General features: G+C 39.6%; 1 protein-coding gene across 1 annotated transcript; it reads right to left on the bottom strand.

Annotated features, from left to right (window-relative positions):
* Nucleotides 1-14,255: 14,255 nt before the first annotated feature.
* Nucleotides 14,256-39,918, bottom strand: LOC122810838 (histidine-rich protein PFHRP-II-like). The gene is made up of 2 exons (XM_044082393.1): nucleotides 39,838-39,918; nucleotides 14,256-15,299 (listed from the first exon to the last, which is right to left on the bottom strand). The coding sequence occupies exons 1-2, from the start codon at nucleotides 39,916-39,918 to the stop codon at nucleotides 14,256-14,258; spliced, it is 1,125 nt and encodes a 374-aa protein (XP_043938328.1).
* Between the last annotated feature and the right edge of the window lie 32,171 nt (nucleotides 39,919-72,089).

A 72,089-nucleotide genomic window follows, 5' to 3' on the forward strand; every position in this document is an offset into this window, starting at 1 on the left:
TATATTTTGTCATCTGTTTGTTTAAATTTAAATGTGCTGTGATGATGTCATTGAATGTTGATTGGCTGGGCAATAGAGTTTTATGTTACTTAAATGTTGTTTGTACTACCCAACAGTACTCTGATGAAGCCACTGTTATGATGAAAGTGCTTAGTCGTTGGGATTCTGTGCTGTGTCCTATTAAACTGTTTCCACATATAAGTTTGGATTTTTATTTTAATTTCTTGGTTTTTACTTCATTTGAAGTGTTACTTGGTTTTAATTTGTAAATTAATTTCTGGGTGGTCCAATTAATTATGTATTTTACTGTTCACCCTGTAACTGCACTCAAACCAGAGAAAGTTAACAACTAGTCACTCTCACACCACTCTCTTAGAGAAAGAGGATGCTTAAAATAACTGATAAACATGCAAAAGGGCAATATATTTTCAGTATTTATATTGTTAAATGATAAAAATATAATCATTTAGTCTGATTGTTACTGAAAGGGGGGTTTTTTTCCAATAAGGGCCTTGGGGATGTCTTTAGATGCCCTTTTTTTCATCTGGGGCAAACTCGGGGGTAGGGATTTATTTTTATAAGATTAAATTGGGTTAATTTTAAGGCAAATCCCCCCCAAAGGCTAGACTATAACTGGAGTTTTTTAACCCACATTCATTTTTGACCCCGACCTCTTTGATATTTTGGGGTCTTTCCCTTTTCCCTTTTAAGGTCTAAACATTGATCAATTATGGGCCCTTAGGGGGGTTGAGGAGATATTGATTAATTAAACCCCCATTTATCTATTAAAAAGTTTTTCTAAACCCCTTTGGATGGTTTTCAAAGGAGAGTACCTTGGGTCCCCCCTTAAACTTTTTCTTACTTTTGGTTCCCCCTATTTAATTTGTGGGGCCCTTTTTTTTTCCAAAATCTATCATTTTTTATTTTTTTGACCCTCTCTGGAAGTTTCTTTTCAAGGCCCCTTTTAATTTTTCTGGGGAAATATTATACCCCCTTTCATCTCTAAATTTCCCAAAGTTTCCTGTTTGGTTCCTCCGAAAATTTCCCGGGGGGCCCGGTGACCTTGTGGGGCCCATTGTAAATGGTTTGGAGTTGCTGGTCCGCAAATTTTAACCCGGGGTTTGTCCTTGGGCCTTTCAATCCCTCTTCATGGGGGTTTTAAATTTTAACTTAGCTTTCTTCCCCGGGGGGAGACAAGGTTTAGGCCCGGAGGGGGGGAATTTTAAAACCGGGACTTTTAAAGAAATAAAGGTTTAAAGGAATCTCCCAAAAAGGGAATTAGGGAAATTTTGTAGGAAACTTTATTTTGAGGTATATGATCCTTTCCCTAGTTTGGCCAATATCAGGGTTTTGGGGGGAAGTTTGGGAAATTTTTGGAAGGGAACCCCGTTCACCCCATCTTTACAACCGTATAACAATTGAAAAATTTTAGTTTTGGGAGCCCTTTTGGATTATGAGGGGGAAATTGGTATTATTTTTTTTCTTTAAGGGGGCTTTAGACATTGAGATGTCAGGGGGGGAAACCCCGGGGAAAATTTTTTCCCTTTTTTAGAATTTCGAATGTCAGTAGGATGTTAATTCTTGGGGGGGGGTTTTTTGTATTTTTTATAATTTGGAAACTGGGAATTTCCAAGGTTCCCCAAAAAACTAAAAAATTTTATTATCCCAGTTTTAATTTTTTTCAACCCTTAACAATTTTTTTCCCTATTTTTTTAATACTGAAACCTTCCCTTTTGGGAGTTTCCCAAAAGCCCCCTTCTATTTATATTTTTTTGGGGGCCCCAAAAGGGTTCCTTTGGGGGATTGGGTCTTTGGTTTTTTTTTTATTATGATCCCTATTTGAAGGGGTTAAGAATTTTATGGACTGGTTGGGCTTATTTTACCCGGGGGTTTAAGGTTATAGTTTTGGGGGAAAAAATTTTTAAAAATTTTTTTTGGTTTTCTGGGAGGGGGGGGGGAGTAATATCCAGTAATTTTTTGGCTGATTTAAATGAGGGGTAAATTTGGTCTGGGCATAGGTCCCCTGTTGGGAGATGGCCCGATTTTTCCCCCTTTTAGTTAACAATTGTTCCATAGATTTGGGATAAATTTAGGTTTGGGAGGGGTTTAGTGATAAACTCCCCGATTTTGGGGATTAATGAATTAAAAGGTTTTAGGAAACCCTTAATTTTCCTTTTTTAAAGGGGGTGGGGTTTGGGGGGGAGGGTGGTTGACAGGGATAAAAGGAAGGGATTTTACCCATGATTGACATGGATGCCGAGTTCTTTACCCAAACCCAGGTTGGGACTTTTTTGAATTCATACTTTTTTTTTGGGGAATTTTGGGGGAGGGTTTTAAAAAGGTTTTCCTGGGGTTTTAAAATTTTTTTTTTTTTTTTTTTTCTTTTTTTTTTTTTTTATTTTTTTTTTTTTTTTTTTTTTTTTTTTCTTTTTGTTTTTTTTTTTTTTTTTTTTTTTTTTTTTTTTTTTTTTTTTTTTTTTTTTTTTTTTTTTTTTTTTTTTTTTTTTTTTTTTTTTTTTTTTTTTTTTTTTTTTTTTTTTTTTTTTTTTTTTTTTTTTTTTTTTTTTTTTTTTTTTTTTTTTTTTTTTTTTTTTTTTTTTTTTTTTTTTTTTTTTTTTTTTTTTTTTTTTTTTTTTTTTTTTTTTTTTTTTTTTTTTTTTTTTTTTTTTTTTTTTTTTTTTTTTTTTTTTTTTTTTTTTTTTTTTTTTTTTTTTTTTTTTTTTTTTTTTTTTTTTTTTTTTTTTAAAAAAAAAAAAAAAAAAAAAAAAAAAAAAAAAAAAAAAAAAAAAAAAAAAAAAAAAAAAAAAAAAAAAAAAAAAAAAAAAAAAAAAAAAAAAAAAAAAAAAAAAAAAAAAAAAAAAAAAAAAAAAAAAAAAAAAAAAAAAAAAAAAAAAAAAAAAAAAAAAAAAAAAAAAAAAAAAAAAAAAAAAAAAAAAAAAAAAAAAAAAAAAAAAAAAAAAAAAAAAAAAAAAAAAAAAAAAAAAAAAAAAAAAAAAAAAAAAAAAAAAAAAAAAAAAAAAAAAAAAAAAAAAAAAAAAAAAAAAAAAAAAAAAAAAAAAAAAAAAAAAAAAAAAAAAAAAAAAAAAAAAAAAAAAAAAAAAAAAAAAAAAAAAAAAAAAAAATGCAATGAAAGAGGGAGTGATTTAACCAAGGTGGAAAATTTGGAGACTATGTGGCAACTTAGATTAAATGCCACTCACCCACCAGGACTTAATGACAGTATTGCTATTCTCCCTATGCTTAAGACTAAAGCAACTAGGATATGAATGTGTTTCACATTTTTTTTATACATAAAAAGGTCTTATACACTTTCAAGATCTGTGTTTGACTTTAATTTAAGTATAGGTTTAATTTTTTAACATCCTTTAGTAAAAAGTATTTTTTACACATTATACATTTTAGACGTTGAGCAGATAATATTTTGTACTATATTTTGTCATCTGTTTGTTTAAATTTAAATGTGCTGTGATGATGTCATTGAATGTTGATTGGCTGGGCAATAGAGTTTTATGTTATTTAAATGTTGTTTGTACTACCCAACAGTACTCTGATGAAGCCACTGTTATGATGAAAGTGCTTAGTCGTTGGGATTCTGTGCTGTGTCCTATTAAACCGGTGTTTCCACATATAAGTTTGGAATTTTTATTTTAATTTCTTGGTTTTTACTTCGTTTGAAGTGTTACTTGGTTTTAATTTGTAAATTGATTTCTGGGTGGTCCAATTAATTATGTATTTTACTGCTTCACCCTGCATAACTGCAGTCAAACCAGAGAAAGTTAACAACTAGTCACTCTCACACCACTCTCTTAGAGAAAGAGGGATGCTTAAAATAACTGATAAACATGCAAAGAACAATAATATGGGTTTTCAGTATTTTATATTGTTAAATGATAAAATACAGCCATATAATCATTTAGTCTGATTGTTTTTACACAGAGCTCTACACAGGGCCCAAACTGGACATAGATGTTACACAAACAATACTACCAAGCCATGTATTAAACAAATCGAACATAATAAAAATTAAGTATGGATGGCAATCACTTTTGATCATTTGGAGATAGGACCCCCTATGTGAATGTCCTCCACTTCTTCTGGTTCTACAGGTGCTGATAAGGTAAGAAGAGAAGGAATACATCTCATTCTTCCTTAACTCTAGGTATCTTGTTTTTCAGTACACAGATTTTCAAAGGAATCACTCCTTTTGGTGCCTGCACTCTAGACGTATTACACTAAGAGTGTTTTGGAGGTGAAAAGAGTGTCGGATAGAGTGATGTTTATGAAGCTGGAAATTGATGGTGTAATGATGAATGTTGTTAGTGCATATGCTCCACAAGTTGGGTGTGCAATGGATGAGAAAGAAAAATTTTGGAGTGAATTAGATGAAGTGGTGATGACTGTACCCAAGGGTGAGTGAGAGAGTGGTGATTGGAGCAGATTTCAATGGGCATGTTGGTGAAGGGGAACAGAGGGGATGAAGAAGTGATGGGTATGTATGGTGTTAAACAAAGGAATACAGAAGGTCAGATGGTAGTGGATTTTGTGAAAAGGATGGACATGGCTGTGGTGAATACATATTTTAACAAGATGGAGGAGCATAGGGTGACATACAAGAGTGGAGGAAGATGCACACAGGTGGATTATATCTTATGTAGGATGGACAGTTTGAAGGAGATTGGAGACTGTAAAGTGGTGACCAGGGAAAGTGTAGTTAGGCAGCATAGGATGGTGGTTTGTAGGATGACATTGGTGATCAAGAAGAGGAGGAGGAGTGTGAGGGCAGCACCAAGGATCAAATGGTGGAAATTGAAAAAGGGTAATTGTGAGGTGGAGTTCAGGGATGAGGTAAGACAGGCACTGTGTGGCAGTGAAGAGTTACCAAATAGCTGGGTAACTATAGCAGAGCTAGTAAGGGAGATGGCTAGAAAGGTGCTTGGTATAACATCTGGACAGAGAAAGGACGACAAGGAGACATGGTGGTGGAATGAGGAAGTACAGCAGAGTATACAGAGAAAGAGGTTGGCAAAGACGAAGTCGGATTGTCAGAGAGATGAAGAATGTAGACAGGAGTATAAGGAGATGAGGTGCATGGCTAAGAGAGAGTTGGCGAAGGCTAAGGATAAGGCGTATGAAGAGTTGCATGAAAGGTTGGAAACTAAGGAGGGAGAAAGGACCTGCACCGATTGGCTAGACAGAGGGACTGAGCTAGGAAAGATGTGCAGCAGATAAAGGTGATAAAGGATAATGAGGGAAATATACTCACAGGCGAGGAGAGTGAGTTGAGGAGATGGAAAAGAGTACTTTGAGGGGTTGATGAATGAAGAGAATGAGAGGGAGAGAAGGTTGGATGATGTAGGGATAGTGAATCATAAAGTACAATGGTTTAGCAAGGAGGAAGTAAGGATAGCTATGAAGAGGATGAAGAATGGAAAGGCTGTTGGCCCAGATGACATACCTGTGGAAGCATGGAGGTGTTTAGGTGAAATGGCAGTGGAGTTTTTAACCAGATTGTTTAATGAAATCTTGGAAAGTGAGGGGATGCCTGAGGAATGGAGAAAAAGTGTTTTGGTACCGATTTTTAAGAATAAGGGTGATGTGCAGAGCTGTAGTAACTACAGAGGGATTAAATCGATCAGTCACAGCATGAAATTATGGGAAAGAGTAGTGGAAGCTAAGTTAAGAAGGGACGTGATGATTAGTGATCAGCAGTATGGTTTCATGCCGGGAAAGAGCACTACAGATGCGATGTTTGCTCTGAGAGTGTTGATGGAGAAGTACAGAGAATGTCAGAAGGAGTTGCATTGTGTTTTTGTAGACTTGACAGGGTGCCTAGAGAGGAGTTGTGGTATTGTATGAGGAAGTCAGGAGTGTCAGAGAAGTATGTAAGAGTGGTACAGGATATGTACGAGGGTAGTGTGACAGTGGTGAGGTCTGCTGTAGGAGTGACGAATGCGTTTAAGGTGGAGGTGGGGTTACATCAAGGATCAGCTCTGAGCCCTTTCTTATTTGCAATGGTGATGGACAGGTTGACAGAAGAGATCAGACAGGAGTCCCCGTGGACTATAATGTTTGCAGATGACATTGTGATCTGTAGTGAGAGTAGGGAACAGGTGGAGGAGACCCTGGAGAGATGGAGATATGCTCTAGAGAGGAATGAAGGTCAGCAGAACTAAGACAGAATATATGTGTGTGAATGAGATGGAGGATAGAGGAATGGTGAGGATGCAAGGAGTAGAGGTGGTGAAGATGGATGAGTTTAAATACTTGGGGTCAATAGTTCAGAGTAACAGTGAGTGTGGAAGAGAGGTGAAGAAGAGAGTACAGGCAGGATGGAGTGGATGGAGAAGAGTGTCAGGAGTGATTTGTGACAGACGAGTACCTGTAAGAGTGAAAGGGAAGGTCTACAAGAGGGTAGTGAGAGAAGCTATGTTATATGGGTTGGAGACAGTGGCATTGACAAAAAGGCAGGAGTTTGAGCTGGATGTGGCAGAGTTAAAGATGTTAAGATTTGCACTGGGTGTGATGAGGGTGGACAGGATTAGAATAAGTATATTAGAGGGTCAGCCCAGGTTGGAAGGTTTGGAGACAAAGCCAGAGAGGCAAGATTACATTGGTTTGAACATGTGCTGAGGAGGGATGCTGAGTATATTTGGAAAAAGATGCTAAGGATGAAGTTACCAGGTAACAGGAAAAGAGGAAGGCCTAAGATAAGGTTTATGGATGTGGTGAGAGAGGACATGCAGGTGGTTGGTGTGACAGAGCAAGATGCAGAGGACAGGAAGAAATGGAAACAGATGATCTGCTGTGGTGACCCCTAACTGGAACAGCTGAAAGAAGATGATGATGATGACTCTAGACGTATTACAGTATTTTCAGATCCCCGGTTGCTTTGCCTAGGCGACGTAATAGTTTTTTCTGCTTCCAATGAGTGCAGTTTGTGTGAGTGGTTTTCAATGATTTTTCTTACTTGCAGGTTCGTCAGACCCCAGCGACTTATATTGGGCCACAGGCAGTGCACTGAAATGGCACGTTACACTCTTACTCTCATTCAATCTTTTTTTTTATTAAATGGAGATACCAGAGAAGTAAGCCCTCTGCAGCACGTTATGGGCATAAAAACCCCAGCCTTTGTATGTGTCATGCTTCGAGGAATTGGTATGCTGTAGATGGCCAGCATGCCATTGACTGCTGACATGTTGCTGGCGATCAGCATGGCACTGATGGATAGTATATTACCAGTGGATGTCAAGATGGCAGGCTGCTGGCAGTTTGCCTGCTGATTGTGATGACCTGCATGCTGCTGTTGGCAGATGGCATGATGTTCATGTCTGGCATGCTGTTGGGTGGCAAGCTGCTGGGTGGCATGCTGCTAATAGCTGGCATGTTTGGTGGCATGCTGCTGATAGCTAGCATGTTTGTATGGCATGCTGCTGATAGCTGCATGCTGTTTGGTTGCATGCTGCTCATGGCTGGCAAGCTGCTGGGTGGTATGCTGCTGATAGCTCTCATGCTGTTGGGTGACATGATGCTGATAGCTGGCATACTGTTGGGTGGCATGCTGATAGCAGGCATGCTGTTGGGTGGCATGCTGCTAATAGCTAGAATGCTGCTGGGTGGCATGTTGCTGATAACTAGCTGTTTTGCAGCATGCTGCTGATAGCTGGAATGCTGTTTTGTGTCATGCTACTGTGTGACATATTGCTGATATCTGGTATGTTGCTGATAGCTAGCATGCTGTTTTGTGGCATGCTGCTGATATCTGGCATGCTGTTTGGTGGTATGCTACTGACAGCTGGCATGCTGTTGGGTGGCATGCTGCTGATAGTTGGCATGTTGCTGATAGCTAGCATGCTGTTTTATGGCATGTTGCTGGGTGGCATGCTGCTGATAGCTGGCATGCTGTTTTGTGGTATGCTGCTGGGTGGCATGCTGCTGATAGCTGGCATGCTGTTTTGTGGCATGCTGCTGGGTGGCATGCTGCTGATAGCTGGAATGTTGTTTTGTGTCATGCTACTGTGATACCGCTGATATCTGGCATGTTGCTGTTGCATGTATCAACATTCATGTTCATAGGTTCATAGGTTCATAGGTTCATACTAGGCTATCTGCCCTAGGGCATTTATAAGCCTAGCCAGAATGTGTTTGGCTTTCGCCACCCATTTTAAATTTATTTTGCTATGCCCTTTTTCGAGGTTAGTATACTGTGCCTCTATCTAACAGTGACACAGAAGTGATACCCGGGGTAAACCTACGATCTCCCATCCACTCATCAAGATTCCTCTTGAAGAGAGTCAATGAGGGACTCTGCCTAACCTGGACTGGGATTTTATTCCAGAGTGAAGGGAGCCTCTGGGTTATGAATCTGTCCCTCCAGCATGTCCTATTTATTTCAGTGCTGAGGTTCAAGTCTCGAGCGTGGCTCGATGGGATTGGATTTTCTGAGGTGCAGCATGTCCATTAATTCGGGTTGGACATGGCTTTATACGTCAGGCACAGATCGCCTCTGAACAGGCGGTATGCCACTGAGTAGAGCTGGAGTTTCTTTAACCGGGCAGCATATGGCATCTGTTTGAGCCCTTTGATCCTCTTGGTGAGGTACTTTTGGGGTCTTTCCAGTTGCTGCAGGTGTCTGGTAAGGTACATCCCAAAGGGGCATTGTACTCAATTATGGGCCTGATGAGGGATGAGTAAAGAGGCACGATGACCTCCCTGATCTAGATGTGAATCCCTTCATGATTAGGTGGGCTATATAAAATGTTTTTCTAACCACTTTGGCCACGTGGTTGTCAAATGAGAGATTGCTATCAACTTGGGTCCCCAGGTCCCTAATTACTTCTTCTGTACTTAATGGATTTCCACCTATGTGGTAATTTGTGGGCACTTTGTTTTGCCAAAGGGATGACTATACACTTTTGGCATTTAGCTTGAGGCCATGGCACTGGCACCAGTTGTCTGTTTCTATGAGGCCCTTTTGGAGGATGCTTGTGTCGGCTGGAGAGTCGATTATGGCACCCAGTTTGCAGTCATCTGCGAACTTGGTCAGCCACAGTCCTTCGGTGTTGGCCTGTACCTCGAAATATATACCGAACAAGAGAGGTCCCAGGACTGAGCCTTGTGGGACACCACTTGTAACTGGTTTGGAGTCTGACATGGCTCCAGCAATTCTAACCATGTGGGTTCTGTCCTTGAGCCAGTTTGCAATCCATCTAGTGACATAGGGGTTTATATTTAAGCTGGTGAGCTTATCTATAATGCCGAGTGGGGTATTGTATCGAAGGCTTTCGCGAGGTCCAAGTAGGCTGTGTGGACCACCTTCCCTCGTCAATGGCCTTGGTGACTGTTTCAAAGAAATCAACCAGGTTTAAGAGGCAGGATCTGCCCTTAACAAAGCCGAACTGGGTAGGATCCAGTGTTTGTAGGTCCCCAATATCTTTATTTATGAGGTCCATGATGATCCTTTCCATAGCTTTGCAGACCAAGCTAGTCAGGCTTATGAGGCGATAGTTTCCAGGATCCGTTGAGGCACCACCTTTATGGAGAGGGACCACTGTTGCTGTGCGCCCTCTTTGGGCACATATCCTGTAGTAAGGCTGAGATTGAACAGTAGTTTTATGTTTGGGTTTAGCTCTTCTTTGAGTTCATGTAGGGCCCAGGACACCATCTGGTCCCATTGATGCTGTGTTTTTGCTTTGGAGAGGCTCTTACCTGAGCATCTGAGATGTCAGGGGCAGCACTCTGCTGGGATAGATATTTGCCCTTTTGGTGGGAGAAGTTTGCGCTGAACCTGTCAGCTAGGATGTTGGCAATGTCTGTGGGTTCGTGTATTTTTGTCATTTTGGACTAATTCTGAGCATATCTGGGAATTTCCACCCAGGTTCCTAACATAACTAATGAAAGCCTTGTGATTATCCTTAGTGTCCTGTGCAATTTTTCTCTCGAAGCTGGCCTTAGACAATTTTATGTGTGCCCGTAGTTTTGCTAATACTGATCAGTGATGCCTTCCCTTTTTGGATTTTGCTATTTCATTTAGTAGCTTCCACCTTCTATTGTATAGTTTGTTTATGGTTGGGGTCCACCAGACAGGACGTCTGCCTTTGGAGGATTGGGTCTTGGTTTTATTTGGGATTGCATGATCCATGCATTCCTGAAGGTGTTCATAGAATGCGTTTATAAAGGATTCTGCGGTCTGGGCTGTATTTTCCACAGGCCGGGGGCTGAAGGATTCCACCTCAGTTTTGAGGAGTGTAAAATTTGCTTTAGAGACGTTTTCACTGTGGTTTTCTGGGCAGGGGGGTGGGGTCGGGATGTGAATATCCAGTGAGATTAGTTTATGGTCTGATCTTACCAGTGAGGGATACACTTCTGGTCTGGAGCATAGAGTCCCCATGTTGGTGATGATCAGGTCCAGTATGTTTCCCCCTCTTGTGGGAGTGGTAACAAGTTGTTCCATAGCATTTGAGTTTATAAATTCTAGGAACCTTTGGGCTAGGGTGTTGGAGCTAGAGTAATGCTCCCAGTCTGTTTGGGTAGTTGAAGTCGCCCAATATAATGGTGTTTGGAGAGACCTTCATATTTTCCAGTGTTCTCAGGAAGGCCGAGTGGGGTTCCTGGGTTTGGGAGGGTGGTCTGTAGCAGGCTATAAACTGGAAGGCAGTTTTACCCACTGTTAGTTGCACATGGATAGTCTCTGATGCTTCGTGCTTTGCCACCAACCTGGAGGTGTGGGTATCTTTGATGAATATCGATACTCCCCCTCCTTTTGTGGTTCGGTCCAAGTTTTGGGGCCGAAAAGCATGGTATGAGGTATAACCTGGTAGTGCTGGGGTGCTCTTGGGAGCCCTGAACCAGGTTTCTGTTACTGCACAGATATCGATGTTCTCCATGCTAAGGAGAGTTTCGAAGTCGTGCATCTTGAGGTTTAGACTTCTGGCGTTGAGTAGCATTACTCTTAGTTTCTTATCCCTTGTGATACCTATGGAGGTGGGTTTGTCTTTTGAGCCTTGCCTAAAAAGGCACTATGGGGTAGCAAGAGCCTTTGCCAATATCCGAAAGCCCAGGGGTGACAGGTGCAAGCCGTCCCTAGTGAAGCATCGTGGCTTGTCGAGCATATCATCCCAAGCTGACAGGCATTGGATCCCCTTTGAATGACACCAGTACTTAAGCCAATTGTTGAAATTTATCATCTTGTCTTCATATTGTGGCATCATTCTTGGTGAGGGTAAGATGCTACTCAAGGTCAGGGTCATACCCGGCCTGGGCTACATGCTCAGAGAGCTCCTTTATGTCACTTTTCATGTAGTCCAGGGAGGTACGTCTCAGGTCATTCACACCAGCATGGACAATGACTGAGTCATATTTGTACTTGCCTTGGAGTGACCTGAGTGCTTGTGTTATGGCGGATCCTAGCACCCAACAGGCTGCTCACTGTGACCCTCTCCTTGTTCAGCCTGGTGAGCGGGACGCCAGTGTGCCTGACGATAGAGTCACCTATTACAAGTGTATCAGGTGTGTTGTTTAGTCTTAAGGGCTGTGACTGTTTGGCACACTGGCTTTGTGAGATATGTGTTGCACGTGTTTTGTTTTGGAGTAGCAGCTGCTTCCGTGTCTGCTTAGGAAGTCTCTGCTGCTTGGCAGATCTTTTATTAGAGCCTCTGAGTATGTTTTTGTGTGATTATGTGTTGGTTTTGCTGTCGTGGTAGGTCTATGTGAGACTGGAATTGTAGTGAGTATGGTTTCCTTCTCCTCCTGACTGGTTATGCCAGTACTGAGTTGAGAGAGCTTAGCCTCCAGTTTGGCTATATGGTTGCATCTCTCACATGTGTTGGAATTTGTTGGGAGGAGGAGAGGGTTGTCTGTGTACATGAGGCAGTTGTAACATTGCCTCAAGATTCCCAGATTCACCAGCTGGACCGGAGAGGAGATTGACAACTGACCTTTGGACATACTAGAATAATATTGGGAATTCCTTAATAATTGAAAACCAGGGCCAGTAGGGAGTGAGGGTGTAGTGCTTTTAATTTTTAATGCTGACATATAATTGCTTTAGTGAGCAAGTGCCAGGTAACTTAAGTGCAATGTGTTACAGGTAACTTAAATGCAAAAACGACAAACAGTAACTTTCTTTCAAGTGAAACAAGGAAATAAGTACAGTAAGCAATGCAGATATCACTAGTGAACCACAGAAGTGCTGAGAAGCCGCGTATTAGGTGGAATTAGCATTCCAGGGAAATAGCAAGCAAACAAACAACAAGCATATAAACAAAGCTATATTCAGCAGGCCTGGATCTAGTCTATGCTACAGCAAACAAGGTGTACCAATTTCAGTAAGATACAGTTCAAATATTCAGGCACCATAAACCTTTAACCAGAAATTCCCAGCTCAGAAGGGCAGAGTCCAGCCTCTTCTCCCACAAGAGTGCAGACCACAAACCTTCTTAATGTAAAATAACTGGCCTGAAGCCCAAGTGCCTAAACCAGAACTAATACACTTTAAGAATAACAGACACTGGGCTCTCAATCAGCAGTTCCCAACTTAGAAGGATGAAAGCTACCTGTCCTGCCACCACAGTGCATGCCACAAACCTTCCTAATGTAAAACAACTGGTCTGAAGCCCAAGTGCTTAAATCAAAAGACTTAGAATGACAGCTAAACTTTAATCAAGTTACTACCAAGCAGTAATAAATACAATTGAATACTTTAGAGAATGCCTGGATTGGTGCTCAAGTTACACAAACAAAGCTAGATCCAGCAGGCCCCAATCCAGTCTATGCCACAGCAAACAAGGCGCACCAACTTCAGTAAGAAGCAGTTCAGATATGCATGCACTATAAGCCTTCAATCAGAAATTCCCAGCTCAGAAGGGCAGAGTCCAGCCTCTCCTCCCACAAGAGTGCAGACCACGAACCCTCTTAATGTAAAATAACTGGCCTGAAAGCCTAAGTGCTTAAACCAGAATTAATACACTTTTAGAATAACAGACACTGAGCCCTCAATCAGCAGTTCCCAACCTAGAAGGATGTAAGCTACCTGTTCTGCCACTATAGTGCAGACCACAAACCCTCTCAGTGCAAAACAACCGATCCGAAGCCCAAGTGTTTAAACCAGAAGGCTTAGAATGAGTTACACCAAGCAGTAATAAATACAATTGAGTACTTTTGAGATGATGCAAAAGTAAAAAAAAAGTAGGTAGAAACACAAGTACAGTGAAAGCAGATAAATTTTTTTTTTTTTTTTTTTTCTGAACAAGTGCTGAGATCAAAGAAACAGATTTGAGTGCTGAAACTAGAAAACTGGCTAGTTATAGGGAAAAAAACTAAGCTAGAAGGCTTCCCTCCAACACAGAAGGGCTTGGGGGCTCAAAAGCCTACAAATAGTCTATACCACTTAACAGGAAAGGCAGGAAACAAGCTTAAATTTTTTTTTTTTTTTTTTCTGTTTCCCAGATGCTTTCTTTGTACACAGTAGGAGTGCCTGAAATCAGAATATGATCTCACTGCACTCAATTGAGTGAGCAAATGAGATGGGCCCAGAAGGAGTATCCAAACACAAATTTACAAGAGGGGCGGGCCAAAACAAAAACAGGGAGGGTGGGTGGGACAAACTGAAGAGCAGAGTGAAAAGTTCCAGTTCAGCTAAATATTCCTTCCACAGAGTTAAAATCAATTTAAATACTGTATTTTTTTATGTTGTTATGTTTATGTTCATTCATTAATTCAACATTCAACATGTTGATGCATGTTGGCATGCTGGGTGGCATGCTGCTGATAGCTGGAATGTTGTTTTGTGTCATGCTACTGTGATACTGATGATATCTGGCATGTTGCTGATAGCTAGTATGCTGTTTTCTGGCATGCGGCTGGGTGGCATGCTGCTATCTGGCATGCTGTTTGGTGGTATGCTACTGACAGCTGGCATGCTGTTGGGTAGCATGCTGCTGATATTTGGCATGTTGCTGATAGCTAGCATGCTGTTTTATGGCATGCTGCTGGGTGGCATGCTGCTGATAGCTACCATGCTGTTTTATGGCATGCAGCTGGGTGGCATGCTGTCTGGCATGCTGTTTGGTGGTATGCTACCAACAGCTGGCCTTCTGCTGGGTGGCATGCTGCTGATAGTTGGCATGCTGCTGATAGCTACCATGCTGTTTTATGGCATGCTGCTGATAGTTGGCATGTTGCTGATAGCTAGCATGCTGTTTTATGGCATGCTGCTGGGTGGCATGCTGCTGATATCTGGCATGCTGTTTGGTGGTATGCTACCGACAGCTGGCATGCTGTTGGGTGTCATGCTGCTGATAGTTGGCATGTAGCTGAAAGCTAGCATACTGTTTTATGGCATGCTGCTGGGTGGCATGCTGCTGATAGCTGGCATGTTGCTGATAGCTAGCATGCTGTTTTATGGCATGCTGCTGGGTGGCATGCTGCTGATAGTTGGCATGTTGCTGATAGCTAGCATGCTGTTTTATGGCATGCTGTTGGGTGGCATGCTGCTGATAGTTGGCATGTTGCTGATAGCTAGCATGCTTTTTTATGGGATGCTGCTGGGTGGCATGCTGCTGATAGCTGGCATGCTGCTTTGTGGCATGCTGCTGGGTGGCATGCTGCTGATAGCTACCATGCTGTTTTATGGCATGCTGCTGGGTGGCATGCTGCTGATAGCTGGCATGCTGCTTTGTGGCATGCTGCTGGGTGGCATGCTGCTGATAGCTGGCATGCTGCTGGGTGGAATGCTGCTGACAGCTAGCATGTTGCTGAAAGCTAGCATGCTGTTTTATGGCATGCTGTTGGGTGGCATGCTGCTGATAGTTGGCATGTTGCTGATAGCTAGCATGCTGTTTTATGGCATGCTGCTGGGTGGCATGCTGCTGATAGCTGGCATGCTGCTTTGTGGCATGCTGCTGGGTGGCATGCTGCTGATAGCTACCATGCTGTTTTATGGCATGCTGCTGGGTGGCATGCTGCTGATAGCTGGCATGCTGCTTTGTGGCATGCTGCTGGGTGGCATGCTGCTGATAGCTGGCATGCTGCTGGGTGGAATGCTGCTGACAGCTAGCATGTTGCTGATAGCTAGCATGCTGTTTTATGGCATGCTGTTGGGTGGCATGCTGCTGATAGTTGGCATGTTGCTGATAGCTAGCATGCTGTTTTATGGCATGCTGCTGGATGGCATGCTGCTGATAGCTGGCATGCTGCTTTGTGGCATGCTGCTGGGTGGCATGCTGCTGATAGCTACCATGCTGTTTTATGGCATGCTGCTGGGTGGCATGCTGCTGATAGGTGGCATGCTGCTTTGTGGCATGCTGCTAGGTGGAATGCTGCTGACAGCTAGCATGTTGCTGATAGCTAGCATGCTGTTTGTGGTTTGATTGTATTATGATGGATGTCAGACTACAGGCAATTGACATGCTATTGATGAGATGCAGGGTGCTAACAGATGAAACACTGTTAATGGGTGGTCTGCTGGTGGTGGTCGCTGGCATGTTTTGGGCTGTCTGCATGCTTCTGATGGTTAGCATATTGGTGTGGATGACTGGATTGCTGCTGGCATTTAGCATGAATAACACTGGATGATAATGATAATGACCCGAGGTTGTCTAGGAAACTAAAGGGTCATTTGGGGAAGACAGGACAGCACAGCTAGGAGTCGGCTACCCTGCATTAGGGAGAACAAGGTGCAAACATTGCAGTACTCACTTCATGACAGAGAACAGGCAGATAACCTTGCAGGTGCAGTGAGTACTAAGGATGCTGTAACACTTTATGAATGGACATGAGGTGACAGTGTTTTTGAGTTCCTAATTTGCAAACCATAAAATGCTTCACAGTAGCAGCTGGACTTCAGGCCTGGTAACTTAGACCTGATGACCACTAAGACTTTCTTCCCTGGAAAGTAGAGTCCTACTTAATGAAAGGACATACCTGACTTTCACCACTTAAATAGCGACCAAGTACCTCAGTGGAAAAGTAAACTGTAGACAGAGGTCGATAGAGATAAGGAAAAAAATACATTTCTCCAGCACATCTAGGGCTAACCATCTCACCAGGTCATAGTATGTTTTAGTAAAATGCCAAGTCATTACAAATAAATTACTAAAATATGAAAATACAGCAAAGAAAAGACGCTTTATAGCAAAGAGTTTTTTATGCATAAGTCCTTGAGACATGGAACATAAAGAAAGTACACAGAATATGTTCCATCAAAAGATAAGTTCCTGACATTCATACCATATCTTTCTTTCTTTGTTCTATTGACACTTGCTTTTTAGCGACCATGACACTAGTGCTTAAGTCTAATGCATCTTATCCTATTTCACTACAAAGTGTTCTTCTTTTAATTGTATTTTTATTGATTTTCAAATACTGTCATTGCACAATAACATTCATTAAAGGAAAATCTAGATTAATTGTAAAAATAAGATACTTTGGAGAAAGCTTTGTAGTGTTTTATAGCTACATGGTAATGTAAGGACAGACAGTATAACTAACATTTGAAAGGACGAAAATTAAAAAAAAGAGCTAGCAAGGGAAAATTTGTCTCTAACGTCCATTAAGCAGCTTCTTGTTTTGGAAGGTTCTTGAAAAATATAAATTTTTGCTGGCATAAAGCATACAACTTTTTTTTTTCCTACAGATTCAGTCATTGCCATTTTAATAACAAATAGCTGATATTTTTATATAGAAAATATAGATAATTTACTGCACAACAAGGCTAAATGTGAGTTATATAAAATGGTTTACTATGGTATGGTCAAACCGGACCCCATCGAATGATGGGATCGTCAACCCACGTACACAAAAATGACAATGTTGAATTCTGACATTGTCGAAATACGACTCGTCTTCTACCTCAAAACGGGCTTTAACATGGGTCAAGAAAAGGGTGAGATTCATGCTTTGACAATGTCGGGTTCAACACTGTGGCTGTTCAGCCTCCGGATCTCAACTGAAGTGGGTTCAAACCCACTTCGACCTTACCATAGTAAACCATGTAAAATACTGCTTGATCACTCATTTCAAGTAACTAGCTTCACCTGTTTGATTCCTTTGACATGCATGAGGTAATACCTGGCCACAAGGCCAGAACAAATGAAAGTTCGATAACCAGCCTTAAAATTTGGCTCCATGCTACTTTGTACATTCTTAAAAGGTTTGTCTGCCTGCCTTGTAAGTAGTTTGGGTTAGTGCCTGCAGATGAAAGGTGTCTAGCAATAGCAAAAAGGACTAAAACTCTGAGCTGTTAATGATCTGCTTCCTGAGTTCAGTGTACAAGGCGTGATTCCTTCTACCTTCATTTGCCTACTGTGTGACTAAGAGCAAGTCACTGAACCATACAGTTCTACTCAGTTGCCCTGAAAAGAGGCAGTTGTGTCGAGTGGACCACAAGTATGCTACAAAAAGACTCCAGCAGACTGTCAGTTGTATTTGCCATTATCTTCAGCCGGCATTCTGGACCCAGAACACTAAACAACAGTGGACGTGGTGATTACTTCACTGACTGCAGTGTGGTGATATGGGCAGGTGCAAGCATAGCCAGCTGGAGTTTTGTAAAGAATGATATGTCCTTTGAATAGCAAACTTATTTATACAAGATGCTTGTGTTACAAACATATTAGAACTGTATGTCATTTGTATATCAAACTGATTTTGTATAGATGCTTGTGTTGAAAATGTATTTGTGAGCTTTGCTTATGTTGAAATGTATCAACAGTGCACCCTGCTGAAATGAAGAGAAATGTACATGTATTTTTGTAGATTAATTAAATGCATATGTTTTAATAGAGGATACTTGCACAGCAAAAAATTTAAGAAAAATAAGGGAAATGTAAATGAGCTATTAAACAATTAAAAGGGTCCCCACAGTGCTGAATAGGACCGGAGACGCCGAGTCTGGGGAAGAGCCTTTGTCCATTAGCTCAGTGAAAAGAGAGAAGGCCCCAGGCACTGTCATAAATATTTGGATGTGTATTGTGGCTGTCTGTGCTAACTTCCTGTCTCAACTTCAAAGGAGAATATTGTGAGAACCTATAGTCAGATGACCAGATGAGGTCATTCTGCCAGCCTTCCTGGAAATTATATTTTAGATATTGCAAAGAGAAATCTCAGAGTACTGAATATTCTGTTTTGGAAGCCTGACTAGAAAGACCCTCATCCACAGCATTTTGCCTTGCTGTAGTAAGTAACTTAACTAGGGAACAGTAATTCTCTTAGATTCAGTCAAGAATATAGTGAAACTTAGTTTAGATATTGTTTTTCCTTATTTGCCTGAGTCTGTCCCTCAATGTTCTTTTCAATACTTCCTGTGATCTGAAATCTGTGGTTTACTGTGAATATATATATATATATATATATATATATATATATATATATATATATATATATATTTATTCAGTATTTTCATGTATGTTTATTATTTATTATTATATATTTAAAACTTTTTATTGTGGCTGGTCCTTGTAGAAAGTATCTAACCTTGGAGAGTGCTTATAGTTATTTGATGACACTGTGTGGGTCACACCAGAAGGCCTACCATCTTGGTGAACTACTAGCATTTGGATTAGTATTAATATTACACAGTGTAATTGGACACCCTTTGTTAACAGCCTTGTAGTACTGACTGGTGGCAGTGAATCTACCTTATAGTCTTGGTAAAGTTGGTTGAGAAGGTAATCTGTGCCAGCCTTTCCTAGGTGTGTGTGTGTGTGTGTGTGTGTGTGTGTGTGTGTGTGTGTGTGTGTGTGTGTGTGTGTGTGTGTGTGTGTGTGAAACTTAAATCTCTCAAAGTGTGTGTGTGTCAGCTACTTGGGGCAGGGACATGAAGCACTGGGTTTACACAGAGGGTGCTGGAGGACTTGGCTTGGACACTCGACTGAGGACCTAACCCTACAGCTGTACCAGTGGGGAGTCTTACTGTGGATCTGGGGGGGCGATAGATATAGAGACATCCAGACCCCGGGCTGAGTTTGTTCCCTATGTGCTCTTAAGGGAAATTGTACTTGATGCAGAGAGGTCTGAATCTGGAAATACTGAGTGTCCATTTGTATTCCTAGTGCATGTCCCTCTCCAGTGTCAGTGGTGAGAATTCAGTTTCCTTGATTACTGGCCCAAGGTGGGGACAAAACATATTGGTGGCCATCACATATTGGTGGGCAGTGCTATGGATGTTGAATTACCCTGTAAGCAGTGGTCACTAAAGAATGTGTTTGTACTCCCAAACAGTCACATGGTAGACATTCAGAGTTTCATATCACAATAATTTTATTTAATTACTTTTTGCTAGCTCAGTTATTCACTGAGAGCAGGCAAGGATGTCAGTAGGGGATTATGGCAAGCTGACAAGGAACCAGTTGGCTGAGATGTGCCAAGCCAAAGGGCTGGGGCATGCCATTCTGACCAAAGGGGAAATGATTGCAGCCTTAATCACAGCTGCTTCACAGACCAGCAACCAGGAAGACAACCAGACTGGCATTGGGGATGTACAACTCAGAAAATGGACAGTTCAACTTTTCCTCAGAGAACTTAAAAATCCATCTGGAGTTAAAAAGACTTGAACTGGAGGTCAAACGGTTGGAGTTAGTATCACCAGAGTGAATGTGGCATTTGAAGGCTGAAGAAAAAGAGAGACTGGGATGTCTGGAACCTGAAGAAATTGAGATGCAGAGGCAACATGAAAAGGAAATGCTGACTCTTCATCAAGGTCATGGAGGTAATGGGGAAGAGAGTAACCGAACCCCAGAAGCAATAAAGGTCAGTAAACGTCTTCCTCAGTACCAAGAAGATCATAATTTTGATAATTTTAATCATGTTTGAAAGAGTATGCAAACAGTACAATATTGATTATAATCAATAGTTGATTATAGGGAAGTAAATAGTGTAGGAAGAAATAGCTAGGGAATCATTATGGCTAGGTTTGTATAGGCCCTAGGGCCGATAGCCTAGTACCAACCTATGAACCTATGAACCTATGAACCGAGGGCTCTGGGTACAGTTCCTCACCACCCTTACTCCATGGTAAAGCTGTAAATGTTGTTTCTAAATTGTCTGGTACTGATTGTTTAGATTATGAAAAAGTGAAGCACTGTTTATTACAATGTTTTCCGTTAAAACCTGAAGCTTACAAAAAAAAGTTAAGTGAGCATAGATGCAAGGCACATGAAAGTGTATGTGACTATATTGCTACTAAGCACTTATTTTCAAAGGTGGGTGAGTGGGTGTAAGGTCACCACTATTCAAGGGCTGGCAGACCTTTTGGTGAGGGAACAAGCCCTTAGCACTTTGCCTGAGGACATGAGAATTTGATTGGCAGACAAGGACTGCAACTCTGCAGATGAGTTGGGGGGAAAAAGGAGCTCTATACCTTGCAAGCAGGGCACAGGAAAGGGATACCCAGTGCTGTACATGGATATAAGGGAACCCATGGTGGGCAGCCTAAACCACCCCAACACAGTCTGCCAGTAACAGGGGAAGCCACTAGTTCAGGTACATGGCCAGGATCAAGGGTTAAATATTTTAAATGTAACAAGTGGGGTTGTGTAGCATGTAGATGACCACAGAGGCAAGGAGGGGAACAAAAGGTGGGGGAGCCAGCAAGTAGGAATAACAGAGTGCCTGTGGTAAGTTGTCTGGAGACAAACAAGGGTACCAATCTACCAGCAGAGTTTATATCCAATCTTGATGGATGGGAAACAGGCCACAGCCATGAGAGACACAGCCTCTGACATAACCATTGTGAAGCCTGCAGTGGTTAAAGAGAAGCAGTACTTGCTTGGGCAGTCCACTCCACTCAGAGCTTTAGGAGGGATCCCATTCAAAATGCCTTTGGCCAGGGTTCAGCTTGACTGGTAGGGTGGAAAAGGAAGCAAGCAAGTAGGTGTTTTTGAGGATATCCCTGCAGATGCCTTGATATGGAATAATGCAGTACCTTGTGTGCATGCAGTGACACACAGTCAGGCTTGGAGACAGGCTTGTGGTTCTGGTAGCCTGGGGAGATCCAGAAAGACTGCACACCTGAAGCCAGGACTGGTGATGTGGCTACTTCAGAGAGAGAGCTACCCTGTAACAGTGAGACTGAAGGTGAGTCACAGCTGCTGGTGGGTACTGATATTCCCTTGGACAGATTGACTGCGAGGGAAGACATGAGTAGTAGTACCCAGGTTGACAGTGAGACACCGCTATCAGAGGATACCAGACTTCCTGTGGAGGGGGAGCCGGGAAGAGTTACCAAGAGAGAGTTGAGACAAGCTCAGCTCTCAGACCCTAAATTACAAGGCTTGAGGGAGGTAACTAGGGAGGCACCTGATTCTCAAGGAAAAGGGGATTCTGTATACAGGAACAAAGGGTTACTGTATAGAGAGTGGACCCCTGAGGGAGGGGTTAGAAGATGAGGTAATACAGTATTTCGTAGTACCTAGAGCCTACCATCTGCCACTTCTAGCCATAGCCCATGATATTCCCTTTGCAAGTCACATGGGCATAAAACATACAAAGAAACATATTATGCAGGACTTTTATTGGCCTGGGATTGCCAGGGATGTAATTATGCAGAACTTTTATTGGCCTGGGATTGCCAGGGAATGTAATAGGGTACTGCAGGACCTCTGAGCAGTGCCAAAAAGTAGGCAAGGCAAAAGGCAGGGTCAAAGCTCCTTTGATGCCTTTGCTTGTGATAGCAGAGTATTTCAGAGGTTAGCTATGGATATTGTGGGGCCTCTGAGTACCCCAAGATCCACAGGGAAGAAGTATATCCTAGTGGTAGAAGATTCTGCTACTAGATACCCTGAGGCGGTAGCTCTGTACTCCATTGAGGTAGAGCAGGTGGCAAATGCTTTCTAGAGATTTTCAGCTGGGTGGGTTTCCCAAGAGAAATACTGACTGACAGAGGTGCCAGTTTCATATCAGATCTCCTGGCTTATCTGTGGGAGCGCTGTGGGTTGAAGCACCTAAAGACATCCCCCTACCACCCCCAGACTAATGGTTTTGTGGAGAGGTCAAACTCTACGCTAAAGACCATGCTACAGGAATTTATAGACTAGTTTAAGAAGGAGTGGGACATATATTTGCCCCATCTATTGTTTTCTTAGAGAGAGGTGCCCCAGAAATCCACAGGTTTTTCATCATTTGAGTTGCTGTATGGGCATATGGTGAGAGGGCCTTTAGATTTGATTAGTGAGGAGCGTGAGTGTGTGTGAATCCCACAAGGAGTCTGTTGTGGCATATGTCCTAAACCTCAAGATGAGGCTTAGGGAGCTCATGCGCTTGGCCCATGAAAACCTGGCAAGAGCCCAACAGCAGAAAAAGATTTGGTATGACAGGAATGCTCGAGCCAGAGAGTATGCTATGGGAAAGCAGGTGATGGCTCTCATTCCTGTTAAACACAATAAACTTCAGGCAGCTTGGGAAGGACCCTTCAAAGAGGCAAGGAAGGGCAGTGATGTTAATTACATTTTAGAACTGCTAGGCAGGAGGCAGGTGCACAAACTGCACCATGTTAACATGATGAAGCCTTATCATAATATAGAGGTCCTTGTGCTGAGTATTTGCAGTGGATGGCAGGAGTAGTCTGAGCGGGATCTTTTGACTGATCTCCTCAGTGAGGCTCAGACTGACACCTCAGTGGAAGGGGTAGCAATGTCCCCGTGGTTGTCCCCTACCTAGGTTCGAGAAATCTGAACAGTGTTACAGGAGTTTGGGGACATGTTCAGTGGGAAACCAGGGTGCACCCACCTGTTGCAACACCATGTTGATACAGGGCTCCAAAGCCCTATAAAGCAGGCCCCTTACAGGGTGCGTGACCAAGTCAGACAGATTCCGAGGGAGGAGATACAGGAGATGTTGGAACTGGGAATAATCCAGGAGTCTGGCAGTCCCTGGACCTCCCCAGTGGTGCTGGTACCAAATCAAGATGGCAGCACCAGGTAATGTGTGGACTATAGGAAATTAAATAGTCACACAGCTGGGTGGGGCTAAGTAACTGATCACTATTGATCTCACCAAGGGCTACAGGCAGGTGTCCTTGACTCCCAACGCTAGACAGAGGTCAGCCTTTGTAACTCCTTTCGGCTTGCATGAGTTCATGAAGATGCTCTTTGGGATGAAAAATGCTCCAGCGACTTTCCAGAGGCTGGCATATTATATTCTAGCAGGAGATTATACCCTTGCTTACCTGGATAATATTGTAATCTACAGCCATTCCTGGCAGGAGCATCTTCAGCATGTCAGAGAGGTGCTGGGCAGACTGCAGAGGGCAGGGTTGACCATTAAGCCTAGTAAGTGTCAGGTGAGTATGGCAGAGGTCTTCTATGTGGGGCACTGAATGTGGATTGGTAACATCAGGCCAGAACCTGCCAAAATAGAAGCCATTCAGGCATGGCCTGCACCTGTTACCAAAAAGCAGGTGAGGGCATTCTTAGGGACAGTGGGGTACTATAGAAAGCTTGTCCCCAATTATAGTACCATAGCTGCTCCCCTCACAGACCTGGCAAGGAAAAATAGGCCAAATAAGATACTGTGGATGCCAGTGTGTGAGCAGGAATTCCAGAAGCTTAAAGGTACTTTGGGAAGACCCCCTGTGTTAGCCAGTCCAAATTACAGCAAATAACTTGTTGCACAGGTGGATGCTTCAAACCATGGGGTGGAGACTGTACTTAGCTAGGTTTCCTCAGAGGGAGAAGAGCACACAGTGGTATATCTCAGCTGTAGACTCCAACCCAGGGAGGAATGTTATGTAGCTGTAGAGAAGGAATGTATAGCTATAGTATGGGCATTGCAGAAACATCAGCCTTATCTGTATGGAAGGAAATTCACTGTAGTTACTGACCACAATCCCTTAACATGGCTACACAGAGCCAGCCAGTGAAATGCCAAGTTATTGAGGTGGAGTTTAGGATTGCAGGCATATGACATGACAATACAACACTGTAGTGGTCAGCAATCCCAATGCAGATGGGCTTTCATGACAGGGAATGGGGTAACATTTTCCTAGATAGGCTTATTTCTCTCAAGTCATGTTTCTCAAGGGTAACTTATAAAACTATCTTGAGTCTTTGGGTGGGGGGATGTGATGATCTGGGCAAGTGCCAACATAGCCAGCTGGAGTTTTGTAAAGAATTATATGTGCTTTCAATATCAAACCGATTTATACAAGATGCTTGTGATACAAATGTATTAGAACTGTATGTTTGTATATCAAACTGGTTTTGTACAGATGCTTGTGCTGAAAATGTATTTGTGAGCTTTGCTTGTGTTGAAATGTAGCAACAGTGCATCCTGCTGAAATGAAGAGAAATGTACATGTACTACTGCAGTTGAATTAAATGTATATGTTTTAATAGAGGATACTGGCACAGCTGAGGTTAACTTTAAGAAAATAAGGGAAATGTAAATGAGCTGTTAAACCATTAAAAGGTACCCCACAGTGCTGAATAGGACTGGAGACGCTGGGTCTGGGGAAGAGCCTTTGTCCATTAGCTCAGTGAAAAGAGGGGAGCCCCAGGCACTGCCATAAACATTTGGATGTGTATTGTGGCTATCTGTGTTAACTTCCTGTCTCAGCTTCAAAGGGGAATACTGTCAGAACCTAGAGTCAGGTGACCAGATGAGGTCATTCTACCATCCCTTTTAGAAATTCTATTTTAGATATTACAAAGAGAAATCTCAGAGTATTGAGTATTTTGACTAGAAAGAACCTCATCCACAGCATCTTGCCTTGCGGTAGTAAGTAACTTATCTAGGGAACAGTTATTCTCTTAGATTCAGTCAGGAATATAGTGAAGCTTATTTTAGATATTGTTTTTCTTTATTTGACTGAGTCTGTCCATCAATGTTCTTTTCAATATTTCCTGTGATCTGAACTCTATGGTTTACTATGAATATATATTCAGTATTATCAATTACTTTTATCATTTATTATTATTATATATATTAAAAACTTTTATTGTGGCTAGTCCTTGTAGAAAGTATCTAACCTTGGAGAGTGCGCATATATTATTTGGTGGCACTGTGTGGGCCACTCTGGAAGGCCTAGCCATCTTTGTGAACTGCTACCATTTGTATTAGTATTAATATTACACAGTATAATAAGACATCCTTTGTTAAGATACTTATAGTACTGACCAGTGGCAGTGAATCTACCCTATAGTCTTGACAAAGTTGATAGAGCAGGTAATCTGTGCCAGCCTTTCCCGTGTGTGTGTGTGTGTGTGTGTGTGTGTGTGTGTGTGTGTGTGTGTGTGTGTGTGTGTGTGTGTGTGTGTGTGTGTGTGTGTGTGTGTGTGTGTGTGTGTGAAAATTAAACCTCTCAGAGTGTGTGTGTCAGCTACTTAGGCCAGGGACATTAAACACTGGGTTTACAAAAAGGGTGCTGGAGGATTTGGCTTAGACACTCAAGTGAGGACCTAAACCTACATCTGTACCAGTGGGGAATCTTACTGGGGATCTGGAGGGAGAAAAATATAGAGAGACATCCAGGCCCTGTGCTGTGTGTGTTCCCTGTGTGCTCTTAAGGGAAATTATACTTGATGCAGAGTGGTCTTCATCTGGAAATATTGACTGTATGCATCTGTATTCCAAGTGCATGCCCCTCTCCAGTGTCAGTGGTGAGGATTCAGGCTCCTTGATTACTGTAACAGCATGGGGACGACACATATTGGTGGCCATCACATATTGATAGCAGTGGTGGCCACTCATGACAGGCAGTATATGAGGGAGTCATATTTTCTGTTAAACAAGTTGTAAAGATGTGAGGTATTGCCAGCTATACCAGGAGAAGTAGGGCAGTGGATGTGTGACATATGCCAACACAGCTAGCAGGAGTTTTGTAAAGGATTATATGTCATTTGTATATCAAACTGATTTGTACAGATGTTTGTGTTGAATAATGTATTTGTAAAGTTGCTTGTGTTAAAAATGTACCAACAGTGGGTCCTGACTGTACTGTAACTGAATTAAATATATATGTTATCAGAGGACACTGGAACAGGTTAATCACAGTCCAGCTGCAGCTAACTTTGAAAAGAGTTTGAAATTAAATTACATGGCTTAGGTCATAAAGAATATATTTTACAGTTTTCAATGCAGACAACGACAAAAAATTTGTACTAGGAAGCTTTCTGTATTGTCTTCAGGGTGAACTAATTGCTACTCTGGAAGGGTGGAGGTTTGGAATTGTTTTATGACTTCCAGAAGTTGCAATAGATCTTAGAAAGCTCTATGTGTGTGTATTATTGACACATCTCTGCTAAGTCCTGGCAGTTTCTAGCAATGGGCGTAGCATGGGAATCAGAAGTCAGATGACCAGATGTATGTGATGTCATTCTGTAATCTAGGACTAAAATGGTATTTTAATACTAGGTGAGACTGAAGTCTCAGGGCAGTCTGTTTTTGGAACCTGACAGAGAAGGACCTCTCACCTACTTCATCTTGCCTTGCTCTAGTAAGTAACCAGGGAATAGTAATTCTTTAGATCAGTCAGGAAAATATAGTGAGATTAGTTAAGTACTGTTTTTCTGTATCTGTGTGAATCTGTTCATCTGTGATGGTACAGTGGTGCAGCGGTTTGCATTGTCACCTCACAGCAAGGGGTTTTCAGGTTTGATTCTTAGATAGGATGCCTTCTGTGCAGAATCTGCATGCCCTCCCTGTGTTTGTGTGGGTTTCCTAAGGGTGCTCCAGTTTCCTCCCATGTTACAAAGTCATGCATCTGGAGTGTTTCTTCCCAGGCCTCCTCTGAAAATTGGCTCGTTCCAAGATGAAATTTCCCAGTAAAAATGTTAAATAAAATAAATAAGTAAATAATATTTCCTGTGATTGAAACTCTGGTGTTTATTGTAAATAGATATTTAGTATTTTCATGTTATTTTATTATTTATTGTTGTTGTTGTGTCTTTTGGCTTTTCCCGGTTAGGGGTCGCCACAGCGGAACTCCGGTCCGCTAATGATTGGCAGTAGATTTTTATGTGCTGAGTTGCCAGCCCTGACGCACAACCTTCAACAAAGGTATGCCCATCCATGCATGTCTTCACACAGAAGACTCTCTAGCTGAGAATCGAACAGGACAACGTCTTACTGTGAGGCGACAACGCTACCGCAGCACCACCACCGCGGCTTATTTTTTTTTTTATTAAGACCAGCCACAATGAACATTTTAAATATATTTAATAATAAATAATGTTTTATTATTTATTATTAAATATATTTAAAATGTTCATTGTGGCTGGTCTTTTCGAGACTATTTTAACCTTTGAGAGTACTTATATTTATTCGGTGACACTGCAGCCACTCCTGAAAGCCTTGTTGTTTGGTCAACATTACCATTTTTATTAATATTGATTTCATGCTGTATAATTGGGTATCCTTGCAAGAGCCTTAGAGTAGCTGACTTTGGAGTGTCCGGTGGCACTGTAACTACCTTATAGTCTAGGCAGAAGGGGGCATAGCTAGTAAATCTGTACTAGCGTTTCCCAGATGTGCATCTTGAAAATCAAATTTCAGAGAGTGTGTGTGTGTTAGTTGCTTGGAACAGGGGCACAAAGTACTGGCTTCACAGTTATGTCCACACACCCAATTCAGTATCTTTCCATTTAATCAAACCAATTTTGCAAAAGTCATTATAGCATTGATTAAGATCAGCCGTAGCTCTTACTCTGTATTCAGGACCCAGATTGAGAAATGTCTGCTGTCATATGTAAATCAGGTATTTACATGAAAAGTGGATATTTGTTACTGACAAACTCATATCAAGTCATTCAGGAGGACTAACATGCTTCAGTGAAATGAAATATGAGGATTCATGTCATATAACTCAATGTCCATTTTATTTAAATTCTATTCAGTCATAATAGAACTGACAGTAATTATTTAGTAGAGGAGCTTACACCCCTGCTTCCCCTTAATTAGAGTACAATAGAGTACTGTAACAGAATACAGAGAATTTCAAATTGCGTTTAAAATTGATGAGGATGAAGAACAGCAGCATATATTAACAAAGAACATACGAAGTACAGTGCAGTAGCTCATTATACTATTTACAACTTAACAATGCATGTCAGTAAGTACCCAAACAATAACTAACATTGCATGATAACTAAAAATCAAGTAGCATATTAATCAACTGGCATAACAAAAAGGTGCCAACTGTTAGAAATACAAGCGGCACACAGTGAAATTTCACAGAGATATCAGAGTAAATTAATATAATTTCAATGCTAAGACAGTAAATTCTCAACAGTGTTTAACAGTAAAAGTAGAGAGCTATGTAAAAATATTCACATATTTAAAAACATACAGATAAGATCAGTTGGTCAGGGATTCTTAAATTATTATAGCATGGTCTGAACATATATAGTAGCAGAAAAGTTAAGGAGATGATACATTTGTCAGTTTTTATTTACTAAGCAGTTATATTTGTAAATATTTTTCTTGGAAGGTTTTCTAATGTACAGAGGTAGGTTGCTCCATTTGGAGGGGACTATTTCACTGAAGCTTCTTTCTCGCAGTACTAGGCTGAAATGGGACAAAGTAGTGTTAGGACTTTCTAAGATTAAATATATGGTAAGATAACTGCTTCCACAGGTAAAAAGAAAGCAAATGATAAAATAGATAAATGATATTTAGAAAAAACACTGTCTACTGCTATTTTGGCCCTACTACTGAGCACAACCTAAAAGACTTTACTGTATTCTATCTACCCTTGACTTTTAAAAACATTTAATAACTGTAAGACACCCAGGCATGAGCTCTCAGTCCAAAATGTCTTCTGTCTGACTTCCAGAGACAAACCACTTCTGCTAATTTTTGATGTCTCAGCTTAAGAGTCCCAGGTCCTACATTTCCTAATTGGTTTGAAATTCAAATGTAAAGCTTCCATTCAGTTTGTTGATTACTTCTTTCATTGAAACAATGATCGCTCCATAATGGATTAAGTGTACCTTGGGCCCTGGGCAGTTTTCAAACAATGGGCCTCTCCACCAATCATACTTTTTCTTGGACCATAAAAAATTCTCATGTTCTTTTGGATTCACCCTCCTAATTGTTTTAAGCATGTACTTACATACAAGATTGTTTTAAATTATATGTATTGTTTAATAAAGCAAAAACAGTGTCTGCTGTTTTAAATGAGCAAATATGAACCTTATTCCAGTGATATAACTTGATCAAGATGATAGCGGACCACCACGAAAAACAAAAATATTTTTAATATTAAAACAAGATAAGCGCTTTCGCGTACATCACAGGTACGTTTCATCAGATCTTATCAATCAAATCTTATCAAGTTATATTTTATATATTTTTTACGAAGGTGGGCCTTCAGGTAGCAGCGTTTACCTTATTCCAGTGATGTTTGAAACAGAATTTACTAAATTCCAAAATTATTAATCTTAGAACATTTCTACTACAAAAAGTCATTTGAACTAATGTCATTAGAATTTATTAGTGTCCAAACACATTAGTTATAAACACTTGACTGTGTACCCTTGAATGTCAAATTGTGATAAAAAATAGTGACAGTAAAGTATTCCAACTTCCTTTACAGAAATGCAAATTAGTCCTGCAAAGCTAGATTGATTCCTGCTTAATTTGATTATTACAGCAGAGGTCAGCCCAAGTACCCAGCAATTAGAGTCTCCTTGTTGACTGTACACTTTAGAAGTCTGATTGCAATAAAAATAAATAAACAGTAACTATGGACGCAATTTATTTCACATTTATTTCACACAAACAAAAAGCAACTCAGATATTCCAATTTATTTCACATAAATACATATTAGTAATGCAAATGCAGACTGTTTAAACTAGCAAAAGACAAAACTGTCATATACAGACAATGCCCATACACAAGGTATTGCCACTCTGTTGTGCATAACTTCTCTTATTGTGATAGAAATAATGCCTCTCAACTTCTTAGTACAAGAACCAGAAAGAATTCAAAAAATGAGGGGAAAAAGTACAAATTTTGGGGCAGATCTTAAATATTCTCTGGAAAATCAGGTTTTGCACTGACATGTATTCCCTGAAGGATATTAAGTCTGAAACTCAAATTAATGTAATTATTTAGTGACATCAATCCTCGGTGATTTGCCAGAAAAAAAATACAACTTTTATGAGAAAGAGACAAAAAATATAACGCAAACATCTGGACATTCTGTAAAAATGTAAACAGTTGAGACTCGAGAGGTATGGTTTAATTGCAAACCAGCTATTAAACAGCCTTTTGATCCTTACTACATCATTACTTTTCCACCCCTTGTTTTTCTTATTAGAACTAAGTCATTTGCATATATCATACATATTGGTAATATAACTTTTCCTTCCATCTCCCACCTTATCTTCTTCATTTCACACATACACATCTGTACTACTGCAGTCATTACTAATACAAATAAGCATATACTCATTGGGCATCACTGTTTTACTCCTCTCTTAAAAATCATTTTCCCATCCACCCATTAATCATAAGTTGTAGTTATGAATTTCCATAGCATTTCCTTATTACATTAATATGTTTCTCCTATACCATATGCCTCTAAAATCAGTCACATTGCTTCATGACTCACTTTATCAAAGGCTTTAGCTGTGTCACTTGTTATCAGTCTTGCTTCTTTATTTTATTTCAATATCAACTCTGCTACTTCTTCCACTATAATTAACATTTCTTTAACCTTTCTTCCTTGTATACCATAGATCTATTCCCATACTACCTAATCAAATACTTTCTCCATCCTTTCATAAATATTTCATAGTCAGTATTCCCTAATATTATAGGCCTCCAGTTTGTCTTATCTTTATGTTCATCCTTTTCCATAGAAATGTTATCCCCCCACCACATGTGTCTTCTTCTGTTATAGTTTTCTTCATCAATTAATTTAATATTTAAAGAACTTCTCTTTTGTCTTTATTAATTTCCTTATAATACTCATAACTTATACTGTCAAAGCCTGGCACAGATTCATTCTTGCCTACTTTTATTACCTTCTCTATTTGTTTTATTTCATTTTCTAAAATCTTCTTTACTTTTTCAGATATTTTTTCCATTTCCATTCTTCTTGGCCATCCATTTCCTTTTTATTTAGGTGTGTGTCCTTTGTTGATTGAATTAGTCCCACTAGGCTAGTAGCATCTTTATAGGGGACACTCAAGGAGGCATTTATGTTACTAGGGGAAATTTGGACAGGGCATTGGGGAACTTCTACTCATTGTTGTTGAGAGTGGGACCCATTTTGCAGGAGCAGTTCCCGTTTCCATTCCAGAGGTGGCCTAAAGAAAGAGAGAGGCAGATGGAGAAAGAAGGAGATAATGGATTTATGAAAGAAATGGAGGAGAAAGCAAATATCAAGACTGGAGAATGTGTGCAGAATCTTGAGGAGATGTTTCAAACAAATGTGTTTGATAAAGATGAGGCAATAAATGATGGCTGTATAATTACAACCCTCCAGTTGAGAGGGTTACAGGATGATTTAGTTAAAGAAATGGTGATGCAAAGTGAGCCAAAAATAGAGATTTTTTCTTGTGGGGGATATTATGGAGAAATACAAAAGGAGCATGCAAAGATAATCTTGAAGAATAGTGGTATAATGGAAAAGAAAACATATGCAGAGAAAGTAAAAGAAGGCAAAAGTCGGGTAGCAGAAGAAAATTAACAAAGGAAGTACATGGTAAGGATTCAAAGTAAAGAAGACAAAGAAATGGACAAATATGAAGTGAGGGACAATTTAATAGCTCCTTTGGGTGTAAAAGCACATGCAGCAAGAGCATTTATTCCTATTAACAAAGAGACATTTAGTGACATTAAATCTGAGACTGTTTTTCCAATGGAAAATTTTCTTGGAGAATACAAAAACAGAAAGACAGTGACCCATGGAATCTTTACATGATAAACACATTTAACAGGGAAACAAAAAAGAACATTCATGTACAATTTTGAACAGAAGTGGAAAGAAAGACTTTGAAAGGGCCTTTGAAAAATGTATGTAAATTATTAGACACTGCAAAATGTTATGACAAAAGGGGGTTATGGACTGGTGGATGGGATTGTAATACTGTGTTAAAAATAGAAAGAGAAAATATATATGTGTGTGTGTACACACACCAAGCATGTTGTAAAATACTGGTGACCACCTAAAACATGTTTTTGTGTGTGTGTGTGTGTGTGTGTGTGTGTGTGTGTGTGTGTGTGTGTGTGTGTGTGTGTGTGTGTGTGCGTGCATGCGCGCGCGCGCGTGTGTGCGCGCGTGTGTGTGTGTGTGTGTGTGTGTGTGTGTGTGTGTGCATGTGTATGTGCTTGTATTGAAAAGAAGAACATGTGATAAGTAGCTGTGATGAAATAAAATGTTATATTTTTGAAGAAATAGGACATGATGCACAGAAATGTGAATTGAAATGTTATAAATATAACAACATTGGACATTTATTGATGGATTGCAAAATGAAAATAAGAGTAAGGAAAAAGAAAGAGTATAAAATGAACAAAGTGAAGAACCTTTAGAAGTAGTAGAAATAGAAGAAAAAATAGACAGGGAAAAATAATACAGAAGGCATAGAAGGTGGTTCCAAAATAAGTGAAGAAGAAGACATAAATTGGGAGGTAGTAAAAGAAAAGAAAATAATTTTATCTATAAAGGGTAAAATACAGAAAGAGAAAATTTAAAGGGATAAGTACAAAAGTAAAAATAGAAAGGATGAAAAAGGAATACATACAGTTGATTGGGGGTTGGTGTAACAGTTAAAGTGTTTGACTCACAGACACAAAGTACAATGTCAGATTCTCATCTTTGAGAGGGAAATTGGCTAGGATTATAATTAGAATAACCTATTAACAAAGTTAACTTAGTAATTATCTATAAACTTATGAAACCAACAATCTAAGAAAAAAGAAAAAAATTAAACTTTTCGAGTATTTTCTGTAAATGTGGATAATGTTAAGAATATAGTTAAGAAGAATAGGTATTTTAGAGTGATGTAATACATGGGATGTAGATGTACTTATATTAGAAGACACAAGATTTTTCACAAACGAAGAAAAATTGCAAACAGAGACACTATGGGAAGGAAAGATAACCTGGAATTTGGGAACTGAGATATGTTCTGGAGTAGCTTTATTCTGAAGAAAAATTGTAATGATATTAGATGTAACTTTAGCAAAATGGAAAGAACAATTTTGTAGAATAATATTATTATATCCTTATACTAATTGTAAAGAAAGAGAAAGCTTATTTCATCAGATTTTAGATTATGTAATGATAAAGATGAATATTATAAAAGTAGGAGACTTTAATTGCGATTTAAGAGACAAGCATAAAAAGAAAGGAAATTATATAAGAACAATGTTAGAATTTATAAGATGTAGTAAGTTAAAACTTTGGGTCAGAAACCTAATGGATTTACAAAAGGACTATGTATAAAACTGAAATAGATTATTTTAGTATCAGAAGGTTTAGTTATAGGAGAAGGGAAGGTAGTTGAAACAGGATTTTCTGATCATCTTGCAATTTGAGTAGAGAAAAGGAAAACAAGGAATATATAAAAATAAGCAAAGTAATACAGTTATGGAAAGATCATATTACTTTGAGAACATTTTATAAAAATCGGTCTGAATAGTGGGTGATATCTAAGGAAGAATATAAAAAATATTTTTACAGTGGCAATATGATATGAGAAAAGTACAGAAAGAAAACTATAAAAGAACGTATAATGATGCATTGCAATATTTAGACCACGATGATAGAAACTACTCTGACAAAGAAAAAGACTTATATGACAGAAATCGAGAAAAAAATACATGAATTGTTAAATAGGCAAAGATATTTCCTACAAGGAAAAGAGAAGAAGTATCAATTTACTTACGCAGATTATTAAACAAAGATGGTCATGTAATGAGGGAAATCAAAATATAAAATGAGAATTAGAAAGAATTAATTCGGGAAAAGATTATGAATACTGTAGTACAATATGTGCAAAAATGTTTAAAGAAAAAAAGAAGGTAGTGAAAAAAGGCATGGAAAGTGAGGAAGTTAACAGAACAAGAGAATAAAGATTTAGAAAAGGAAATTTCATTAAATGAGTACTAGGACAAGTAAATATAGATCCAGCTGCAGGACAAGTTAGAATAGGGTATGAAATGTGTAAAAATTTAAGGAATTAGCAAAAAATAAATAAATAAATAAAGATTTTGAATGAATGATTAAAGGAAGGTTTTATGTATACAGAATTATATAGTGGAATACTTACATTCATATGGAAGAAGGAAGATAGACAATTAAAAATGGAGACAGTATTGAATAATAATGATATAGATCTTTATGAAAATAATACAAAAGAGGTTTGAAACTAAAATGAAAAATATTATGCAAGATAGTATATATATATATATATATATATATATATATATATATATATATATATATATATATATGTCCACTTCTAAATCTTGAAAGCTCATAATCTCGAAATTCAAAATACTGAGTCCAAAATACTGAAAGTTCAAACTACTGAAAACTCAAAATACTGAATTTCATAATATCAAAGAAACAGAGTACACCAACACTTACAATATTCCAGCACAACTACATAACAAAACATATTACTCTTCTCCAACTATAAGAAGTGGGGCAAGAACCCCTGTACTGCTACTTAAATATATCAACTCTGAGATCACACTACACAGAAGAAAATGGCAAACATACCATTACATGCCTCATGACTGCCTGTTGTAACCTTAGTCATGTTCCCTTTTAATTTGCTATACTACAACATAACTCATCTTAGTGTAGTAAAGTGCGATCTCGGCGTTCATATATTTAAGTAGCAGGGGGTGTGGGGGGTGCAGCCCCCACATGGGGGGTGCAGGGAGGCTTGCCCCCTGCTAATAGTTAGAGTAAACTAATATGCTTTGTATTTTATTTGTTTCTCTATGTACTTCTGGTGGAGTATAGTAAGTGTTGGTATCCTGTAGTTTTTTTCAATATTATGACATTCAGTATTTTGAGTTTTCAGTATTTTGAACTTTCAAGATTTTGGACTCAGTATTTTGAATTTCAAGATTATGAGCTTTCAAGATTTAGAAGTGGACCTATATATATATATATATATATATATATATATATATATATATATACATACACACACACACACACACACACACACACACACATATACATAGTAAAAAGGGGAAATGTTGTCAAGAATTATTAATGATAGAGAAATTGTGGATGATGTTATGAATAGAAAAAAGAAGCAAAAATCATGATAACAGATCTTAATAAGGCATTTGAAACAACTGGACATGAAATCTTACGGGTAATAATGAAAGAATATAAGTGAGAAAGTTAGGAAATTAAGTATGTCAGTGTATTATAATAATAATAATAATAATAATAATAATAATAATAATAATAAAGGAAAAAACTTGTAAATGGCTGGTTAAGCCAAGAGGTACATATGGAACACAGTATAAGACATGGGTTACCAATGAGTTGCATATATACTCTTTGCATTACTTATGAATTTGATAGTATTTGAAATAAATTACAAAATGAAGGAGGTGATATATATAACACATGAAGGGTTAAGAATTCTAGTTTGGTTAACATATGCAGATGACATTATAATAATTGCAAAAAAAATTGGATAAAATTAGTAATAATTTGCACAAATGAGTGTCTAGAGATGATAGGGATGGCATTAAAGAAAGAGAAAATTAAAGGTTTAGGGGATGTAGAAAATACTGGGGTATATATTTTTCAATGAATGAGATTTCTGTGTTAGGTATAACACTTGGGACTAAAGATGTAAGTGAATTTGATGGTAAAACAACACAAGAAATAAAACAACCCTGTCTTTTCTAGAGAACACATAAATCATCATTCAGAAAAAGGCTTATTTGATAAATTCAGCACTGATGGGAAAATAGCATACTTAGCAAGAGTATTTATGTTGCCAACAGTATTTGAAAAGGAATTATTACAGATATGTTTTCATTTATATGGGATTCTAGAGTAAACCCCGTAAAAAGAGAAGCTTTGTATATAAATAAAGAGGAAGGAGGTTTAAGGTTAATTAACCCAGTGGTATATGCTGCTTCATTAAATTTGTAAAAATTGATAAACTGGATAACTGAAAAAGATGAAAGATTAGTAATAAAACTGTATAAATATAAGTATGATAAATTTAGTGGTATGGTAGAAAGAGTTAAAGAGAAAAAAGTGTATAAATGTAGAAATAAAATGTTACCAAGAAAAATATGTTTATGGAAAATAAAAACTGAATATATAGAAAAAGAAAAGTATGGTATAAGAATGTAATGATAAAACATTACTATGTAAAACAATGGGAAATTATAACAGATGAAAACATTAAAGCTATAAAAATAAGAAGCAAATGGTGTAATCAGAACATAAAATGTCAAGATTTTTTTTCTGGACACTTTTAATAGATAAATTGCCAGTAAAGGAAATATGCCATATAAAACAGAAAAAAAAATGATAGAATATGTTTACGCTGTCAAGAACAAGAAACTATGGAACACGTGTTTTTGAAATGTAAAATAATAAAAAGGTTATGAGGAAAAATATGTAAAGAAGATTTTTTCAACAATATAAAAGAAGTTGATAAAATAAACATGGATATGATTAAATGTGTATATTATAAGAATATAAGCAAATAATATGTTAAATGAATAGATAAAAAATATTTTATGTCATATGGGTTATATAGAATGAAAAAATAAATGAAATTATGTTTAATGATAAGTGGATCTTAGCAACAATATTAAGTAAAATCAGATGATTATGGAAAAATGAGTTGGGGTCTAATAGAGATAAACATTTTGTATGATTGTAAAGGAAATTATGGATATGTGTAAATAGTTTTGTATATCTATATATTTGTGCATCTGTAAATATTTGTAAATATGTAAATATGTTGTAAATATGAGTTATTTTTGTATATAAATAAAGGAGCCCTGCTTTTTTCAATAAGCACTTGGGACTTTTTACATCTATCTGAGCTATCAACATCTCAAGCAGATGGGACTGTGGTTTAATGTTTCATCAAAAGGACAACACACTCAGGAGTGCAGCACTCCCTGTTCTGCTGCACGACAGTGCCAGCAATCCATCCACCTGGTGTGGGAATAGAACCTACAGCCTTCTGCACCAAAGTCAAATGTGTGCCACTTGTTGCACCACTAATTAGTTTTCATACATTTTCTCTACAACATTTTCTACCACCTGCATAATATCTTCTTGTTTATATTTTATGCATTCTTTGTCATCTGTGGTAACATCCATCCTTCCTTCTTTCATTTTAACTTATTTTTCTAAATAAAGGAAACCTCTTCTTTCTTTCCTTTCAGAAAAAAATATTTACCTACATAGCATCATTTTTACTTTTTCTCTACTCTTTTCATATAGCTGTCTTTCCATTTCTCTTATGTTATCACTTCTTTGTTCTATCTCTTTCTCATAATTCTGTAGAACTTCTTTATATTTCATCTTATTTCTTTTTTATTCTTCTTTCCACTTCTAAATATATTTTAATACTTCTTGTTATGCATTATCCACCATTGTGTCCAATTTTTATACAATGGTATCATCATACAATTTTTCTTTTATATTTATTTATCTCTTATCATTTCTTCTTTTTTTAACTCTGCAGTTAATCTTTTTCTTCCTTTTCCTCCTTTATTATTTCACTCTAACCCCTACACTAGCCCAACTGCTGTATGATCTAAAAACTCTGACATCTGTACTCTCCCTGTTATTTCTTTCATGACTTTAGAGTAAACCATATAATCAATTTCAGTCTTAAGAGTTACCCTTTTATATGTCTGTTTTCTATTCTTTCCTTCTATAAATCTTCACATTTTATGAGTTCCCTTAACAACTTAATCGCCTGTTTTTCCCCTTCTTTTTCTTCAAGTTACAGTTAAAATCTCCTACCATCATTGTTGATATTTTACTAATGCATTTTTAAAATTTCTTCGGACAACTGTTTTCTTTCCATTATATTGCTATATACATAAATCAGTACTAATCCTACACATTTGTGTCTCATTCTCATATTACATATAATTACTCTTCCTGGTACTACTATTGTTATATCTTGAATTCTTATTTTTTCATTTTTATAAGAAAATCTATTCCAGAACATGTCTCATTTCTACCAACCAATTTACCTCTCCTATTGCCTGTATTTGTTTCCTTTTTTTCTGCTTTGTTACATCTGGCATCCAGTAAGCAAAGAACATCCATTTGTATTTTTTATACCATTCCACTATCACCATGCCTCTTATATCTTTATTAATGCTATTCACATTTAATTCTGAAGTTCCTGTCTCAACCTTCTCATCTTCCTTTTTTTGTAAGTGTTCTACTTCCGGATCATATTTTTATTTCTTTCTCCTAAGTCTCCCACCAATTGATTTTTCACTATATCATTCTTGTTCTTCTCCTAACTTTATATCTCCCTCTTCTTCCTCTTCACTTTCTAAAATTGTAAATCTATTCTCATTCTGTATATTATGGGTCTATATTAAATTGTCAAAACGGCATTACAGCAAATGCCGTTTCGCAGACACGTAAAGAGCGAAATGCAGAAACAGTGAAACCCCAGGTCACTGATTTTTTCCCTAGGGAAAAAAATTGGTAGACCAACAAAATAAAACACACCAGTTAAAACATTTTAAAGTGGGGGGCTTTGCCCCCCCACATCTCACAATGCGGGGGGCTGTGCCCCCACACCCCCATAACTAAATATACCAACTCTGAGATCACATTACAGTGGAGTAAAGGGCAATATCATGGCTCAGGCTGACCTGAGCTTTCGCTGTTTGAGCATTTCGCTCTTTACGTGTCAGAGAAGCGGCATTCACTGTAATGCCATTGCGACAATTTAATGCAGACCCATATATTATTAACCTCACTTTGAACTATTTCTTGTCTAACTATGTCTTCATTCTTTAACCTTTCTTAAGTATCCCCTTATCCATACAGCTTTCTTTTTTCAACATCTTCTGCATAATATTTTCTGTTGTTTGTCTTTCTTCTGAGCTTTCTTCTTCATCCACTCTTTCATTTTGTAATCTGGGATAGTCAAGCTAGTAGTTTCCAAATTCTTTACATTTTCTACAAACAGGCTTACATTTTTTACTGTAGAGCCACTCTCCACATATTGGCCACATCTTTATGTCTTACAGTCTTCTTCTAAATGATTTTCACCCCCACAGTAATAACACACTTTAGTTTAGCCGCTGTACCTAAGAAATCCTCTCTTACCATTCACAATTATTGCATTTGAAATTTGTTGACTTTTCCCATTCTTACATCCACCATTACCCACACCTGCAGGCCAGGTCCTCACATGCTTAACATCATGTACTTTACTAGATAGTGAAAGTAAAACAGCTTTAACTTCTATTCATCCATGTCTGAAATCCTAAATTGCACATTTATTTTCTTTTTTAGTTGTAGTCCTAAGTTCTGAAGTAAACAGGCCTTCCATGGAGCTACTGTATTTCTTTATTCAGTCATAACGTTTTCCAGCAACTTATAGGTTTCAAATTTCTCTAAAGAAAAAAGAAATCAGATCCCAAATTAATTAATGCTTTTGTCTCTTTAATGTTAAACCCCAGTGGCAAAATAATACTGTCCATAATGTCATATCTGTTCACGCTGCCATCATTTTTATTCTTCCCACAGGTCATCTTCTCTGTTGCTGTTGCGAAACTCCAACGTTTGTCCCCTTTCATTTTTCATTGCATTGCTGCATCTATATAACTTCATCTTTCTTTAAAAAAAAACACTATTATAGAGGTAAACCCCGAAAACTGGCTACTCCACCATCTGGGAATACTTCCAGTCTTTTCCCTTCACCAACTGTTACTTCCGTTTCCAACTTCTCAGTTTCTTCCTCCTGTAATACTCTCTCTACCATGTTGCTCCATCATGCTTCCTCTCCATCCTTTGGCTCTGCCAGCACTTGTGTCTCCAGTCCTCCAATTCCCATTTCAGCAACAATTACTTTGTCTCTTACTCTTTCATTTAGTACCCCAGCTATGCTGTACTCTCTTCCATCTTGCAATTCCTGGAACTGCAGTAGCAACCCTCCAGCTTCACCTAGCAGTTCCAAAGAGTGCTTCACTTCCTCTCTTTCAATGAGTAGAGGAAGTTCCCCAGTGCCTTGGCCAAAGAGTAAATAAATAACGTTTCATCCATAGACAGCCCCTACTCCCACCCAGCAGTTATAGCCACTTTGCTGTGTACACCTTATCTGATTGTGATAAAAATATCTCTCCACCTCTTAGCACAGAATCAGGGAGAAAGCCAGAAAATGAGGGACAAAAAAGACAGAGGCAGATTTTAAATATTAAATAACAGCAAAAAGGTCGGGGAATACCCTGGCAGAGCGACAGTCTCTGTAACAAATTCAGTTCTTTACTTACAATTGGTTGGAAACAAGTTAAAGTTGACACCTCAGGAAGCTGGCGGTAACAGTAACCAAACAATTACCAAAAGCAGACTGTTGCTGGCTGGACAAAAACAGCCGGTTTAATGTTGCAGCAGTTAAAGTATCTCACCTTCTGGTAACAATAAACCATGGATTGGTTAATAAAGAATTTATATATGCTCTGCCTATTAAAGAAGCAGCAAGTTTTTCAGTATTCCAGGTCGGTTTTCACCTCACCAAAAGAAATGCGCATTCCACAGATAAAGAATCACAGCATGTTACATACACAAAAATTAATTGGATTTTGAAGTTGGTCTTCACCTCGTCACAAATAAATCCACTTTCCACAATCCACTAGTAAAAAATCACAGCAATATAATCCAATAAGTTAAAACACTTTAATGGCAAAAAACTGGCTAGCCCTTTCACTTTGTAGGCTTCCTCTGGCCAAACATAATGTAACGCTTTTAACTTATATATATATATACTTTCTTTCTATCTGACATCACTTCCCTTTATGTTTAGTTAGCATTCAAACTTTTAAAGAGCAACACTAACAACTTTAAAAGATGTATAAAATACAAAATTCATCGACAATAGTTGACTGTACAGATACTATTTAAAATCACTTGCATGAAAATAAAATCATAAAGAAATTGCGTGTTATATATATATATATATTTTGGGGAATTGGTGACACTCTTTCAAAACTGGATTGAGTATTTTAACTTAATAACAGAAAAAAATCTTGTGAAGTAAATAATAACTAATAATTGTCCTCGTAACAATTAAGGCTTGCAGTATTGAATGAACCATCTGGCAGACATCAATTCACTTGAAGTATAGGTTCATAGGTTCATAGGTTCATAGTAGGCTATCTGCCCTAGGGCATTTATAAGCCTAGCCAGAGTGTGTTTGGCTTTCGCCACCCATTTTAAATTAATTTTGCTATGCCCTTTTTCGAGGTTAGCATACTGTGCCTCTGTCTAACAGTGACACAGAAGTGATACCCAGGGTAAACTTACGATCTCCCATCCACTCATCAAGATTCCTCTTGAAGAGAGTCAATGAGGGACTCTGCCTAACCTGGACTGGGATTTTATTCCAGAGTGAAGGGAGCCTCTGGGTTATGAATCTGTCCCTCCAGCATGTCCTATTTATTATATTGCATATTTAGTATGCAAGTAAAAGTATGAGATGGTTCGGCTAAAATGACATAGCTATACGAAGCCTAACATAAAGTTACACATCCTGTAATTATAATAGCCTGCCTATAATTTTAATTACATATATTTAAGCTGTGCTAATAACAACAATCAATAATGAGTTAAATACATGAGAACAAATAAAAGTATATAATTATGCTTGTAACCAATAAGACATTCTGTATAATACTCAAAAACAGATGTAAACAACATTTTGCTCTTTAACTCATGATATAAGAGTGTAAAACCATTCAATCAGTATAACATGACTATGCAGAGCCGTGCGTTAAGATTATCGAAGATAATATAAAAAATATGAAATATGATGGTTCAAATTGCATTTAAGTCAATAGCAAAAAACACACTTCAATTTCATGGCAATACATATAAGTTGAAGTTACTCATGGTGGATGCCATCAATTTCATTAAAAATAGCCATATTAATAAAATATACATAACTAAATGTAAATGTAAAGTGTGTGACTATATGTCTTAAATTATTAGTAGCAAGGTAAAATGAAAATGTTTTTATATAAGGGTTAGCGACTGAAGCGTCCCATTTACCATTTCCTACTTTCTAAGATCTTTTCCTTTCAGTATGGGTTTGAAATGACAGAATTCCAATCAATAATAAATAAATAATTAACCAATTGTAAGTAAAGAACTGAATTTGTTACAGAGACTGTCGCTCTGCCAGGGCGTTCTCCGACCTTTTTGCTGTTATTTATTCTTTTATTACTATTACTGGAGACGCTATTTTTTACTAGATTTTAAATATTGTTTTTATATAATTATGAAGTTGCTAGAATAACAGATTTTGCAATAGCATGCATTTTCTAAAGGATATACAATCTGGAACTCAAATGACTGTTAGTACTTATAATGATTTGCCAGCAAACCTCAAATTTTATGAGGAACAGACTACAAATACAAGGCAAAATCAGGAGCATTGTGCAAAATTAGGGGCAGTCTAAATGTCATTTCAACTGTTACACAGAAACAGCCACGTTTTCTAATCTAATTTGCCCAAATGTACACCAGTCCTGCAAAGCCAGGCTATTTAAACTGGGCAAAAACAAGAGGTTGAGTTACTTTCATCCACAGGAGAGACCCCTATCCCCTCCTTGACCCAACAGTTACAGCAATTTTGCTATCTACACTTCCGCTAATTGTGATAAAAATACCTCTCGACCCCATAGCACAAGTATCATGGGAAAAAGACACAAAATAATGAGAAGTCTAAAATCAGAGTCAGACTTGCTTTACATCTGCTAGCAAATTTCCAGCCAACTTACAAAAAATGTTAACAGTTTGACACATAGTAAACTTTAGACTGAACTTGGTACCATTTTCTCCTGATGTATCACCTGAGGTCTTTGATTCATTTACTTACCTCATCTTCCCAAGTGCTTCTCCAAGATGCATTGACTTGTTTTCAACAGTCTTTTAACAGGTAAGTAAAAAGTACAGTTGTGTAAGTTGAACTTATCATAACAGTAAATGTATGAATGATCACTGCTGCAGTAGTCTTAGCTACATGGGTTATATCTTGACAAGGATATAATGGCCAGCCAGCTTCCAAAGCTTCATGGCACCTTCCATGCATCCAAACTGTCGAGAAGCTCAAGCTGAGCTGACTGAAAGACCAATTTGGCTGCAAAGCCTTTCAGAGCTTCCTGCCAGCAGAAAGGGGGAGGATGGGCCCTGAAAGGACTATTCTAGGAACAAAAAAACATAAATTTTGAGACCCTGGCATAAAAAAACTCAACACAAAACAAGGAGGATGGAGAGAGGCAGTGGCTACTGCAGCAGTGATCATTCGAATATCTACTGTTATGTTAATTTCAACTTACACGGCTGTAATACATATTGATCACTGATGCAGTAGCCTTAGCTATATGGGTAGATTACCATAGCTAACTATATTTGGGAGGTAGAAGGAGAAGAATCTAGTAGGCCCTGAAAAATGGTCCTAGCAAAGCTTGATCTGGACCTTGCCAAGGAATCCAGCTTATAATGCTTTGTAAAAGTATGTACAGAGAACAAAGTAGCAACTTCTAGAATATTACTAGAATCCAGCCCTTTACAAAATGCCATAGATAAAGCAAAGGCCCTGGTAGTGAGGTCCTTGACCCTGCCTGGAATAGATTTGTTATAGTGAGTATAACAAAAGGTAATAACCTTAGACAGCTATTTGGAAATAGTCTGTTTTGACACCGGTTGTTCCTTCTTCTTACCTTCACAAGAAATGACCAATTGATCCAAAGATCTGAGAGATATAGTTCTACCTAGATAGTACCTGAGGTGTCTGTGGACATCCAAGATATGGGGTATCCTTACTCCCTCATTTAAACTCAGTAAAGAAAATGTGGAGATGGATAGTTTAGCTCAAAATAAACCTGGATACTGCTTTAGGGATAAAAGAAGGATTCGTTCTCAAACAAACCCTGTCCTTATGGAAAATGAAGTGGGTTGACTCACCATAAGACCTTGCAACTCAGATACCTTTCTTGCAGAGGTCAGAGCAATCAGTAAAACTGTTTTCCATGTTAATAATTTCAAGTCAGATTATCTGGTTCAAATGCCACAAGTGTTAGCTTCTGTAATGATCCCAAGGAGGGGCCACCACTGTACTTGGTGACCTCTTATGCAAAACTCCTTTCAAGAACATTTTGGCATGAGATTACCTTGAAAGAGGAGGCTCTATAGACAGATATGCTGAAATGGCCTATAAATGGACATTGATAGAGGGGGGTCTATATTACCTTATCGAAATGTATTTTCATCGAATGCTTCTCCATCAATATCAAATCATCGAAATTCACTTCAATAAACTGCAAAATTTTTCCCAGGGCAAGGAAACACTTGCCCTCTAACACAGCAGAACACACACCGCACTAAATAAAACCCACCAAAGTGGGGTCTTTTCCCACCACACACGCCAACTATATATGCTAACTTTGAGATCTCACTACAGTGGGGAAAAGGGCAAAGTTGTGGTGTTGGCCAACTACTTCCTCACCCTGCGAAAAATTCCGCTGTTTGCAGAAGTGAATTTTAATGATTTGGTGTTAATGGAGAAGCATTCAATGAAAATACATTTTGATAACGTAATATAGACCCGATAGAGGAATAAGAAAAGGCCATAGGATAGTAACTAACACAAATATTGTAAACCAATATAACAACTTGCCCTGAATGGGTGCTGGCTATGTTGTTGGCACCAACTAGAAAACCTTTTCCATTTGCTAATATACAACTTGCTGGTAGTAGGCTTTCTTGCCTCCATTATTACCTGCTGCACATCCTCAGTAAACAGATGCCTAAAGGGAATTAAGGCCTTATCATCCAGGCAGTCAGTTGAAAATGATTGATACTGGAGTGCCTCAAACACCCCTGTTCCTGTGTGAGTAGATCCAGTCTGTCAGGAAGCTTGTGGTAATTGCCCCCTGTCTATTTCTAAAAGAAGGGAGAACCAAAGTTGACTAAGTCAGAAGGGAGTCACCACAATAATTTTGAGGAATTCCTTCTGAATCTTCAGAAGCATCCTGCATATTAGTGGAAACAATGGAAAAGCATACATGAACATTCCTATCCAGGCTTTCTTGCATATAGTCCTGGAACATAATTTTGCCAGATGATTGTTCAAAGAGCAGGCAAAAAGGTCTACTTGAGGAATTCCCCACAGATGGATAAAATGTTGGAAGATCCTCTGATCTAGTTTCCATTCATATGGGTATTCCCTGGTCCTGCTCAACTTGTCTGCCATGCAGTTTTGCTCTGACGGAATATGGGATGCCTGTAGAATGAAATTGTGCTGTGTGAAGCTATATCTCAAGCTAACGTGGCTAGTCCACAAGAGGGTACAACCTGGTTTCCCTTGCTAGTTGATGTACCACAATACTGTGGTATTGTCTGAAACCACTGGGAAGATGTCCTGGGGCCAAAGATGGTTCAGAGTGCTGAGTGTCTTGATCAGATATTTATCTGCTTGCATCTGTCTTTGGTGTCCCACACCCTTGCACTTCTATCCACCTGAAACTGCTCCCTAAGCAAAGTCCAAAATGTCTGTGGTGACTGACTGCTTTGGAACAGGCTGAGAGAAGAGGAGACCTGGATTTAAGGATGTCTGTTGTCTCCACCGAAACATTTTTCTTCTGTCAAACCCCAGCACTGGGACTTGAAATGATAAAGGATGCTGATGCTGGGACCAAAGAGATTTCAGATACAACTGTATCTTTGTCATGTCGAATCTTGCCATGGGTATCATGAAATTCACAGATGCCATGAGACCCCAAATCCTGAGGTATTCCCTGTCAGTGACCAAAGTCTGAGTGGAAAACTTCTGAAACAGATGTAAACAAGGATTTATTTGTTCCCTGTGGAAGTAAAGCTCTTTAACTGACCTGTCTATCTGACATCCCAGGAACATGAATCCTGTGTGAGGGAGTCAAGGAAAGACTTTTGACAGTTCTTGTGGAATCTCAAGCTTGTGTAAAAGATGTCTCACCCAACTGAGAAATTTCTGACACTTTGCAAAAGAGTCTGCAAAGATAAGCAAGTTATCTAAATATGGAAAAATGTAGATAACCTGTAGCCTGCTATGGGCCATAACTGGAGCTAGACACTTTGAACACTATTGGTGCAGTGGATAGTTCAAAGGTTAAGGAAAAGAACCGATAATGTGATCCAGACATACAAAAACTTAAGAAACATCTGCAGTCAGGATGAATAGGGATGTGATGATAAGCACCTTATGATTCTAGTGTTACCAGGAAACTTGAAAGAGGAAGAACAGTTAACAGGCTATGAAGTCACATAATAGTGAATTAGGGCACTATCACAAACAGGTTTAGGATAGAAAGATCCAGAGCTGGGCTACAAGAATTTTCCTTCTTTGGCACTAAAATATCATTTAATAAAAACCCTTCTCCAGTTGGGAAGGAGGAACTGGTTATATCAGTCTTTGGGACAGTATGTGATGAAGAACAGGTGGAAACAAAAGACTCTGATGTTGAGGATGAGGAATGACCCCCTGGAAAGAAGGGATTTCCTCTCAATGTCATCTGTAGTCTTAATGAATGAATTCAGAACCCATTTGTCTGAAGCAATCTGTTGCTTTTGTTAAATGGAGATTAAGAGTTTCTGAAAGAAATAGGGGCCAGGGTGGAAGTGAGTCATAAGGTCTCTTAGGTTCATAGGTTCATAGGTTTATACTAGGCTATCTGCCCTAAGGCATTTATAAGCCTAGCCCAAATTATTGTGGCTTACGCCACCCCTTATATGAAAAAATACTGTGCCCATTAGTTTGTTGTGCCTCTGTCCAGCAGTGACCCAGAGATGATTCCCGGGGTAAAACTACGATCTCCCATCCACAGGTCTAGATTTCTCTTGAACAGAGTCAGCGTGGTGCTCTGCCTCACATGGACCGGGATTTTATTCCACAGCATAGGATGTCTCTGAGTGATAAATCTATCCCTCCTGCACAGCCTATTTATATCCGTGCTAAGGTTTAAGTCGCTTGCTCTAGTGGTTTTGGTGGATTTGGATTTTTTGAGGTGGAGCATGTCCATTAATTCCGGGTTGGACATGGCCTTGTATGTCAGGCACATGTCACCTCTGAGCAGACGGTATGCGACTGAATAGAGCTGGAGTTTATTCAATCTGGCAGCATATGACAGATTTTGGAGTCCCTTTATCCTTTTGGTGAGGAACTTTTGGGGTCTCTCCAATTGCTGCAGATGTCGGGTGAGATACATCCCTAATGGGGCATTGTACTCATCATTGGTCTGATAAGTGAAGAGTACAGGGGAACAATGACCTCACTAGATCTGGATGTGAATCCCTTCATGATCAGGTGGGCAATGTAGAAGGTCTTTCTAACCACTTTAGCAATGTGAGTGTCAAAAGAAAGGCCACTGTCAACCTGGGTCCCCAGGTCCCTGATAACCTCTTCTGTGCTTAGTGGATTGCCACCTATATGGTAGCTTGGGGTTACCTTGTTTTTCCCGAAGGGTATGACTATACATTTTTGGCGTTTAACTTCAGGCCATGGCTCTGGCACCAGCTATCTGTTTCCGTGAGTCCCTTCTGAAGGATATCAGTGTCCGATGCACTTTCCACTATGGCGCCCAGTTTGCAGTCATCTGCAAACTTTGTCAGCCAAAGTCCTCCCATGTTGGCCTGTACTTCTGAGAAGTAGATGCCAAACAATAGGGGGCAAGGACCGAGCCCTGTGGGACACCACTTGTGACCGGCTTGAGTCTGACACAGCGCCAGCAACTCTAGCCCTGTGGGTTCTGTCCTTAAGCCAGTTTGCAACCCATCTTGTGACATATGGGTTTACATTTAAGCTGGTAAGTTTTTTTACAATACCCGGGGGTATTGTGTCGAAAAAGCCTTTGCAAGGTCAAGGTAGGCTGTATGGACTGCCTTTCCTCATCAATGGCCTTGGTGACTATTTCAAGAAGTCGACCAAAAGTTCAAAAGGCATGATCTTCCCTTGACAAAGCCAAACTGGGTCGGGTCCAATGTCTGCAAGTCCCCTATATCTTTGTTTATGAGCTCCATTATGATCCTCTCCATAGCTTTGCAGACTAGACTTGTTAAGCTTATGCTGTAATTACCAGGGTCCGTGAGAGCCACCTTGTGGGAGTGGGACCACAGCTTGCCGACGCCACCTTGGGCACGTATCCTGTGGTAAGGCTGAGATTAAACAGCTGCCTTATAATGCGGTTTAATTCCTCATTTAGCTCGTGTAGCACACAGCCGGGGACACCATCCGGTCCCATTGATGCTGTGTTTTTAGCTTTAGAGAGAGCAGCTTTCACCTGCGCATTTGAGATGTCCGGGAGGCTACACTCGGCTGGGATAGTTATCTCTCTTTTAGGGGGGGGGGGGAAGTTTGCACTGAACCTGTCTGCCAGTATGTTGGCAATGTCTGTGGGTTCAGTGATTTTTGTATCATTTTGGACTAATTCTGAGCATATCTGTGAGTTTCCACCCAGGTTCCTAACATAGCTGAAAAAGGCCTTATGATTGTCCTTTGAATCCATGGCAATTTTTCTCTCAAAATTGGCCTTAGTTGATTTTATGAGTGCTCGTATTTTTTTACTAATAATGATCAGGGTGACTTCCCTTTTATGGATTTTGTTCTATCATGTAATAGCTTTCTCCTCTTATTGTAAAGTTTGTTAATGGCTGGGGTCCACCAGACTGGACGTTTGCCCTTTGTGGAAAGAGTCTTGGTTTTATTTGGGATTGCCTGATCCATGCAGTCCTGGAGGTGTTCATAGAAGGCATTTGTAAGGGCTTCCGCAGCTTGGGTTGTGGTTTCCTCTGACTCAGGGGCCTTGAAGGATACCACACCAGTCTTGAGTAGTGTGAAGTTTGCTTTAGAGAAGTTCTTCACTATGGTCTTTTTGTTTGGGGTGGGGGCGGATGTGGATTTCCAGTGAGATTAGTTTATGATCAGATCTCACCAATGAGGGATATACTTCGGTGTGGAGCATTTTGTCCCCATGTTTGTGACAATGAGATCTAGTATATTTTCTCCTCTCGGGAACAGTGACTAGCTGTTCCATGGCATTTGAATTTATGAACTCCAGGAACCGTTGGGCTAGAAAGTTAGGGCTTGAGTAATGTTCCCAGTCTATATTCGGGTAGTTGAAGTCACCCAATATGATGGTGTTTGGAGATACATTTATACCCTCCAGTGTCTTCAGGAAGGCTGTGTGGGTTCCTGAGTTTGAGAGGGTGGCCTGTAGCATGCTACAATTTGTAGAGCAGTTTTGCCTATTGTTAGTTGCACCTGGATGGTTTCATGCTTCATGCGTTGCCACAACCTGGAGGTGTGAGTATCCTTTATGAATATGGATACACCTCCTTTTGTGGAGTGGTCCGGGTTTTGGGGCCGAACGCATGATATGAGGTAAAACCTAATAGTGCCGGGTGCTCTCAGGAGCCTTGAACCAGGTTTCAGTTACAGCACAGACATCGATGTTCTCCATACTGAGAAGGGCCTCGGCATTTTGAGATTTAGACTTCTGGCATTGAGCAGCATTACCCTCAATTTCTTCCCATTTTTGTTTTCTAGGGTGGTAGGTTTAGAATTTGAGCCTTGCCTAAAAAGGCACTATGGGGTGGCAAGAGCCTTAGCCAATATCCGAATCCCAGGGTGACAGGTGCAAGCCGTCCCTTGTGCGGCTGGCTTGTCAAGCATGTCATCCCAGGCAGACAGACACTGGATCCCCTTTGAATGACACCAGACATTAAGCCAATTGTTAAAGCTGATCATCTTGTCTCTATATTGTGGCATCATTCTTGGTGAAGGAAGGATACTGCTCAGGGTTAGGGTCATACCTGCTGGGCACAACATAAGGAGCTCCTCTGTATGTCTCAGGGTTAGGGTCATACCTGCCTGGGCTACATAATCAGAGAGCTCTCCATGTCTCTTTTCATGCAGTCCAGGGAGGTACTCAGGTCGTTCACACCAGCATGGACAATGACTGTGTCATATTTGTACTTGCTGTGGAGTGACCCGAAAGCTGTGTTATATGGCGATGGATTCTAGCTCGACCGGGGCAGCTTACTGTCTCCTTGTTCAGCCTGGTGAGTGGGACGCCAGTGTGTCTGACTATGGAGTCACCTATGACAAGTATGTTTGGTGTTGTATTTGGCCTTAAGGGCTGTGACTGCTTTGCACACTGCTTTTGTGGTTTATGTGTTGCTTGTGGGGTGTCTTGAGGTAGCAGTTGTTTGGGTGTCTGCTTTGGAGGCCTCTGCTGTTTAGGTAAATTTTTACTCAGAGCCTCCGAGTATGTCTTTGTGTGTTTATGTGTTTGATTCAGTGGAGTGGTAGCATTATGTGAGGCTGGTTTTGTGGTGTGGTCATTCAGACATATTGGACTGTCCTTGCTTTGTGAGGTAAGAGAATTCTTTTTGGAACTCCCTTGCCATTCCATGTTAAATTCTGTTTGCCTGAATTCTGTTGAGACTGTTTATTAGAGATTCCCTGGATCAGCTTGCTTTTTCATAATATGTTTTGATCACCTCTGCAGCAGATGGGCCAAACACTAAATCTATATCCTAGGAAGAATTTAAAATATAAGTTTTAATATCATCTGGAAGGTTCTGAGAATGCAGCCATGCAGACCTCCTTAAAATAGTACCAGTGGCCAGAGCCCTAAAAGAAGTATCAGCGGAGTCATACAGACACTGAAGACAATGAGCAGTGACATGTATAAAGAAGAAACAAAGTTATTTAAAGCAGATTTTTCCTCACAAGAAGAAACTGCAAATAAAACATTACTCATATTTCCATAATTTGTCAGAACAAACTTTAACATATGAAGCTGACAATTAAAAATTCTGAAAATCAAAGTTGTAGAAGTATACACGTTTCCGCATGCTCATCAATAACTTTCCCATCCTTATCAGAAAGAGTAGGAGTGGAATTAAATAAGTGCTTAGTGGCAGCAGAATCAACTAAGGTTATAGCTGCTGAGTCAGGTTTGGGAATACTATATAAAAATTAAAAGACTGAGGAATTTTTATACATCCCATCTGCCTTTTTAGGCACAGCTGGTTGACTATCAGGAACATTTGCAGCATTAGTACACACATCCTCTAAAGCAGACAGAACAGGAGGAATGAATGAAGGTTCTCAAAAGTTCTTCTGCAAAACTCATAGCATTTTCTGAGGGACTGAGAAGCTTCAATGCTCTCCCACTGAAAGCACTGGCACATTGTAGTAACAGTCTCAGAGAAAAAGAAACCCTCTCCTCCGAGTCTGAATCAGAAGTCTGAGGAAAAAACCCTGATCAGACCCTGTATCTCCTAGTCAGATTCAGAATCTTGAATCTCTTCAGTAAAAGAGGAATCCCTCTTTCTTTTACCAGAAACTATTTCAGAAGAAGGATCAATAGCCTGAATAAACCCTGTGCCAGACCCAGTAAACTACTCCTGCCTAAAGAAATTTGAGGCGGAATAGGTACATATTTGGTTTTTCTGTTTCTTTTTGACAGGAAAAATGGGGCCAGCAATATTACCAGGGGAAGATACTGCTTCCCAAGGGATGGGCACAGCATTTTGGCACAACAGGGAAAACTTCCCTTTTCTGTCTCCCAGGACCAACAAGAGTGAATCTCCTTTGCCCACTGAGGGGACTCCAATGGCCACAGAAGATGTGGCTAACCCCTGGTCCATAGTAACTGTAGGTGCTACACCAGAGGGATCCTGGGTAAAAGATGAGTGGTCTGAGGTACAACAAATGGCCACAGCAGAGTCACCCACATGCGGCTGAGGCAAATTGTTTTCCTGCTGTGGTGGCAAACGATGTTTACTTAATTTTTTCTTTTTGTGGCTGGAAGAAGGAACAACCATGGGACTGATTGTCTGTTCCATGGTCAAGCCAAAATGGTGCCTCTTTCCATGGAAGACAAGCAGCAAATGGTGTAAAACTACCAGTCCACAAAGGTTACCTGTTTTGTTGACATAAAAAAATCACAGTAAAAAGCACTTTAAAGCACTATGCCAGCCCCACCACAGAAAAATAAACACAATTTCTCCACAGAATATATGTTTTAAGTTAGTTAACACTACATTTAAACTGACATAAAAAACAAGTGCTCTGTTTAAATGCAATTATAGTCTTGAGACAGTCGGTTAAAACACAACACTTATAGCTTTAAAAAAACTTTTCTGAAGAGGAAAGAAATAAAACATCAATAAATGTAAGAAATAGAAGTTTTTTTTCACCCCAAAGGGAACTAATTTGTCCAGCAAAGGAAAGTACAGACAAACCATCAATCCTCAAAAGCCTAAGAGGGCTGCACTTTTTTTATAGGTTTTCACAAGGTGCTTACTTACTAGGCTAACGCAGGGCACAAGGGCATTTTAAGCATCTAGCCATGCATCAAGTTCTGATACCCTTGATAAGTACCCCTTTGATAAGTGGAGATGAACCATTTACAGGTTACCTTACATTTACGTGTCCATGTGGTGCCTAGGGTAGGGTGTTACAGGAGAAACTCTGCTTCATATGGATGGATAGCCTGTTCCATAGACATGGTAGTATCTGGGATGCATACCTATCTCCCCAGCAGGACCTATTTATATCACAGGCAAAGTTTAAGTTTTTACCACAGGTAATTCTGGTGCTGTTTGTTTTGTGCAGGATATGCAGGTCCATCAGGTGGGGTCTGACAATGCCCTCATGCCCCAGAGGCATCTCCCCTCGATGGATGACTTCCCAAAGGATACTATTATGCATTTCTTGGCATTCAGTTTTAGTCCATGGCTCTGATACAGTTGTTTTGGTGACCAAGTCAACTAGGTCTCAGTGGCAGTAAAGCTCAGAATGGCTTTGCTTCCACACATGTCTTTTAGTCAGCCTCAGCCAAAGTGACAGTGAGTTTGGGGTGGAAGGTGCCTGGAAGTTGAAGCTCTCTATATGTTATAGGACAGGCTGTAACAAATGGCACTATACCTTCCTATTGTGAAGGTACATTCTGTCTGCTTAAAACTGCAGTGCACAGATGTATCTACTCGTGAGTGTGGTCTGTGTGTGTGTGTGTGTGTGTGTGTGTGTGTGTGTGTGTGTGTGTGTGTGTGTGTGTGTGTGTGTGTGTGTGTGTGTGTGTGTGTGTGCGCACACACGTGTATGTGTGTGAGCATGTGTATGTGTGCGGGTGTGTGTGTGCACGCACATATGTGTGTGAGTGCATGTATGTGTGCACGCATGTGTGTGTGTGTGTGTGTGTGTGTGTGTGTGTGTGTGTGTGTGTGTGTGTGTGTGTGTGCATGTGTGTGTGTGTGTGTGTGTGTGTGTGTGTGTGTGTGTGTGTGTGTGTGTGTGTGTGTGTCATATGTGTCTGTGGGTGTGTGTTTGTGTGTGTGTGTGTGTTTGTGTTTCTATGTGTATGTGTGTGTCTATGTTTGTGTGAGATGTAATGGTAGCACCTCTATGTGAAGGCTGCCAGCCTAGGCAGATAGAATTGTGCAGATATTTCTATCATTTGTAAATATGAATGTTGAACTCTACAGACTTGTTTTCTTAATCGAAAGAAAATATTGTGAAATGTTGAAATACAGGCTTGTTTTCTTAAATGAGAGAATATGCTGTAAAATGTTGAACTTAAAACAATGTAGCAACATTGCCCTCTGCTGTAAAGAAAGCTAAGTCAAGCATTTCTTGTCTGTCCTTTGAAGTTGAAATTATTTCATGCCTGTCCCTTTGAAGTTAGAATTTGGAGTCAATGAGTCTGGAGTGAAGCATCCTGCCTATTGTTTTAACTTAAGGAATAATTACTAGGAGTTTACATGGAATGTCTTTTATTGATGTAATTTCGTGCAGGTGCAAGATAACAAGAATGTAGTATCTTGTCAGCCTGGGAACCACAGTAAAGTGTGAAATGATGTAATCAGGACTGAAAATGGTAATTTAAACAGAGAGAATCAGAAGGCATTAAACATTCTTGTCTTGACTATCCAACCCACAGCACTGTCTTGCTCATATGTAAGTTATTTTCGACTTGTGTTTTCTTTTGTAAATAGCTAGGAACTAGAAAGATTAGACTAAGTGTTTTTTCTGTGATGTCAGAACTGTACTACTGAATTATTTTAAGTATTTCTGTGTGATCTCTGAACTCTTGACTAGCACTGTGTAGTAGAAAGTATTGTCTTGTGGTTTTAATTATTTATTATTAAATATTTTAAAACCTTTCAACTGTGGATGTTTTGTGTAGAGATAAGTTAAGCTCTAAGAGTACATTGCATGTATATAAGGATCCTGTACCAAGTCACTCTAATAAGCCTTGACTGTTTAGTCATACTACCAATTGGATAATAATATTGCACAGTAATAATTGGACACCCTTTTAAGGGCCTTTGAGTAGCTAATAATTATTACTGGGTGGTGGCAGGGTACTTCCGTATAGTCTGGGATAAGAGGGCACAGCTGGAGAACCTGTGCCAGCCTTCCCCAGGATTGTCTATGTGGTTGTATAAACTCTTCTCAAAGTGTGTGAGTGTGTGTGTGTGTGTGTGTCAGCTACTTGGGCAAGGACACGAAGCACTAGTTGGACAGAGAGGGTGCTAGAGGTTTTAGCTTGCCCACTAGGCTGAGACCTGGACCCTATATCTGTGCCAGTGGGGAGTCTTATTAAGGACCTGGAGAGCAAGGGAGCGACCAGCCCTGGACTGACTGTGATCTCTGTGTGCTGTTAAGGGAAATTGCACTTTACTGTGTGTATTTGTTATCCTTTCCTCCTATATGAGACTCCCCTCTCTGGTGTTAGTGGTGAGGATTGAGGCTCCTTGATTGCTGGGCCATGGCATGGGCATCACAATCTACACTGAATAAAATCATGTTTTGGGACTTCTCCAGGGCAAACCTACTTCAACCTATATAAGACCTACACACAGTTCCCAGCAATCTCCCACAAATGGACCCAAATGAGAAGGTTTCCACATTCGCCTGCCATTTTATCCACATCTAAACAGCTGCATAGAAACATCTTTGTCTGTCTTCTTAAATATTATTGTAAAATTAGGAATAAACCTCACAGGTGAAACTTTCACATTAATAAACTGCATAACAAAAGAAGAAAAATATCGTAAAGCTGTAGGAAATCCCCATCTCCCTACCTCAAACATGCCCTCAAGGAACTTAAGAGAACTATTAGAAAATGTAAAGCAGAGTACAAACTTAAGTTCCCTACAGATACCAAAGGAAAAAGAAAATAAATCAATAATGTCCAGCAATGCACTGGACACATCCATAATATTGTATACTCTGATCCCAAGGAAATATATTGCTAACGTTACGCACCTACCCACAGTGTTGCTTCCACTGTCCCTGAAAATTTAGTTTGCCCTGTAATAACATTGGAAGAAGTCTTAGAATCCCTATCAAAGACTAAAAATAATGTTTCTGTGTGATCACATAACAAACCAGGCTGCATTCTCATTAGTGCTAAGTATGCACCATCTGTTCAGCATCAACCTATCCACAGGGTTTGCACCTAATGCTTGGAGAACAGCCATTCTGACTCCCTTACCTGACGGTGGCTCCTCTACAGACCCACATAATTATAGGTCCATTTGCCTCACCAGCTTTATATGTAAAGGCATGGAACATATTGCAGCAGAACTCATTAAATGCAGACATAGATCCAGACCCAACTTAGTTTGGTTTTGTGAAGGGCAGGTCCAGTCTTCTGGACCCAGAAAACGTCTTCAAAAAGCTTACAAGGGCTGTGGAAAGTGGTCACTGTATGCACACTGGTTATCTTGACTTGGCCGAGGCTTTTGATTCTATCCCCTGTGCTGGTATTGTTCAAAAGTTAGACAAACTTAATGTAAACTCCTTCACTGACAACTGGATTACAAACAGGCAAGCCACCAGATCCCAAGTAGTGATATTTGCTGGTACCCTCTCTGCATGTAAAATTGTAACTAGTGGGTTAACACAGTGATTAGTGTTGTCCCCTGTCCTGTTTGGAATTTATTTTGCAGACATCCAAGATAATATTTCCAAAGTGTGGTTGACCAAGTTTACTGATGACAGCAAACTAAGCACTGTTATCCACTCATCTACTGATACTTAACTGCTCCAAAAAGTGCTGAAATATGCACATAACCGGTGTACTGAAAATGGTCTCAACCTAAATACAAAAGGGTGCAGCACAGTAGTCATAAAAGACCTCAGAACTTATATGTACATCTATGTGTATTTCTGTCATCATGTTTTCCCCGCAGTCAGGGTGTCCTTCTATCTAGCCCAGTTAATTTGCAAGAGAATATCTTCAAAATCCAAAGAAGTAATCTTACTGCTGTAATCTTCCTTTATCAGACCCATCATCAAAAACATTGCCGCATTTAGTATGTACAAATCCAAGCATATCACGCAACTAGAAAGGCTCTAATGATTCTTAACCATTAAAATTAATGTCCTTAAATCCTACAACTATCCCAACGATTATTACATCTCTCCTTCTACTCTGTACCTATCAGATGTTCCAAGATGACCTGTGCCTTTCTTTTCAAGCCACTGGTCCTATTTGATCTCCTATCTCTGCAAAACCAATGACCTTACAAACAATGTACTAGGGGTGTAAATTTACACCAACAAGACTCACTGGAGGGACAGGTTCTTATATCAATGTATTCTCAGTCTATGGAGTAAGTTGCCACCACCAGTCAAAGAAAGTGCTACTTTTATTGCCTTTAAGGTCAGTCTTGATAACCAGTTGGGAAGACATACATTTACACCAGAGTTATCACGTAAGATCATGCTCAGTTTCAGAGGTGGACACTAATACTTGTAAAGGATGACAAGAACTTTTAAGTGTGTCTCCTTAAAGATGTATATGGCTAGGCCTTTTATGGTCCCTGTGGTTACTTGCCTAGTATTTTTCCTATGGTTCTATGTTGCTGTAGCACTCCTTCTGTAAACACCATGGCCTGCACCACTCTGACACCTGCAATTAGTTAAAAACAGTTAACACTCCTCAAAGAGGTCAGTCAAAAAGTAAAAAAAAAAAAAAAAAAAAAAAAAAAGCTGATAAAAATCTCCAGGGTGTCTCTGGGGTGCCATGGAGTTTTGGTAAACCGTGAGGAGAGAGTGGACTCATGAGTGAATGAACCACCACGGGGGAGAAAAATGAGCCCACAGTATTACTCACTATAATATGACTTGGAATTAAAGACATGAAGCAAACAGTCAGCTAGCACATAACTGGGAATGACCAAAGACTTGAAGTATAAAACACCTTAAGTGAACAATCTGCAGTACTGCAATTCCTATTCAAGGAAAATAGGCAACTTAAGGTGAGAACAGAAGGAAATGAGGTGAGACTACACCATTAATTCTGAGGACAATTCTTGCCACAGAATCTTGAGAATAGCAGGGGGTGCCACAAGTGGCATGAGAAAGGGACCCTGAGGAGTTTTGTTATGTGGACTGGCCCTGAACAGCAGTGGAATTAGCTTGTTGTACTCCTGGTAGCCTAGCAATGGGGGATGGGATCCAAGGAGGCTGCAGCCAACAGTTCTTTGCTATAAGTCAAAACATAAAACATTCTAGCCCTAATCTGGAAGACAGGAAAGATCTTGATTTATGGAGAAACAAGGGTATTTCCTCATTAAGACTTTTCCACAGAAACTAGGAATAAGAGAGAAAGCTTTGTGCCTGCTATGCAGTTGTGCAGGCAGATGGGCTTGACATACAACATGTTTACTCTGCCCCATTAACATTTACTTTCAAGAGGCAACAAAGACATTAATAGAACTAGTGGTAGCTATGTCAGTGCTTCAAATGCCCACCAATTAATCCAGGATCTGAGGGTAGATCCAGGGTTAGAGGGTAGAGGCATGAGTTGTGCAAGTGGATGAACAGCCAATAGAGCAACAGGTCCCAGAGCAGAGTCACTATAGCGTAAAACAATTTTTTTATTTTCTCCTCTCTGCTGTTCCTCAGCTAACTCACTGCTGGTCCCCAGCTCTCCAATCAATTCCCTATTCATCCCCCCTGAGTAATCCCCTACACCCCCATCCACTCTCCCTTATAACTTTTCCAGACAATCTTGAACATATTTCTTAACCAGCTGGACCCCCCCCCCCCGAACAACTTGGAAAGTTAGCCTTACAGCACAAGTCATACAGTCAGGTAGTGAAGCCTCTACAGTTAGCATTAGATAAGATAATCATAGCCATTATGTGGCCAAACAGTTTTCTTAAAAGGACAAGCACTGTGCAATGACATCAGCAAACTTTGTGTGTGTATCCTCCCACCATTCAAAGGGTGTTATGTCACTCCAACTTAGGACAGAGCAATTCTCCACCAGAGGTTGTACAGGTAGCAATCCTTGCACAACCATTTACCAAGCTTGCCATTGGCTGCTTCATCTTATTCACCACGTTGCTGACCCTACCAGTGTCCAAATCTATTCTTGTACTTGGGTGACTAGTAGTACAGGTGAACATCATGCCTGTGAACTATCACATAAACAATGGGGATTTCTGATGTTTTTAATTTCTCCAAGTCTTTTGGGTTTCTAATACCATGACGGGAATGGACTCCATTCCTAAGTCAAAGTATGATTAAAGTTCATGAAATTAGTATTGTTTCACTCTTTGATGTCATCCAAAAGTGCTCTTTGCAGCACCCACAATGTGCCCAATAATGACACCTTCTGCAATTCGTGCGGTGTTACATGAATTGATAACATATCTAAATACAATTATAAATTCTTTTTTATAAGACCAGTTGCTCCTACTACTATTGGAACTGTCTGGGTATATTTCTTCTGCATATAAGGGAGTGTTGTATTTGTGTAATTTGTTCTGAGGAAGTCTTTACATTGAGACGAAACCTAAGTCAACTTCTGTTTTTGGAATAAAATTGGTTTGGTACCTTGACACAAGTGGTTCCAGCTTGTTGGTTTTGGATATTCTTCTCCTGGTCAGTGGTTGCTGCCTTATGGCTCTCATTTCTGCCTACAGATCCAGGAATTTTATGACTTTGTGTCTCTCTGTATGCAAGACACTGTAGTCACTAGGTGTGGCGATTTCAATGATCAATGCTACTCTTGTCTTCTTTTCTTGGACCACTATATCTGGTTTTCTAGCATCTGTCTTTTGAACTGTTGGTATTGGGTGATCCCACGTGATATAAACTTCATCATTTTCTATGATTCTTTGTGGCTCATGTTTCCAGTGTTTTTCAGCCACTTCGATACCATAATGTTTGCACAATCTCCAGTGTAACAGTCTCACCACATTATTATGCCTTTCAGTATACAGTCCCTCTGCCATTAGTGCGTCACAACCAGCAATAAGGTGTGTGACTGTTTCCAATTCAGTTTCTTCCACATGTTCAATGGACTTTGTAAACCAGCGTGTATGTAGCCCACTATCTTGGGCTGCCAATATTAACCTTTCATTTCTTGATGTGAATTCACCTCTCCTTAACCATTCCTGTGTTCGTTCTTGATCAGCATGAGGCTCTTCCAGACGTTTTCTATACTTGCAGCTATATGTTTTTTCCACATTTCTTGCCTTCATATCTGGTCCTTCACCTTATATTCTTTCTTTTGTTTTTTTGGCATATTCAGTTGCTGCCTGATTTTTATCCACTTCTGGTTTGATTTTGATTTCCATTCCTGCTTGACGCTGATATGCTTCTGCTAAATTAAGCACAGAAGTCATCTTAGATTTAGTCACCTCATGTTTCAAAACTTTCACTACATTTGGATCCTGTGAGGTCAGCAGTTACGTCTGGAGTCCCACGATTGCAGATCTGTACATGTAATCAATTTCAAGGAGGCCCGTCCCTCCTTCAGAACGGGGAATATATAATCTTGGTATGCATTGATTTTTATAAATCATTTGGTGAGCATGAAGAATCTTTCTTGTTTTAATATCCAATCTATCCAACACTTTTTGGGGCCAGTCAATCACCCCAAAACTATAAGTTAGGACAGGAACAGCAAATTGATTTATGGCTTGGATCTTGTTCCTAGATGTCAATGCTGTTTTCAGGATTAATTTAAGTCTTCTAAAGTACTCCTTACTGAGTTTTATTTGCATTTGTTCATGTTTTATTGTTGATCTTTCATCAATTCCCAAGTATTTATACACTCCCAATTGCTTAAGTTCTTTTATATCACATTCTTGTCCCAAACTGATGTTTTCCTGGTGCTGCAGTTTTCCTTTTTTAAAAGTTGCTTTTTTCACATTTATCAAGACCAAATGACATTCCAATATCATCTGAAAAGGTTTTATCAACCTGCAGCTGTGCTTTCGGTTCCTCATCTGATGAACTATACAGTTTTAAATCATCGACAAAGAGAAGATGAGAAGTCATTAGACTTTGTTGTTTTCTAGAAGCCAAATTGTAGCCATGGCCTAAGGTGTTAAGTAAACAGCTTAATGGAGTAATGGCAAGGCAGAATAGCAACGGTGACAGAGAGTCACCCTGAAATATCCCCCTTTGGGATTTCCTTTTTTGGTGTTGTGATGTGAGTACATGTGCACCATATTCCCATGTATGTGTAGGGCAGGAAATCATTGTTCATCCCTACCAGGTAAGCTTTGGGGTGGTCCATCAGTGGTTTGTCTACATCCTCCCATGGAGATAATTAGGTGGGCATCTTCCTCCACAACCAGCTATCCAGTGCTTACAATGTTGCCAAACCCATGTCCTGAGACAAAGGCTAGCAGTATTCCCCATTTCTGATATGTACTGAACAAGCGGTACAAAAGTTATGGTGCAAGTGTTTCATCTTGACATAACTAGCTGCTTAGACATTGATGTCATAATATTGAAGGCAATATCATCAAAAACAGCAACGCCAAACACCATTTATTTAATTCATTTATTTATTTATTCATTTATACTGTTTCAACCGGGTAAGTGAACTGGTCCAGGGACCCTTTTCAGTCATGACCCAGTCCACAATGGCAAAGACAATGAGAATAAGAAATACACTTAGGAACACTAAGAAAAAAAAAACAATGCAGACATTAAAGCATTTGACAAAGATTACATGTACAATACATAAACAAGGTATGACAGTGAATAAAACATTAAACATTTGTAAGAATGCACACTATTAATGCTTAAATATACAATGTTAACTTCATTAAAAATACAGAATTGTATGTAAACATGTTGCGCAGTTCTCAGAACTGTAAGACGTCACTAAAGTGCAATGGGCTAGGAATCAGGCTGTACAAAACAAAAGGGGGTAATTCTATTTGTATCACTCTTTCTGCCCTAAGGTGGTATCAAACAGACTGCACACCTTGGAATGGAACCACATATACAGTGGAACTAAGAACTTATATACCATTGTATTATCCTATGACTATACACCACTTTCATTTACTTTCTTTCAACAGATGATATCTGAGTATTTTCTTGAAAGTCAGTAGTTGGTCTATATTCCTAATGCTCTCTAAAAGACTGTGCCAGCTGGAACTATTTTTGAGAAAGCTCTTTCATATATATCAAGTATGAATAGAGTCCTGCATAACTAAACACTGCCATTATTGCTACGAGTGCAGGACTGGCTACTAAACTACAGCCTGCTGAGGAGTGCTGGGCAGTAGCCATCATTTCATGTTTTGTAGATGAGCGTACAGAGCAGTAAAGTAGCTCTGGATGTTAACAGATAGCCAGGTGTTTGAGATGAGACTTCTGCAGTGAGCCTCTTGCTTGTTCATTACATATATGGATCTAAAGATCTTATTCTTGCCCAATTGGATGAGCACAGACAGATGTGCAGTTAAAGGGAGACAGTATTCCAGTCTGAGGAGGCGTACATTTATGGCAACAAGCTAGGCACTTTGTATGAGACTTAAGCTTCGTTAATGACCCTAATCAAAAAGTATCAAAAATGAAAATGAATTCAGTGAAAAGTTATGTAGAAAATACAGACATGCACATAGTTTCAAACATAGTTGCTAATGAAACACAACCCTCCCCACATAATACAACATCCATGTACTCCAAATGTAAATCTAACCCTAGCCTATACTCTAAATATAACCCTTACCCAAAGCCTAAACCTAATCCAAAACCTGTCCATTACCTTGTCCCTAAACCTCTCCCTATCGCTAACCCTAATCCTAACAATAACCCTAGCTTAAATGCAGTCATCCAACTAACCTGAAGTCCCTTACCCAAGTAAATATTGTGTGAATACTACAGAAAAATGATTCAATCAACTGGCATTCATTCAATGTGACAGTCAACCAATCCAAATCTGAGAAAGTTTTGGTCATTATGTTGTTTTCAAAGTGTTTTATTCAAAGTTTTGATTGAGAAATTACCACTGAGCAAGAGCTTGGTAGCACATACAACCTGGAACCAAGGGAGTAAAAAAACTAAAAAGATGACACAAGAAAATCTATGGGATACATAGCTATCATATGTAGAAAATAAGTTATGTACAGTGTAACAACATTTACCAAATAAAGATGTTTACATGGTGCACACAGCTGCATCACACTGAGGCTGACAACTGTCTTCTCTGTTTAAGTGACAACTCCTGTGTTATCTAGCATCATCAGCATAGTCTAGTCTTTTATATTCGTTGCCTGCTACTGACTGAAGACATTTTGTAAAATATATATAAGCTGTTTTATGTATTTTTGTGTTACATTATCTGTGTTCACTGTGTTATTGTGCATCATCTCTTTACTATCATAGTATTATATCTATTATTCTATCTTTGTTATGTCAATACTGTTTATGTTGTCTCTTCTGCATTAATATCATCATCATCATCATGAGCCCCCTTTATCTCATTGCCTACATGGGGTTGGGATGTTGCATTAACTTGTCACCACCTCTCTCAGTTCAATGCCACTCTCTCAGCCTTTTTTGAGAATCATGTTTCATTGTCTCACAGTCTTCTCTCATACAACCCATCCATCTCCTTCCTGGATACCCTCATTTCATCTTGTCTTCTTCCTGTGTCTCTCCAATTTTCCTTACCAAATTGTCTTATGCTTTCCTGTACATGTACCACCGTAATCTGTTCTCTTTGATCTTTTCTGCAATTGGAGCTACTTTGGCTTTTGCTCTTATGTCCTCATTTCTTCATCTGTCCCACAGTGTGCATCCTACCACACTTCTCAGGCACTTCATTTCCATCACCTCTAGCTTCTTCAACTGTTCTGCCTTTACTGTCCAGGTTTCTGTACCATACAGTAGTACTGGTCGCACCACTGTCGTGTACACCTTGCTTTTCAGCTTCTTTGGCATTCTTCCGTCATAGACTACACCTGAAACTGTATGCCAGCTGGCTGCAGCCCCACTGATCCTAGCTTTAACCTTCTCATTCAGCCTCTCCTTCTCCACCACCTTTCACAGATACTAGAAGCAGTTAACCTCTTCCACTATTTTCCCTTCTATCTCATTTCACTTTTTTTACTTCCCCCATTTACTGCCGTTATAACCGTGTTATCTATACTCAGTTTCATCCCATGTGCCTTCAGTTTTGTACTTCATTCTTCTATAATTTGATGAATTCTTGCTCAAATTCTGCCTGTAATCCTCATACAAAAGCTTTATTGGTCTGTTCCCTGCACCCTGTTTGCTAATGTGGTGAATAAAGTAAAGATGAGTGGTTCCACTGTGGCTGCCTTCAGAGGTATCATAATATTATCCTTTTATTCCTATTTTATATTTAACAACATTCCTGATTAAACCTAGTCCTCTGTATGCCTTAAATACTACTTACTGAAGTTTAAAATGTTAGTTATTTGAATATGTGGAATTAATTTTATTGGTGATTACACCAAGCAGTCTGTGTTGCCTTTTGCTTATCAAAACTGTTACTACTTTTGTCATTTACTTTCATTGAAAATCTTATTTAATTGGATAGTTGTCAATGAGTGGTAATACTAACATCTAAATAGAAAGACTAAAAGGCTGTGGGTTCTATTCCCATAGCAGGAGCTTTAATTTATTATTTTTTTTCATTAATTTGTGGCATATAGAAAGGCACTGCATTCCCAAGGTACTTACCTTCAAATGAGATGATAAAATGAGCTCCCATCTGCCTGAGCTGCTAGTCACTCAAGTGGAAGTAAAAGATCCTACAGCACTCTTCTAAAAGAGTATGGGAATTTAGAGTAAATAAATAAAAATGAAAGTAAATGACAATATGTCCCTAATGTTATTGCTCTGAATTTAACTAACTCTGCTTAAGAGACACTTCACAAGTAAGAAGCTTCTCAGAGACTTAAAGGTCATCTGATTGGCTGTCCAGCTGTACAGCTTGGATAGATGAAGCCCAGAATTAGTCCCTAATGACCTGGGAGTGATTACTGACACAGGCACTGGAGAAGGCTAAGAATGAGCAGTGGACTACAAGTTCACTCATCTTGAGGGCAGACATTTACCGAGTCCCCTTACAGGAGCAACATCTGACAGCTAGCACTCATAAAGGGACACAGTGTGGGCAGATGAGTACACCAAGGAATGCATCGCAATGTAGCTGGTACAGCGGATGTGTAGAAGTGACCATCTATGTTAGGCTTGCAGTATGTTAGACCTAGTGAGCATCCATATTAGACCTGTTCCATGTTAGGCCTAGTAAGCATCCATGTCAGGCCTGATGCACGTTAGACCTAGCGAGTATCCATGTTAGACCTGTTGTATGTTAGGCCTAGTGAGTATCCATGTTAGGCCTCCTGCATGTTAGGCCTAGAGAGCATCCATGTTAGGCCTGCTGCATGTTAGACCTAGCAAGCATCCATGTTAGGCCTGCTGCATGTGAGGTGTACCGTGTAATTAGCATCCATGTTAGGCCTGCTGCATATTAGGCCTAGCGAGTATCCATGTTAGGCTTGCTGCATGTTAGATGTAATGAGCATCCATGTTAAGCCTGCTACATATTAAGCCTAGCATCACATGCATTGCATTACACCTGCTGGCTAGCAAGGAGTACAGGTATGAGCAAGCAGAACTCTCCAACCACCACCCCCATAGTTTGCTTCTGCACTGTTTGTACTGCATTTATTTTATTTATTTATTTATTTATTTGCAGTTGGTTTACCAGGATAGTCCATTTTGAATGGAGGATGAAGGATGAAGGATGAATAGAGATTAGAGATGGTACTATAATATGGTTGTCTGCCTGTTAAATCTTACTCATTGCTGTTTTCACTGTTTGCAAAGCTGTTTTGCTATTTTCATTGGTTGCATAGTAATTATTACTACTTTTCACTGTTTGAAAAGCATCTGTTCTGTTTGTTCTGTTTTCCCGCCAAGCAGTGTTTTAAATAACTGATTTGTTTGCTGTTTAAAATATTCTTTAGTGTCTCTTTGCTGTTTTTCTGCTGTTTAAAACATGTTTAGTGTCTCACTGTTGTTTTTCTGCTGTTTAAAACATTTTTTAGTGTTTCAAGCCTAAATTAGTGTAGCTAGTAGCTGTAGCATAGTCCAGATACAGATTTGCTGCATCTGGGTCTGTTTATAGTGGCTATTGCTTTCTGAGCACATTTTCCAAGCCATCTTTCATTAGAAGGGGCCCTTCTGCACCCTTGTGAGAGAAGTGTGCTGACTGGAACCTGCCTGGTGAAGAGTCATTGGTCCAGAGCTTGGAACTGCACTGTTTGTACTGCATTTGTCTGCCTGTTAAATCTTACTCATTGTTGTTTTCACTATTTGCAAAGCTGTTTTGCTATTTTTCATTGTTTGCATAGTAATTATTACTACTTTTCACTGTTTGAAAAGCATCTGTTCTGTTTGTTCTGTTTTCCCTCCAAGCAGTGTTTTAAATAACTGATTTGTTTGCTGCTTAAAATATTTTTAGTGTCTTACTGCTGATTTTATGCTGTTTAAACTATTTTAGTGTTTTCTGCTTCAATTAGTGTAGCTAGTAGCTGTAGCATAGTCCAGATACAGGTTTGCTGCATCTGGGCCTGTTTGTAGTGGCTGCTGTGGTCTGAGCACATTTTCTAAGCCATCTGTGATTAGAAGGGGCTCTTCTGCACTCTTGTGAGAGAACTGCACTGATTGAAACGTGTCTGGTGAAGGGTGATTGGTCTAGGGCTTGCAGTAAGCACCCTCATTGGTTCTTTTGAGTTTTTTACATTTTTTAAGTTTTTTGTTTCTGGTATTTAAGCCCCACTTTTGAGTGGATTTTGCTTGTTTGCACTGCTGTGCAACTGTGCTCCATAGCCGGACAGATAATTTTCACAATATTTCCCTTAGATTCAGCTGTAGTACATTAGTGTAGTCCTCATCTTTAGTACATTTACGGTCTAAGAAGTATTGCTAGTGAGCTGTGACCTATTAAACCACCAGTCAAAAAAACAGTCAGAAATACCCATTTACAGAGCACCTCCTAGATCAGTCCTGAAAGCACTCCCTTTGTGATAACAGTTCTTCAAACCTAGCTTTATGGACAGTTGGACTACCCATGTTTCTCCTGCCAGCCTTGTTGACTTGGGTCTCCTGAGGCAGTGTAGCAACTGCCTCATGTACACTGACAACCCTCTACTAATAACTCACTCTAGTACAGAGTGAGAGAGATGTATCTATACCAAGAATCTTGAATCTCTGCTCTCTTGCACTCGAAACAGTAACACTGAAGAGGTTGTCAACTCGCTCACCACTACTCATGCACAAAGTACCACTTATCATAAACACAGTACCACTACTCATACACACAGTACCACTACTCATGCACACAATACCACTACTCATCCACAAAGTACCACTACTCATGCACAAAGTACCACTACTCATGCACAAAGTACCACTACTCATACACACAGTACCACTACTCATACACACAGTACCACTACTCATACACAAAGTACCACTGCTCATGCACAAAGTACCACTACTCATACACTCAGTACCACTATTCATGCACACAGTACCACTACTCATCCACAAAGTACCACTACTCATGCACAAAGTACCACTACTCATACACACAGTACTGCTACTCATACACACAGTACCACTACTCATCCACAAAGTACCACTACTCATGCACAAAGTACCACTACTAATACACTCAGTACCACTACTCATGCACATAGTACCACTACTCATACAAACAGTACCACTACTCATGCACATAGTATCACTACTCATGCACAAAATACCACTACTCATACAAACAGTACCACTACTCATGCACAAAGTACCACTACTCATGCACAAAGTACCACTACTCATGCACATAGTACCACTACTCATACAAACAGTACCACTACTCATGCACAAAGTACCACTACTCATGCACAAAATACCACTACTCATGCACAAAGTACCACTACTCATGCACAAAGTGCCACTACTCATGCACAAAATACCACTACTCATACAAACAGTACCACTACTCATGCACAAAGTACCACTACTCATGCACAAAGTGCCACTACTCATGCACAAAATACCACTACTCATGCAAACAGTACCACTACTCATACACATAGTACCACTACTCATACACGAAGTACCACTACTCATGAACAAAGTACCACTACTCATACAAACAGTATACATCCAACACATAAATCAAAGTACACAGAGGTTCTCTCAAAAAATGTACTGAAACACCAGAGACCCTCAAAACACAAGACTGCTACAACCAACACAGTTCCCACAACACCCAAGACACATAGCAACAACAGTGTCTCACCTACCAAGCCCTCAAGGCATAACATTCATAAACCAAATTTTCTTGTCATTGGAGACTCCATAGTGAGACACACGGATGTCCCAATCACTATGGTTAGATAAGGAAAAAGTCACGGTCAGCTGCCTGTCTGGTGCCAGGATTTGTCAGATCATGCATGCACTCAGATCTCTCAGCAACAACTACCATTATGACGCTATCATAGCTCATTTTGGAGTGAACGACCTGAGATATACCTTGCTGGACTATATGAAGAGAGACATGATTGAGCTCTCTGAGTACATATCCCAGGCAGATATGTCCCTAGCCTTGAGAAGCATATTACCCTCACATAGAATTATGCCACATTATAAACAAAAAATGATTGATTTCAATAATCAGCTTAGTTTTTGGTGTCATTCAAAGGGGATCTAGTTACTGTCAGCCTAGGAAGTCATGGTCAGCAAACCTTGCTGCTTTGCCAGAGAAGGTTTACACGTGGCACCATGCCTTTTTTTAGGCAAGGTCTCAAAAACAAAACTGCCAGCATGAAAATTACAAATCATAACAAAATAAGGGTTATGCTGCTAAATGCTAGGAGCCTAAACCAAAAACTGACACCCTGAAAGCACTCCTATCACTGGAGAATGTAGATGTCTGTGCAGTCATAGAAACCTGTTTCAAGGCCTCAGACAGTATCCTGGCCTTGCTAGGCTACAATGTCTTACACACCTTCAGACCATGAAGTGAATGTGTGAGAACCAAAGGAGGCAGTGTTTCTATCTGTATTAGAGAGAAAGTCCTCCCAAGTAGTTAGACAGGACAACTCCATGGAGTTACTCCAGGTTCAGATTACTGTGAGTAAGACCCCCATTCAAGTCATAGCTAGTTATAGATCCCCCTCCATGAATCATGATGCGCACAAGGCCTACTTGACAAAACTGGAGTGAATCCAAATATTGCCAAACACTCTGGTCGTGGGGGATTTCAATTATCCCACAATCAACTGGGAAACCTACTCTAGCCTAGCCCTGACTCACTAGCGTAAAAGTTCCTTGACTTTGTTATCTCAAATGCCCTGGAAAAAGTGTTCAAACCCCAGCAAGAGGAACAAGCATACTAGATCTGTTCCTCACTAACATGACAAACAGATGCACCACCGCAACTGTCAGACCCTCATTAGTTAAATCTGACCACAAATCAGTTGCCTTCTAACTGGCACTAACACCAGAACTCACAAAGGGTGAAGTCAACTAAAAAACTTCACCAAGGCAAACTATACCTTCCTTGGGGAAGGTATAAAAGCATTCAAAGCCCCACGTCAGCTGGAAGTGGTAACTACATCAAAGCTTACACTAAAGCCCTGTACAATCACTTGTATAAGTGTATAGACTCAGCTGTTCCAGAAAGAATCAAAGCCAGAGATCCAATTAAAACAAGTCACCCTGGTGGACATCCAGCCTCTACAAACAAACTTTACAACAAATGCAAAACGTTGCTATCTAAGGAAATTAAGATGCGGCCCCAACAATGGAAAAGCACCCTCCTCAGCCTCAACAGGCAAATAAGACAACTTGTTAAATCCTCTAAGGATAACTTTGAGTAAAACGTAGCAATCACAGCTAAGGATAACCATAAGGCCTTTTACAGCTACATACACAACCTAAAAGGTAGGACCCAAGCATGTGCTGAACTAGTGACCAATGGTATCACATACACACTGATTCCCGTAGAGATAGCAAACCTGCTAGTGGACAGACTTGGTGAAAATTTTACTCACTTGTCTCCTCCAAACTTGTCACAAACCTTGCCGCCAACTTTCCCCCATCCTACATATCTGAAGGGCAGATCAGTAAAGCCTTTTTTAAGGCAAAAAAACACAGCCTCTATGGGGCTAGAGAGCATCCCAAGCTATCTTCTAAACAAACAACATGAACTAGCATCACCATTAAGTGCCCTATATAATCAAGCCCTAACCACAGGCTATGTTCCTGCAGAATGGAAAACAGCAACAGTTATTCCCCTCCACAAAGGTGGCTTAGCAACAGATCCAGTGAATTATAGACCCATAAATCTGACCAGTTTTATCTGTAAGGCCATGGAACGTATCATCATTGACCTCATAAATAAAGACATAAGTGACCTCCAAACCCTGGATCCAACCCAATTGAGCTTCATCAAGGGCAGATTCTGCCTGTTAAACCTGGTGGATTTCTTCAAAAATGTGACCAGGGCAATTGACAAGGGCAAATCTGTGCACACAGCATACCTTGACTTGGCCAAAGCCTTCATCACAATCCCACACTCAAGGATTATTGATAAACTTAGCAAACTGAATGTAAACCCCTTTGTTGTAAGATAGGATGCCAACTGGTTCACAAACTGGTCACACACTATCAAAGTGGGTGACTCCACATCAACCAGCAGACCTGTCACCAGTGGGGTGCCACAAGGGTCAGTGCTGGGCCCCTTACTGTTTGGTATATACTCCTCAGAAGTTCATGCCAAAACTAAGTGGCTGTGGCTGACCAAATTTGCGGGCGACTGCAAACTGGATACAATTATTGAATCCCCAAATGATAACAGTATACTTCAGGAGGGTCTTATGCAGACCAGCAACTGGTGTCTTCGTCATGGTTTCAAACTAAATGTATAGAAATGCATCATCATTCCCTTCAGTTAAAACAATGTCCCTTCACATTATCAAATTAACACCAATACCCTATGTACCTACAAAGTGGTAAGGGATCTGGGATCACAAGTAGACCGCAACCTTAACTTTGATCACCATGTGTCTACTGTAGTGAGGAAGGCTTTCAATGTAGCACATGTAATTAGTAAAGGCGTCACCTCTAGAGCAAATGAGGTTATAACCCCTCAATACTTGTCACTAATCAGACCCATAATTGAGTATAATGCCCCTTTTGTCATGTACTGTACAAAGCACTTGCCACAATTGGAGAGACCTCACAGGTTTCTAACAAAGAACGTCAAGCAACTCCAGCACGTGCCTTACACAGACGAATTAAAATCCCTGTCACTATACTCACAGACTTCTTAGGGTAGACATATGCCTGGCTTACAGAACAATCACCAACTCAGACCTAATGAATTTGCTCTGCATCTGTAAATCAAGCAGGACTAGAGCCACATGTTCCAGGGACCTAAATATGGCCTGCGACTTGAATAGGATGTGCTAGAGGGACAGATTTGTCTCCCAGTGACTGCTGCATCTTTAGAAAAGACTGCCAATTCATGTGAAGCAGACCACCTCTATGACACTGTTCAAAAGGAACCTGGACGAGTGGATGGGGCACCATAAATTCTTATCAGGAATAGCTCCCACAAAACTCCTGGACATGGGCAGTCATTACTAAATACACTCCTGGGTATTGACTAGAGTATCATAGGTTCACAGGTGTGTACTAGGCTAATGGCCCTGGAGCCTTTACAAGCCTAGCCTATAGGATTACCCTGACATCCTGCCACCTGACCTTAGCTCCCAGTGCCTCTATCAAGTAGAGCCACTGGAGTGATCCCTGGGGAGAATTTTCTATTTCCCATCCACTCATCAAGATTTCTCTTGAGGAGGGCCAGTGAGGTGCTCTGTTTGACATGTGTAGGAAGTCTATTCTATAGCATGGGCAGTCTCTGGGTTATGAACATGTCCCTCCAGCTTGTTCTGTTGACTGTGGTAATGAGGCTGAGGTCTCTGGAGTGTGTGGTGCGGAGTGATTGGAATTTCTTTAGCCGTGGCATTTCTAACAGAGCTGGGTCAGACATGGATTTGTAAGTCAAGCAGAGATCGCCTCCAAGTAGGCAATATGAGACAGAGAATAGTTGGAGGTTTTTTAAGTCTGTCCATATAAGATAAGTGTTTAAGGCCTAGGATCCTCTTTGTGAGGTACTTTTGTGGCCTCTCCAGTTGTTGCAGGTGTCTAGTGAGGTACGTGTCAAATGGGGCATTGTACTCAATGATAGGCCTAATGAGGGAAGAGTAGAGGGAGACAATAACTTCTTTCTTATTGGATGCAAAGCCCTTAGTAATGAGATGTGCCAAATAGAAGGACTTTCTGACCACAGTGGCAATGTGGTGGTCAAAAGAGAGGTTGCTGTCAACCTGTGTTCCCAGATCTCTTATAACTCCTTCTGTGTTCAGTGGACTACCATCAATGTGGTAATTCATGGGAACCAGGTTCTTCCCAAAGGGGATGACGACACATTTTTTGACACTGAGCTTAAGGCCATGGTTCTGACACCTGTCGTTGGTCTCAGTGAGGCCTTTCTGTAGGATGTCAAC

The sequence above is a fragment of the Protopterus annectens genome, chromosome 9.part0, assembly GCF_019279795.1.
Source record: "Protopterus annectens isolate FY-2018-M chromosome 9.part0, PAN1.0, whole genome shotgun sequence".
Classification (NCBI taxonomy): Eukaryota; Metazoa; Chordata; order Ceratodontiformes; family Protopteridae; genus Protopterus; species Protopterus annectens.

Bases quoted from the DNA above. Each gene is read 5' to 3' on its own strand.
- LOC122810838 (XM_044082393.1), bottom strand. From the start codon at position 39,918: ATGGTAGAGAGAGTATTACAGGAGGAAGAAACTGAGAAGTTGGAAACG. The intron at 15,300-39,837 runs GTATTCCCAGAT...TCCACCTAGCAG, and splicing joins GTGAAGGGAAAAGACTGGAA to CATGCCACAAAGCAGCATGC.